General features: G+C 34.7%; 1 protein-coding gene across 5 annotated transcripts; it reads left to right on the top strand.

Moving 5' to 3' along the window:
- The first annotated feature begins 19,300 nt into the window (after positions 1-19,300).
- On the top strand, positions 19,301-54,563 carry LOC26527624 (lachesin). Of its 5 annotated transcripts, XM_015166040.3 has the most exons (12): positions 19,301-19,358; positions 19,621-19,801; positions 29,717-30,022; positions 30,983-31,101; positions 31,670-31,855; positions 35,189-35,303; positions 35,403-35,483; positions 35,744-35,875; positions 43,568-43,687; positions 43,980-44,153; positions 45,488-45,760; positions 46,780-51,858. In XM_015166040.3, exons 3-12 carry the CDS (start codon positions 29,902-29,904, stop codon positions 46,968-46,970), a joined length of 1,512 nt encoding a protein of 503 aa, XP_015021526.1. In that variant the 5' UTR covers positions 19,301-19,358; positions 19,621-19,801; positions 29,717-29,901; the 3' UTR covers positions 46,971-51,858. The 5 variants fall into 5 exon arrangements, with proteins under 5 accessions (XP_015021526.1, XP_032584980.1, XP_043865130.1 ...); XM_032729089.2 differs by lacking the exon at positions 46,780-51,858 and adding an exon at positions 54,464-54,563 and having other exon boundaries at positions 19,305-19,801; XM_044009195.1 differs by having other exon boundaries at positions 19,305-19,767.
- The last annotated feature ends 2,255 nt before the right edge of the window (positions 54,564-56,818 follow it).

Genomic DNA, 56,818 nt, shown 5'->3' with positions numbered 1-56,818 from the left:
AAGCAGAAAGACGCGAAAAATGATTGAAATAGCTATAAGGGTTCAGGGGATCTCGTAGTCGAGCAGTCTTGACTACAGCTTTCTTACTTTTTTAATCTTTTAGTACCGAATACTGGAGTTACCATTTTAACAAATAATACTTATTCGTATTGTTCTTCTTTTTTGGAACGGACTATAAATTTATGGGAAAAAATCGAAAAATATTGATATATCGATTTTTTTAAAGTTATATATAAAATATCATTTTGATATTTTTTCTAAACATAAAATATCATCGACACGATATTTTAAAAAATTCGACAACCCTAATAATCTTTCTAGTTCTTAGAACGAGCTGAAGGCAACGTAACTTGCTTACGCTCAAAAAATGTGAAAATTACAGGGAATTTTTCAGTATGCCACTCCCTTAAGAGTCGTAATATAATGTTTTTTATATCGATAGAGGAGGGTACTAGTAACTCAACTATCCAAATTTCTAGCTCTCAAACTGAAAGGTATATCAACTTTTGCAGTTTGCAACGCCCTAGTGCACGTAGATATATAAATTTTCATCATTTAGCTTACGCGAGAAATTTCAGCGTTCTAGCTTTAAAACTCTACGATATACAGTTTTATTTGATTTGTCACGCCCCCAATGTACGCAGATAAATCCGCCCTAGCTTTTTGATCTTGGAGGGTCAGCACGAATCTACATTCAAAATTTCAGTTTCCCTTCAACTAATATAATTTTTGGCATCCGGAAAATGCATTTTCCGATTTTCCAAGCCCTTAGTGAGCGCATCGGGAAAATTTTAACACTTTATAAATAAAGATATACAGGAGTGTGTATTAAAAATTTCAAGTCTCTAGCAAAAATAGCGTATATACGGACAGACTGACGGAAAGCAAGACGACATGCACAAAACCAATATACATACGTATATCACTTTCGTGAATGGGTATATAAAGTTCAGTATTCTATATTGGAGCTTTCCATTAAATACATACTTGTGAAAAAATTATTAATTTCTAAAACTTAGGCGAGATTATGGGGTGAAACATCATTAATGTTTATGCCAGTTTGAAAAAGTTTGATTTCTTGAGCCAGTTACTTCCATTGACTGCTATAGAATAAGAGTGGAATGTAAATAACACTAAAGAACTTTCCAAAAGAGTCATAAATATACAAAGTATTTGAGTAACGATACTAATTAAATACAACAGCCGAACAGAGCAGAATCCATAATATTTTCAAAGGGATTAAAATCAAATGATGGTTCCACAAGTGTTACAGCTATTTAAGACTCTGTTAAGGGTACTTTAATTATGTTGGAAATTTTCAAGTTTCAAGGCTGCATACATATACAAGAAATATAAACGGCGCAGAAATAAAAAAGAATATTTATGGTGTGCCTGGCATTTAAAAAATTCTTAATCTTCGGACTTTCTATAAACATATTATCGCATTAATGATAGATAATGTCTGTTGAAAATACAGGCCAATACGAATGAACAATATGTATCAGAATATATTTTAACTAAGAGATTTATTTTATCTACTAAATACTGATTCTTATAATTGAAATTTAAAAAGAATTGTGACGATATTAGTTTTTTCACATATCCTAACTGTCGTAGTATTATAGTATTGAAGTACTGGCCGCAAAGGATATACTTTGAGCCCGCCGCTCAGCTACTTCTGCACTCCCAACGTGGATTTGTACATGATTTTGACTTTATATAAATCTGGATCAGATTGGAATTTAGAATCAATTTGTTGGTTTCTCAATCCAATCAAATTTTGTTGGCTTGTGTAATTCATATGAACTTACATTATTAGTGTAAGTAAGGAATATACAATATCATATTACTTACGAAAATATATATTTTACGAAAATATATATCATATGACGAAAATGTTTAATTATGATAAATACACTTCTAAATCTCATTGATCAATTTATTAACTAAAAAGATTGTTCATTCAACCTCGAGGAATGCTCAAGTTTTATATTTATAAATTTAGCCCAAAAGAAATTTAGTATATATCTATTTCATATCATAAGAACTTGACACTGACAGTAAAACCCTTAATCCAAGGCTAATAGTGTTCAAGAAAATGTGTAGTAATACAACACCATCTTGCAAGACTAGAAAAATACCGTGTAGCCTTATTTAAATAGTTATTTTGTTACCGAGAGAATGAGTTGTGTGCGTAGTTTAGTTGTCTGTTTTGCTTTAACTATGTAAAATTAATAACTAGTTGCATTTGGATCCAAAAGGAAAAATCTGTTTATATTATGTCATATATTATATCAATATATAATCATGAATATATCATTTCTGTTGTAAAAAATAACTCGATTCACTATATTGAATTCCGATCTTGTTCTTTTAGAGATTTCCGTTTTGAAATAGATTTTTTCGGTTTGAATTAAATATTTTTGTTTTGAGTTACGCATTTAAAATCTAGATATTTATGTTTCGTTTAAATAACATTCAACTATACTTAACAGATTTTTGATTTCATGTAAGCTCAAATTCCCAACAGAAATATTCTTTTCATGCAAGTAAGACGGGGTATAAAAATTACAACGAACTTTTCTACGCTGAATCCCGAACACTACAAATGCATTAAAATTGAGTTAAAGGATGTTTTCCGCCGCTCAAGCATTTTTCCTTACGTAGTGACAAGCGTCTTATGATTTCATGTTGACAGGCGAGCGAGGTAAGCTGTATATCTACCAATATATATTTAGATAGACACACAAGTACATTCATTCCAATATATAAATCTGTTTCAGTGTAGGTGAGTGTGTCTGTATGAAATGGTACATACATAAGTATATCCAGCATGCGAAAGAAAACAGCGCAGACTCCCAAGCCCGTATTAAGTTAGACCGTGAAGCATGTTAGCCCGGAATGACACACAAAAATGCGCTGGATCTGACATATACATAGGGCCCACAATGAAGCATTGCGGTCGAAAACTGGCATGTGAGGGTGGCGTGAAGGGACAAAGCAAATGGCAACTACGCACATGTTTTTTTTCTGTCAAAATGCTGTCAATTTTTCTACAAACATTTTAGCGCTTAGTTATTAAGTGCCAAATGTCGGAAGTGTCGACATTATTAAATACAAACAAGTATATTCGCATGAAATGTGTACGAAATCATGTACATATTTAGAATGCGTCAAGTGTACGTCAGTAGATACATTGCGTACAATTGTATTATGCAAAGTACATATTTATTAAACTTTGTAAAATTTTTACTATAGAGCATATTATAATTTCAAAATGGATGAAATGGATAGTAAATTAATATCATAATTAATGAGATAATACTTATTTGCATATTTGATTTTATTCTGATGATCAAGCGCCGTAGTTTAGGACTAATTTCAATTTTGTGAAGCACTATAATTAATCCCTTTCTTTTCTGTTCATATACAAACATAGTACACGCAAATAATGTCGTAAGTCTGTCATATACATACTAGAATAATTCAATTCTTTTCTCGGTCTATAAGGGACGCACAAACTATCTATCATACCAAAGAGTGTACTTCTATACCTTAATAAATGATTTACTTTTGCTTTGAAAAACTTGTTCAAGAGGTAGGAATATAAAAGAGAAACCTTCGCCCCTTTCGTGGTACATGAAGCCCCTATAATAATTGTCTTAAAGCTTTCCTTCTTTTCAAAAGGTAATGTTGTTTAGTGAATGTCTTTTACATAAGCAGTAGTTGGATATAAAACGTTTGGGTAGCTGAAAGTTTGTGGCCTCCTGTTTAAAATGTATAAACAAAAATTTTTTTTGTTGTATAGGAATATTGTACTATATAAACGTTATAATTATACCTTGTACCCATTGAAAATGGGAAATCAGGGTATAATGGTTTTGTTAAATGTATGTAACAGGCAGAAGGAGGCGTGGCAGACCCCTTAAAGTATATATATTCTTGATCAGGGCGACGAGCTGAGGCGATTTAGCTCTGTCCGTCCGTCCGTCTGTCCGTCTGTCCGTATGTTTGAACGCGTCGATTTCAGAAGATATAAGAGCTAGAGACTTTTTTTTCTAGATCCGTGTATACCAAATCCTCCTCACCATCACAATTGTAAAATGCGTATTTCAAATACTAGAGACTTGTTCTTTGGCAAATATATGCATATCTATGTTATATTCATAATCTAAAAGTTTCATGAAGATAGTCCATCCAGAAGACGAAAGTTATTAAACAATTAAATTTCCATAGTAAGCCACCACGGCAGCCAATGCGTGTTTATGCGTGCGTGCGTATGACTGTGTGTGCTCGTATGTGTGGCCATGTGCGAATAATGATTGAAATATCAAAGGATTTCGTAGTCGGGCAGTCTCGACTAGAGCTTTCTTACTGGTTTTTATACCCTGAACCCATTTTCTATGGGAAATCAGGGTATAATGGTTTTGTTGAAATGTATGTAACAGGGAGAAGGGGGCGTGGCAGACCCCACAGAGTATATATATTCTTGATCAGGGCGACGAGCTGGGTTGATTTGGCCCTGTCCGTCTGTCTGTCGGTCTGTCCGTCCGTCTGTCCGTCTATCCGTCTGTCCGTATGTTTGAACGCGTCGATTTCCGAAGATATAAAAGCTAGAGACTTCAAATTTGTTTTTAAATGTTCGTAATTACAGCGCGGATATCAAGTTTATCATTAAAATCGATAGCTCATCCCGATCTTTTTTTATCGATAAAAACCTTATCGAAAACCAGTAATAAAATTATATCATCTACACCTTTTTTGCTAGAGTCTCCAAATTTTTATACCCTGAACCCATTGAAAATGGGAAATCAGGGTATAATGGTTTTGTGAAAAGTATGTAACAGGCAGAAGGAATCATCGCAGACCCCATAAAGTATATATATTCTTGATCAGGACGACGAGCTGAGTCGATATAGCCCTGTCCGTCTGTCCGTCCGTCCGTATGAGCAAAAGGATCTCAGAAGATATAAGAGCTAGAGAGCTGAAATTTGGCATGTATACTCGTGTATACCATAGGCAGTACGAGTTTGCTTTATTTTTTCGATAACTCATCCGATAACTTTTTTATCGAGAATAATCGAAAAATTGACTTGGTTTTTTCAGCCTAATTTGAACACTTTTAAGCCTGGAGACTTCAAATTTGCGTTGTATATAGAGTTAATGGATACAAAGATTTTGTAATTTACAGATTTTGGATACCACGCCCCCTTCGCCCCCAATTTGTTCATTTCAAGTACTAGAGACTTGTGCTTTAGAATGTACACACACTTTTATCATATGATTACGCTCTAAAAGTTTCATTAAGATCGTGTGTCTACAAAAGAAATTATTCAAGAAATAAATTCTCATAATATTGCCCACATTGCAGCGCAGCCTAAGCGCTGTCGCTGCTTACTGCGCAGCTAGCAGAGCGCGTGCTTATAAGTGCATGTGTATGTATGTGTGCATAAAAAAAGTCCAGAATGATTAGAATATCAGCTTGGAGGAGGGTTCAGGGTATCTCCTAGTCGAGCAGTCTCGACTGGAGCCTTCTTACTTGTTAATGTATGCAATTTATACAATTTCGGTTTTTGTTAAAATTCACCCCCCCATCCACACATTTGTAAAAGGCGTATTTCAAATACTAGAGACTTGTGCTTTGGCAAATACATGCATATCCATGTTGTAATCATAATTTGATAGTTTCATGACGATCGTATGTCCACAAGAAAAGTTATTAAACAATTAAGTTCTCATAGTAAGCGCTCATTGGCGCCCATGCGTATTTATGCTTGTGTGTGTATGTTTTTGTGTATGTGCGTGTAAATGTTTATGTGTGTGTGTGTGTGTATATATATGCCTGTATGTGCGTGCGTGCGTGTGTGTGTGTGTGTGTGTGTGTGTGTGTGTGTGTGTGTTTCTTGTGTAAGCTGAAAGACGCGAAAAATTATTGAAATAGCTATAACTCCAAGGGTTCAGGGGATATCGTAGTCGAGCAGTCTCGACTAGAACTTTCTTACTTGTTATTTTATGTTTTATTTTCATTTTATTCTTTACAAAGTTCATTTAGAGTTTGTATTAGCCTTTCAACTAATACTCCTGATTATAATATATATTAAAAAAAACTAATTAATTATACTTAGATTAATTAATTTATTTATAATTACATAGATTATTTGTGGGCGTTTTAATAAAACAAAAAATTATGTATGCATTAGTAACGTTAATAAACGACTCTTCAGAAAATATTTGAAGTCTTTACATATCTTTTAATACTCATTCACGAAAGTGAAATGAGTATATTGGTTTTGTGCAATGTATTGCTGTGCGTCCGTCTGTCCGTATAAATGCAGTTTATATCATCGTTATTGAAGCTAGAGACATGAAATAGGGAACACATACTCGAGTAAATCGGAAAATGCATATTTTTTCAAATTCTGCTATATTTTGGGCACTATTGATGTTAGAGACCGCAAATTTGCTATATATACTCGGGCTGACCACCCAAGACCAAAAAGTTATGACGGATATATATCGGCCCACAGGGGGCGTGGCAAACCGCAAAAGTTTATATATCCTACAGTTTAAGAGCTAGAAGCTTCAAATTTGGATAGTTGAGTTACTAGTATCGTTCTCTATCGATGACCCAAAAACACACATTTTTGGAGCGTAAGCATCCACATTTCAGTTAGGTTTCCGTCAGCTCGTTCTAAGAACTGGCCAAAAATGAGGTGTCAACGCCCAGTAGGGGCGTGGCAAATCGAGAAAAATATTTTGCATTTTCTACAGTATTAGAGATATACTTAGCTACTAAATTGCAAATGGGATGTGAATGAGTATTCTGCAGTTGGTAACGCCCGACTGCAACGTTGCAACTTTTTATTTATATCCCTTCACTCTGCTTGCCTCTTAAAGAGTTAAATGTTGAAAATCTAGTAATACAAATGTACATGGCATAGTAAGACATCAGAATTCTTGTAGGAAATTTGGAGCAATACTTAATATATGTAATTTTTATATAATAATATTTTTGCCTACATTAAGTTTGATGTGATAGAGAGATAGCTAAGAATTGAATTACTTGGTAAATGGGCGGGTCCGAATATTATTGGTCAATGAAAAAGTAGTTCAGTTTATTTATTCAGAGTTCTTAAAGAAACGGGCTATTAATAATAAATAAAATTACTTCTATATGCACACTTGTCTGAAATATAAATTTGTTTTGACGTTGGCTCAATCGACTATGACAGAAATACTTTGGTAACTAACTTACTTGAATACTGCAAAATGATTTTCATAGTAGCCATTTCTCTGTCCTCGAGAATTGATATCAACGATGAGAGTAGACTTGGACGTGTCGTAGCATATATGTTTATATACAATATGTAATTCAAGTATTCATCTATGCTCGACACGCTTACTGCTAAATTGGTATGCACGCATGCCTACATATATGGAGCTATGTATGTATTCGTAAACTACATAAGTATATTCATATTGTGTTTGATCGTCACGTTCGAGGATGTATTGAAATATCTTCAGTATCACGCAAATTCAATTTTAAGCAATCAAATCATCGAATATAATCGAATTGTATGCGATTTATGAATAAAGAGAATGATTTCTACCACAAATTGACACCAAATAAAACATAAATTTCTCTTCTAACAAAGTTAGCAGTCAAAGTTAGCTTTGCTGCAAACAAAAACGATTTAGCTTGGATTTTTGAAAATCCCATCACGTCGCAATATAGCACCCACAGCTCCTGATGACTGCTGTGTGGTGTCTGCCCCTCATGCCCCTCATACAGCAGTCACATCATCGCATCGGGCAGCGTTTGGTGGGCGGGTGGTAGTGGGCCGAGTAGCGTTGAGTCGCCGGCAGCTACAATTCATGTGCGAGATGAAAACTCATCCGAGCGTATGATTTATCATCAATGGTCTGCGATTGCAATTTTAATTTATGACATCAATAGCGAAGTTGTTTGGCCGCCAGCGTGTTAATGGACACTATTGTTACTGAACGTGAATGTGAGTATTTTCCTGTTGTATTTCTCTCTTCAAAGGCAATTCATACTTTGTCAATAAGCTTACAGTGGTCGCACATGTTTTGCAAGGTGATGTGTAAAATAGAGTTCAGCGAATTCACAGTCACACATATGTACATGCGTCACTCAAGTGATTTTTTTTTTTATTTTATTTCTTTTTTTTTTACGTTTACGAAAGACATATTGTTTAATTATCAAAACAATTCTGAATGATAATCTATACAAAAAGCGAAAAATATATGAAAATACTGTTCGTATATAAACACAAAGTATACATATTCCACAGCTCTTAGATATACTCTCCGTAAGTAATAAGTAAGTTATGCAAAATGTCTACACAAAGATTCTCTATCCCAGCTTAGAACTCTTTGTAACTAAATTCACATCCATCCACATCCACATAAGACTATGCTATCTATCTATGCAGCTGCTGGACCTTTCTTTCTTAAGATATTATGAAAAGAAACTATTTGTTCATAATCAATTACTTACGATAGGTTAACTGCTCAAATGTGATATTTATTTTAATATTACAAACTACATGGATACTTTTGATAGAATCGGGAAATATGTAATATATATATGTATAAAGCATTAAGCCAAAATTATTGTAAATTTTAAAGTTTAATTACGACTTAACATAAATTTAAATGATTAGAGTTTTAATATATATCTTTAGACATTCACAGCCAAACGACATTTCTAAATAACTTTGTTAATAGTAGTAGCGAAATAGATGATTATCTGCTGTGGCATTTTTTCTTGTATTCTGATTATTTATGAGTGTAGTGATTCATAGGAGCGCCGATGGAAAAATCAAGAAACGAAAATGAATCAATATTAAAAATGTAAGTATGAGTCTGCAACTAAGCAGTTAAGATTTTATTGTGCTCACATAATCACTTTTGAGCAAAGCCCCTAAACTCATAGAATGAAAAGTCGAAAAGCAAAGACAACGTCAATGGCAGCCGACAACAATAACTTTTAATCACTTTAAATAATAAAATCCAAGAAACACTTTCGGATTTACTGAGTTTCTTGTTGGGGATTACCTCAGTGAATCTCAACGGCTTAGTAAAATGCCTTTTGCACTAGAACATCATGGCTCCGCAAGTCTTAAGACCGCTTGCCATTCAATCGTATGTATATACTCGCAAATGCGGATTTTTGCAAACATTTCTCATACCCAAGCGACCAAGCGCCCAAGCGCCCCTGCGCCCAAGCGCGGCTGCTCGAAAGGAGCCGAGCACTTCCCAGCTGAACGAAACCAGCTGAAACTTAGATGATGCTGGTGATGTTGAATGTGTAGATAGAGACTTTGCCTTCTAACGCGAATGTGAACACAACAAACTGTTATTGCTAGATGCTTTGATAAATGCCTTTCTATCACAATGATGATAATCTCAACTAATGAGGAATTAAAATTGGATTACAGCATACTCTAATTAAAAGGCTTATGTGAATGCAACAATGAATTCTGTACATGAGGATTAAGAGGAATATATATACACAAATGTATGTAGAGACGCACAAATGTATTTGCTAGAAACGTTTTTTCAGCTTACAGGTTATTAGCAGTTTTCCATGGAAAGAAGCGCATATAATATTAACGAACATATATGTACATAATCGTATATATCTGATGTGTTTTTGGGAATGTTGAGAAAATCATCGGCGTACGTTTGCATTCCACATAAACTTATTCCAAGACAAATGATGGCTGTTAACTGTTGAACTTTTAACTGCTTAAACCTAATTGGACTGCTAAGAGGTACTCCATAATTGCGAGAGCGGGGACCTATAAGCCATTGCTTCTTATGTTCTCGCTCATATCGCCCAAAGCAGTTAGTCATTCCGTCATTCCATCATTTCGTCATTCAGTCATTCAGTCGTTCAGAAAGGCTAATTGTTTTCTATACGAGCCAAATAAACAGCAAGGAGCATTGTAATCGCCGGCATTAAAACACTGTCAATCGCTCAGCAAAGCATCCCTCTTAGTACGGATGGCACTCGAACAAATGGACGTTGACTTTGGCTGCCATGGCCGAAAGCAAACCGAACAGTAACAGTAACAATTACAACAACAACAACAACAATAATTACATTCGCAATGTCGATGTCGACAAAACAACAGAGATTATTGTCAGCCAGTCAAGTGGGAAGCTGATGCTTTTCAAAAAAGACTTTGAACAATAAATGATGTGAAATCTCCTGAAAGAGTGTGTGCCTTGTGACGTGCACTTGCAATTCGCGAAGGGCGCATTCACATTCGCATTCACATTCGCATTCGCACTCGCAACCGTCTTGCCAGGCTTTTGATTTCTGTTGCCTGGCACTCTTTTTGTTGAGAAAGCCGTAGCTGTTGTCGTTTCTTATGCATGGATGCCTGACTGTCTTACTGTCTGGGCCTGTTTGCCAGCAAGAACTTCCGTTTGTTTTTCGGCACCGGGAGCGAATTGGTAAGCCATGCTCCTCTTACATTTTTCCTGTTCGCTCGAAAACCAAAAAGCAAACATTTTTTCCTGAGCCACTCGACTTGTACAAAGTAAATCGGCTTTTCGATTGTCTTTCAAGTGGGAAGTACAGACAAAGTACAGAAATTATGCTCACATAAGTCCTGAACTTCTACATCGCTAATGTTCGCCTCTGCATTGCATAAGTCAGATACGACCCCCGATGCCTGAAGTGGCCATAAGAGCAGTCAATTGGTACGTCTGATACTTTCCATGAATATTATTGCTCCATGTGTTACACTCTGTTCACAGTGAATGGTATTGATTTGATTTAATGAGCACCCTTCTATAGTTTGTATGAGCTCAATATATTAAATATGTATGTATTTTGGGGTGTCTACACAAATTTAACAAGTGGGATATTCATCAATTTCATTGTAAAAAAGTTCTAATCGAGACTGCTCCACAACGAAATCCACTGAACTGTTTGAAGAACTAATATTTCATATAGGGGTGGAAGTGAATTATCACAAAAACGAAATTCTATAAAATACATATGAACTAAAATTGAGCGACTCTAGCTCTAAAGATGTAGGAGATATAATAAACAAGTATAATAATAATAATAATAAACAAGTAAGAAAGCTGTATTCGAGGCTGCTCGATTACGAGATCCCCTGATCCCTTCGAGCAACTGATAATTCAGTACAACCACTAACCACAGAACACACAAACCGGACAAGTAGTGTAAAGCGTTTTGCACACTTTTTTTTCGGGAGTTATCTCCATTGAGAGAGAGAGAGCAAGGGAAACATTGAGTACAGAGGGATCTTTTGTTCAACAGTCGACCATCTCGGCCGAGCGCATGAAGCGAAATGAATTTGTGTTCCCATATTTTCGTAGCCCGACCCTAAAAGTGGGGAGCCGAGCAAATACGAAGTGGTCTGGGAACTTATGCTCGAAAAAAAGTGTGCAAAACGCTTTACACTACTTGTCCGGTCGATGTGTTCTGAGGTTAGTGGTACAACATATGAATTTACATATGAAATTTGGCGACTCTAGCTTTAATGTTGGAAATATAATTAAGTAGCTTATTTTCGATATGACTTTTAATCGATAAATAATAAAGGAAAGATTTATCGAATTTCGGAGATAAACTCGATATCCGCGCTGTTGTGTTGATTTTAATAAATATTATCACGTTTTTTCCTTATAGCTCTCTCTTTCTAAAATAAAAAGTTTACTTCTAGCTTATCTTAGGGAAATCACTCACAATGCCCAGGCATAATCATTGGTATACATTTTCGTTGCCAATGTTGTGTAGTGATTTCTCAATTCTATCCTATACTCTATTTTGGCTCTTCCCTTACTCTTTTCATTTTACTATTTCATATTCTTTGTATTAACTTTTCTTGCAACTTCTTTTAATACCTTCCTTTTTCTTTTTTTCTATACTAAATTCTTTTTATTTTATTTTTTTCTTTTTTTCTTAATTTTTATTTTGTTTTTTGTTTATTTAATTTTTTTTAAGAATTATTTTAATTATTATGTTAGATATAGTTAATAAATCTACATTTAATATTTTTTAAGTTTTCTTACTAACACTTTCTTTTTATAGCTTCATTAGTATCACTGACCATATTTGGCTGTGAGACGTGGGCATAGCTGGCCAGACTGGCAAATAAAATACCCCCATCGGGTCGGTGTACTATTGAAATTATATTCTGTACTTTCTTTTAATTTAATTGACTCTCGTTTTTGTCAATAGCTTTAAGAAAATAAATAAATAAATAAATAAATATACAGACATGTGAAAAAATTCAAGTCTCTAGCTCTAATATCTTCTAAGATCAACGCGTTCAAAAATACAGATACACAGACGGGGCATACAGACAGGCCTAAATCGCCCTGATCAAGAATATATATATACTTTGTGGGGTCTGCCACGCCTCCTTCTGCCTGTTACATACATTTCAACAAAACCATTTTACCCTGATTTCCCATTTTCAATGGGTTTAGGGTATAAAAATAATCTAATATTAATTATTATCATTCAGGATTAAAATCACTTGAATCTTGTTTAATAAAAGAAACCATAAAGTATACATATACACTGCGCGTCATCAGGTTAGCGCCCCCCTTTACACTCAACCTCAAAGCTAAATAAAATCTAAACCAGCAGAGCTCCATCTTTGAAATTTTTTTACATTATACTCCATTTATTTCTCTTTAAAATACAAAAAGAATGGCTACTGTAACAATAAGGATTATTTTTTAATAATTTTTTTTGTAAAATGTACAAAAAACATGTGACAAAAATTTGGTCATCAGATTAGCGCCCCCTGCGCTAAATTCAATTTATTTAAGATAATTACCAAAAATAACACCTGTATTTTAAGCTATTGTTATTTTTAAGTAATATTAGTAGTGCGTAGTGCCGTTTTTTGTTTGAAATTACTTAAAAAATTCGATTAGGAATGGAATTATAAAGTTGTTCAGTATTATTCAAGGATATGGTTGATTAAGCGTGTTCAGTACCTTCGATTAACTCTGTCTTTGTACTATAATGCTTTCCGGACTCATATACTTTCCTGACCAACCATCCCCAGACGTTTCCAATGATATTAAGGTCGAGTGAGTATGGTGGCCACTCCATGAGATCAATTTTTTGGCCCTGAATCCAGGACTTCAGGGATCGGGCGGTCTGAATTGGGGCATTATCATGCTGGAAAATCTAATGCCGGTTTTCAGACAGGTTATAGAAATGCGGAACAGCAGTTTTAAACACGATATTATGGTCCTATGCGTTCATGCGCGATGTCAAAAATTGAAGCTTGCAAGTGCTGTAGTAAGATATTGATACCTACACAAATGCCACACCACCCCCCCGCCGCAGCGGCTTGGAAACCGTTCCAAATAAAATATGAGTAGGTCATGGATATAATAATTATATCCATCAGTTCCTTCCAAATTCAATTTTTCTCATCAGAAAAGACAACATGCTGCCATTGGGTAGACCACGTCATATTCGCCCGGCCAAAATTAATGCGTATTTCTTTTCTCAGCATATCGACTGGTGTCTTTTTTTTTACATTCTGTTTCTTTAAGTAATTAACTTTCTTAATTGCTCTTTAGACCGTTGATAAGCTCGTCTTAACACCGATTTTATCCCTAATCTTGGTGGTCGATTCATGGGAATTCGAAGCTTCTCGAACTAATGCTCTTCTATTTCCTTCTGAAATCACTTGATTATTGCCGCTTATATAGTTTTTTCCATAGTTTTCCCTATTTGTAAGAAAATTGCCACTTAGTTTTCTGTTTTTTCCTGATTTTTCAGCAATTTTATGGTTGCATAGTCTAGATTCAAAGTATGCCTCAATCTTTGATTTTCAACCAAAGATAAAACTGTTTCTTTACCCATACTATAAATATATTGAATACTTTGAGCTTCACAAAAAATTTGGTGAGTGTAATTGCCAAAATAAGCAAGATAATTACAATTGCATTTGGGGGCGCTAATCTGATGACGCAAAATAAGTGCACACATTTTTTGCGAAAATAGAGAAGGATAGAAAATAAAACAAACCGGGTTTTCACTCGCGTTTTTTTTTGGTATGAGAGACATCTCATATGATGATAATGAAATAAAAAAAAAAACCAAGAAGTTGCGTGCAATAGGCAAAGAGAAAAACGTAAAAGAAAATAAGTGTAAGGGGGGGCGCTAACCTGATGACGCGAAGTGTATGTATATGAAGATCAACAATAAGAATTTAGTAAAATTTTGACTTTATAACTTAACAAGTATGAACATTTGTCAAAACTCTGTATATGATTTTGGCCCATCGTTAATAAGAGTGAAAAGTAACCTATCTGCGGATTTTACGTATAGGCTTTAAATCTATGTTAATTAAGGGGTCTAGCTCTGAAACCGTAGAAGATCTGTGGGTTGTTTCGTTCATGTTTGTCCTCTACATAAATTAGATCTAATCGAATGTCAGGTACTTGGGTGTTACACTGGACAAACGACTTACTTTCAAGGACCATTTAACCAATACAAACAAAAACTCAAACATATATTCCGTGCGTTATATACGTTTATAAATAAAAACTCGAAACTCAATATAGAAAACAAAATCTTTTTTTTTAGGTCAAGCAGCAACTTTTTACGGTGCACCGGTCTGGTCAGATATAGCCAAATATCACATAAACCAGTAAAGTAAAGTCCTGAAACTCATCTTAAATCTTCCGTGGCATCATTTCATATTGAAGCTAGAGACTTAAAATTTGGAACACTTAGTCGTGTATATCTCCGATTTATAAAGCGTTAAAATTTTCCCGATCCGCCCACTAGGGGCGAGGCGAATCGGAAAATACATTTTCCGATATGCCAGAAATCATGTTAGTTGAGAGCTAGAAAGCTGAAATTTGGTATGTAGGTCCGCGTCGACCACCCTAGATCACGAGCTATGGCGGATATATCTCCGCCCATTTGGGAGCGTGGCAAATCGGATAAAACTGTATCTCCTAAAGTTGTAAACCTAGAATGCTGAAATTTTGCACGTCAGCTAATGTTATGATTCTATAATGTCAAAAGACAATTTATTAGTCTACGCCCATTAGGGGCGTGGCAAATCGGACCTGAAGATATAGTGATTTCTTAAATTCTGCTATATTTTGGACACTATTGATGAAAGACACCTCAAATTTTGTATATGTACTCGGGCTGATCACCCAAGACCAAAAAGTTTCGTCGGATATATGTCCGCCCACAGGGGGCGTGGCAAACCGCAAAAATTGATATCTCCTAAAGTATAATAGCTAGAAGCTTCAAATTTAGATAGTTAAGTTACCAGTAACCTCCTCCATCGATGACCCAAAAATAATTTTTTCGCATCTTTAGCAGCGTGGCAAAACGAAAAATACCCTGTAATTTTCACATTTTTTGAGGGTAAGTATTCAAACTTTGCAATTAGGGTACCGTTATCACGTTCTAAAAACTGACCAAAAATGAGGTGTCTACGCCCAGTTGGGGCGTGGCAAATCGGAAAAACCTGTATATTCTACAGTATTAGAGCGAAACTTAACTACTAAATTGTTGATGGGATGTGAATGAGTATTCCGCAGTCGGTAACGCCCGACTGCAACGTTCTTACTTGTTATTTTTTACTTAAATAATTATGTCATCGGATATGCCATTGTTTGTAATATCTGTAAATAAATATCTTACTAGATAAGGACTAGTTCTTAGTCGAAACTCTTAAATCATTGTAAAATTTCATTCACAACAAAAAAAAAAAAAAAAAAAAAAATCTGTAGTTATAAAAAAGAGTGAAATAAACAGGATGACGAGTGAAATAGAATAGAATAATTCGATCTTGGATTGACTACGCAAGTACATATTCCTACTCGATAATTACAACACTTTATGAAACAGACGGGCGAACTATTTCACAGTGACATGTGTTATGACTTCTGATTTGGCACCCCCGATATGGCATGCCTGTTTGTACGTATCTCCGAGTTCGATGAGCTCAAACACACATATGGATACAAAAATTATAATACTGGGTAAACTTTGAATACTAGTGGTACTAGTGAAATAGTTCGGACTTTTGAAAAATAATATACCTAACCATTATATTAATATATTAAATCTGAAATAGGAGTATTTAAAGACACTTGTGAATAAGATTATACTCATTGGAATTGCTATTAATATGTGCACATTTTAAATTCCTTTGCTCTGAGCAACTTTTTATATCCTGTACCCATTGAAAATGGGAAATCAGGGTATAATGGTTTTGTGAAAAGTATGTAACAGGCAGAAGGAGGCGTGGCAGACTCCGCAAAGTATATATATTTTTGATCAGGGCGACAATCTAAGTCGATTTGGCCCTGTCCGTCTGTCTGTCCGTCCGTCCGTCCGTCCGTCCGTCCGTCCGTATGTATGAACGCGTCGATTTCAGAAGATATAAGAGCTAGAAAGCAGTACAAGTTTATCTTATTTGTTCGATAACTTATCCGATATCTTTTTTATCGAGAATAATCGAAAAATCGATTTTGTTTTTTCAGCCTAATTTGAAAACTTTTAGACCTGTAGACTTCAAATTTGCGTTATATATAAAGTTAATGGAAACAAAGATATTGTATTTTATATTTTGGATAACACGCCCCCTTCGCCCACAATTTGTAAAAAACTTATTTCAATTATTAATCATATGATTATGTTTTGAAAGTTTCATTAAGATTGTATGTCTACAAAAGAAATTATTCAACAAATAAATTCTCATAATATTACCCACACTGCAGCGCAGCCCAAACGCAGTCGCTGCTAACTGCGCAGTCAGCAGAGCGCGTGATCATACGTGGATGTGTATTCATGTATTCATAAAAGAAGTGCAGAATGAGAATAGAATATCAGCTTGGAGGGTTCAGGGTATCTCCCAGTCGAGCAGTCTCGACTGGAGCCTTATTGTTATGTGTAGCGTATATGAAAGGTTTAAATTATAACCATCAGAAAATGCCGAGAACATCACATACATTCCATTGCTAATATGTTAGATACACAATCGCCAGGTAATCTAACCACACAACCTGTGAGCGTACAAATAAAAATGTATATTAGTATGTATATACTTTTGCGTTGGAAGCTGGGGAAAATTCGTTGCTTTTGTGGTGATAAATAAACCAAAGGACCTTGAAAATAAAATAATGGCGGGGCTATGTTTTAAAAAGAATTTGGGAAATGTAAACCAAGTATGTATGTTCAATGCATTTACTTGACTCCATTTGTTAGGTTGTTTGCATTATTTCTAATATGTTCCATTTTTGCTTTGACTCTAATTTTTGCGGTAAACAATGAAATTTTATTAATGTTAGAATGCTTTTCATTCAAGTCTGGTCGTAAAAGCTGACACAACGTAGGTAGAATAGTAGCAAAGTCAGTCTAGGTTTCTAATTCCAGGTATCTTCGAATGATTAGAAGAAACACATATAAAAGCTATGTGGGGTGTCAGACTTGGAACACCGATTAATCTGTTACATTGAATATATACCATAATTAGCATAAATCCAGAAAACACACTCAGTTGCATTTATACATGCAGAATTATATATATGTATATATATATATATATATATATATATATATATTCACATATTGAAGTATAAAACAAGTAAGAGGACTCTAGTCGAGACTGCTCGACTAGGAGATACCCTAAACCCTCTAATCTGATAGTCACTCTGCACTTCTTTTCGTCACACATACATACACACGCACGTATTAGAGCGCGCTCTGCTAACTGCGCAGTAAGCAGCGACTGCGCATGGGCTGCGCTGTAGTGTGGGCAACAATTTAAGAATTTATTTGTTGAATAATTTAATTTCTAGACGTACATTCTTAATGAAACTTTCAGAACATAATCATAATGTTCAAATGTATGTACATTCCAAAGCACAAGTCTCTAGTACATGAAATACGTCTTTTACAAAGGTGAGGGTGAGGGGGTGGATATAAGAGTGGGGGGAAAATTACAACAAAAATCGAAAATATATAAAATATATATAAGTCTACATTTAAAATTTGGAAGCTCTAGCTCTAAAGGTGTAGGAGATATAATTAAATAACTAGCATTCGATAAGGTTTTTGATCGATAATAAAATATCGGGAGTAGTTATCGATATTTAAAGAAAAACTTGATATGCGCGTGATATACACGGACCTAGGAAAAAAAATTTCAAGTCTCTAGCTCTTATATCTTCTGAAATCGACGCGTTCATACATACGGACGGACGGACGGACGGACGGACGGACAGACAGACGGACAGGGCCAAATCGACTTAGCTCGTCGCCCTGATCAAGAATATATATACTTTGTGGGGTCTGCCACGCCTCCTTCTGCCTGTTACATACTTTTAACAAAACCATTATACCCTGATTTCCCATTTTCAATGGGTTCAGGGTATAAAAACATGTTTTTAATATAATAAAACCCGCATTATCACAATTGAATATCAAGTCTGTGAAGCAAAAGTCAGAATAGAACTTTCAACTTTGAGTCACCATAACCATGAAAATATCCATTGAGAATTACCGTCTAGAGGCTTCATGTTTGGGGTATTCATTATTAATATAAACACAAAATAAATATAATATAGGCCTCTATAGACTGTATAATAATAAATATTTTCAAGCAAAACTGATTTATTCAACAAAGCACACTACTGGGACAAGACCAATTCTGCACTGCCTCTAATTTTGTCAATCCTCAAGATAGACATATAATGATTTTGGCTACCCATCTATAGATAGACAATATGTATTTCAGGTAACAAAAATATAAGTGTTTTGTAAGGTATTAATTTTACTAATTAGCCAAAAAATAACGGAAATATAGGCTGAAAGACTTGGCTTAAAAATTAAACAAAAAATTAAACAAAACAATGAGTATAAAGGTATATAAAGGTATCAAGGTATAAAAGCCAAGAGTTAGACCATTTACTCATATTCTATGACAAAAGGGTAAAACAATTAGTTACATGAATCAAAGAACAGGAAATAAAATCCACATCGACACGTGGTGGAATCTGTTTTTATTTCTCCAGTCACTCTCTCATTATAATGGATTCATCTCTCTCGCTTTCTCTCTCTCTCCAACACTCCAACCCCTGCTATATAGCCGCCAATGGGTGTCCTGCATACGCTCTCCCCGCACATCGAAGGGGTGATTGTCTACTTCGGGTCGCAAACGAGCTAATACGAAGTGCAGCATTTGTCCATTACACGGTACGCTTAGCTTATCACTAGTCGCATTTGCTCAGTTTCAATCAGAGCTTGGCGCGCGTCGGTCGTGTAGAAGTTACATTGAGCACAAATTGTAAGCGACAGCGAACTCGAAGCTCACAGTTCCAAAACGTGCATTCCCGTCGTTACGTTTATAATTGGCTTTGCAACGTTTATATACATATATTTAAACCAATTTTATCCTGAATTGTGAACTCCGAGCTGAAAAAGTTTAAGAGAAGTCGCATCGATATTTATATTTTTCTTATTATGCATATACATCAAGATTTCCAGTTTGTTATTTCTCAATAAAAATGTAATTTTATTTTCATAAATTACCGATCATTTGTGCACAGATAATTAATATTGCATTACTCAGTTAAATTAATCTAAAACTCTAAGAGGCTTCGCGATACGTCTACTACAACATCGTTTGTTTATCACATGATAGAAATAAAAACAAAATCTAATAGATTTTAAAAAAATAAAGGAAGCGCCACATTGTAAGCGAAACTAATATCAGTTCATGCCTAAAACGTAAGCAAATTAATAAAATGATCTCTTTCAAAATTAAAACAAAAATATAAATTTGAACTTTAATTAAGTCAAGTAACGCATACACGAATTTCTTTTCTAAGCCGCATTGTAAACGAATTCTTAATATACAATATAGATTCTTTTAATATATAGATGTAGCTGTAGATGTAGTTTAGAAGGCAGTATTTGAGCATAATTTTAGATATCGGTCGTGTGATTAGCATCTTGCCTCTTGCAAACTCAAGGGAGTTGCCCTTTAAATCTCGAAAACCCTTACTAATATTCATATTATAATTTTTGCAACTTGAATATAATTGTATCTGTGAATTGCAGTGATATTTTTTCTGTTCAAGAGAAATGTTCTATGGGAGTAGTTCAATCGTCGTTATATATATTTATATATTTGTTTATAAAAACAAATAAGAAAGCTCTAGTCGAAACTGCCCGACTACGAGATCCCTAGAACCCTTCGAGCAACCGATATTTCAATAATTATTCGCACATGCACACACACACACACACACACACATTGGCTGCAATGGTGGCTTGGTATGGGAAATTAATTGCTTAATACCTTTTATTGTGGGTGGACTATCTTCATATAACTTTCAGATTATGATTATAACATGGATATGTATGCATTTGCCAAAGCATAGTATTTGAAATGGGCCTTTTACAAATATGTGAGTGAGGGGGTTTTGACAAAAATCGAAATTCTATAAAGTACATATGAATCTACATTTAAAATTTGGCGACTCTAGCCTTAAAGATGTAGCAGATATAATTTTATTACGGGTTTTCGATAATGTTTTTAATCGATAACAAAATAACGGTGCAAGTTATCGATTTTTGAAGCAAAACTCAATTACTGCGTGGTATACACGGACATTTTACAAAAAAATTGAGGTCTCTAGCTCTTGTATCTTCTGAAATTGACGATACTGACAGACGGACAGACGGACAGACAGACAGACGGACAGGGCTAAATCAACTCAACTCGTCGTCCTGATCAAGAATATATATACTTTGTGGGGTCTGCCACGCCTCCTTTTGCCTGTTACATACATTTCAACAAAACCATTATACCCTGATTTCCCATTGAAAATGGGTTCAGGGTATATTTAATATAATGATATGAATTTTAGGGAAATGCTTATTTGATGAAAACAATAAATGCAAAATAATGAAACCAATAGAAAAAATTATTCTAAGTAGCTTGAAACTCTCAAATTGCTCTGTTTAAACTTTTGAATTTGCATACACGGTGGAAAATCACTCAACTTTTTATAAATTCAATTGCAATAATACCAATGATTTCAATGTACATTTCTTTGGGCATTTTTATACCCTGAACCCATTTTTTTTTTTTAACAATTAAGTTCTCATAGTAAGCGCACACTGCAGCCCATGCGTGTTTAGGCGTGGGTGCTTGTGTGCGTGTATGTGTGTGTGAATGTGTGTGTGTGTGTTTGTGTGTGTGTCTTGTGTAAGCAGAATGACGCGAAAAATGATTGAAATAGCTATTGCTCGAAGGGTTCAGGGGATCTCGTAGTCGAGCAGTCTCGACTAGAGCTTTCTTACTTGTTTATTTTTTTATTTTTTTGTGAAATACATTCTTCTTTTATTTTCAATTTAAACATTCAATGTTGTATATAATTTTATTCAATACAACAATCTCAAAGGCTTATGGATTATGGATTGACTATAAAAATATAAAGCAAATTAATTTCTGTAATGTTTTATTTTTATTTTTATTGTGTTCTCATTATTTTTAACTTATTTCATAATTTTCTTAGTTACTTTTGGTAAGTGAATCAGCTGAACAAGGTAGAGCCAGGTCAGAGATCCAAAATCTGTTTCAACTGGAAGATAATCAAAGATAAACTGATATTTTGTCAAAAAATGTAATAGAAAATATAAACATAAATATACCATATTTTTTAAATATATAATATTATCTGATTCAAGAAACTTTGCATTCTATACTATAGTCCTATAATACTATACAAAATAATTAAATAAATTTGAAGGTGCATTGCTATAAATGCTTTACTTAATTTGAAGCTTCACATAATCTAAATGAACTACACTAAACTAATGAATAATTTAATAAAACAGAACAAAGTCCTTTGACTTTGACTGATGCCTAAGGAGTCATTTACATCTTATTCCTTATTATGTTTATACATAATAAATACATATTTATCAAATATTGATTTACAAAACTGTGAAATTGGTCAGCTGCATAAATAAATATATGAAACTTCCAGCTGCCGCTGATGGAATTAATTGGCTCTAGGCGATTCTCAACATTTAAGAGCCCCATTTAGCGATTGACCTTTATTAAGGCTTTTAGTTTGTTTGAGTCTTTATTGCTATTGCTGAAAAGGAAAATATATGAGACCGCAAAAGCACATCGAGAGATATTTAATTCGTGGCAAAAATCTAAATTAAAGTTCCCGCGGCTATTAAGACAACCTCACGTTTTATATTCACGCAGTAAATGCCGCAGCAGTGCTCAGCTCTCATTTAACCGCAGATTCTATGCTTGGCCTATCGCAACTTGCATGCCCCGTAGACCCCACCGCGCGCCTCAGTCTGCATGGCTGGTATGGGATGCCATCCATCCTTTTATTTGCTCGTCGTATCTAATGTAATTGAATTAAGTGGCGACTTGTTGATAGGGAACAAAGTCAACAGACACGGTGAGCTCCACAACTCAATTGGGCACAGGCAAAGGCAAATGCATAGGCAAAGGACAGGGCACGGAAACGGACTCAGTTTATGAAAAGCAAACTAGCTTAAGGACTCATTCTGAAAGGAGTCTAAACTTGTATAGACTCTCATATAACTACATATATATTATATATACATTTGTATATATATGGGCAAATGAGTTGTTAAACGAAACCATATATTATCATATTTATATGAATATGTAACATGTATATTTTGCATGGCACTCGTTTCTGCTATAGTTTATTATTAATAATAATATTATTATTATTTCCCTCTTGGAGTCCAACCTGAGCTTATAGTCTCCGGCCCCTAATATCTTGGCTTTCCATCTCTTTGTTCTTGGTGTTGTGCAAAAGTTTGTGCAGGACAACTATTTCAGTCACATCCCTTTTATTTTGCGAATAACCACTGTTAACTGGTCTACTGTTTCTATTGGCACATAAATTGTGTATATTAGCTCTTGTGTTTAGGAGAAGCAGTGGAATTTCATGTATCTTTTTAGCTTTCAATTTTAAGTATATTTTCTTATATAACTAAACTTCTTTCAAATTGTATCTGAGTAGAAAGATAAACAGCTGATTTTCCATCACCCATAAGATTATCATGCCAAATTAAGACAGCAAGGGTAAATTTAAGGTTCAAACGAAATATCGCTTCAACCACAATTATGCTGGAAATTATCTCGGAGCTCTGGTGAATTGTAGATTTTGCAACAAAAGCTAGAACCTTAAAAATCTTACATGTGTGTAGAAATTTACTATGTTTTATTTGATGACTTATCCTTATAATCGATCATTTTACTTCGTAAATTGAATACTGTTAGAGCTAAAGATTTCTGATTTACTGCGTAGGTCTTTATAATGAATACAAAGTTGTTGTAATTATACTCATTCACGAAAGTGAATTATTATTCTCATTCACGAAAGTGAATTAGTATATAGGTTTTTGTGCATGGTCCGCCTTGAAGCTATTGAAGCTAGAGACTTGAAATTTGGAACACATACTCGTGTATATCTCCGATCTATAAAGTGTTAAAATTTGTCCGATCCGCCCACTAGGGGCATGGCAAATCGGAAAATGAACTTTCCGATATACCAGAAATCATATTAGTTGTAGAGCTAGAAGCCTGAAATTTGGCATGTAGATTTGCATCGACCACCCAAGATCACGAGCTATGGCGGATATATCTACGCCCATTGGTGGCGGGGCAAGCCGCAAAAGATTATATCATCTAAAATATATTAGCTAAAAGCTTAAAATTTAGATAGTTGAGTTAACCCGAAAATAATTTTTACGCCTCTTTAGGGGCGTGTAATTTTTACATTTTTGGAGCGAAAGCATTTAAATTTTGCAGTTAGGGTACCGTTAGCTTGTTTTAAGAACTGGACAAAAATGATATGTCTACGCCCAGTAGGAGCGTGGCAAAGCGAGAAAAACTGCATTTTCTTCAGTGTTAGTCGGCAACGCTCGACTGCAACGTTCTTACTTGTTATACCCTGAACACATTGAAAATGGGAAATCAGGGTATAATGGTTTTGTTAAAAGTATGTAACAGGCAGAAGGAGGCGTGGCAGACTCCGCAAAGTATATATATTCTTGATCAGGGCGACGAGCTGAGTCGATTTGGCCCTGTCCGTCTGTCTGTCCGTCCGTCCGTCCGTCCGTCCGTATGTATGAACGCGTCGATCTCAGAAGATATAAGAGCTAGAGACTTGACTTTTTTCCTAGGTCCGTGTATATCACGCGCATATCAAGTTTTTCTTTTTATATCGATAACTACTCCCGATATTTTATTATCGATCAAAAACCTTATCGGAAGCTAGTTATTTAATTATATTTCCTACACCTTTAGAACTAGAGCTTCAAAATTTTTAATATACACTTATATGTATTTTATATAATTTCGATTTTTGTTGTAATTAAAATAAATAAATTTAAAAAAAATAAGAAATATTTACACTACATAACCATAATTTGGAAAATACATAAACTTAATTATTACCACGCTCTGAAAGTTCAATATAGATATTCTCTACAAAAATTTAATTCTTTACTTGAAGTTTTAGTAGCAAAGTAGAAGACGGAAAGATTTCTGAACTTTAAATATTCGCCTAAGATAGTACGCCATTATCAATGAAATGAGTATAAAAATGCTAGACATGTCCTTGCAAATATTTTCAATATATCTTCGAGCTCCAAAATATTTTAATAAATGGTAAATAAAAAGATATCTAAATATATTTTTAATGCCAGATTGCGTTAACAGGAATTGTTCTCCTACTGGTTGGCGGTACTTAGCGTACCGCTGAGTACTTCGTCTCTGCCCGACTTGTCACTTGCCCCTCCAGGTACTTTTGACACCTATGTACTTATCGACTACATACGATACACTTTTTATAAGAAAATACACAGCATTCATGTAAGAAATAAAGACGAGGAATTTACATGTCATATATATTCTTGATCAGGGCGACGAGCTGAGTCGACATAGCCCTGTCCGTCTGTCCGTCCGTCCGTATGAGCAAACCGATCTCAGAAAATATAAGAGCTAGAGAGCCGAAATTTTTTTTTTTTTTTCTCCCACAATTTGTAATTTCAAGTACTAGAGACTTGTGCTTTGGAATGTACACACATTTTAACCATCTGAAAGTTTCATAAAGATAGTCATACTACAAGAGAAATTATTCAACTAATAAATTCTCATAATATTGCCCACACTGCAGCGCAGCCCAAGCGTAGTCGCTGCTTACTGCGCAGTTAGCAGAGCGCGTGATATACGCGCGTGTGGATGGTGTGTATGCATGTGTGGATAAAAGAAGTGCAGAATGCTTGAGCAATCATTTGCAACTTAGAACTCCTTCATTTATCACATGTAATCTAAACTCATATTACGCTGAAAATTTAAATACAATCGCAATTGTCACAATTGTTATTTGTAGAATGGTCTCGAATATGCAGAGAAAAAGCGTTATATTAGTACTATATTAACAGGTGTCCTTCAAAGGCGATTTTAAAAGTTTGAAATAAATGTTTGAAGGCGGTAAATCAAATCTGTATCTGATATGCCAAATTGGGCGACCTAGCGCTCAAGAAGTAGGAGTACAAATTTAATGATTGATTTCGAAAAGACTTTAATTCGACAATGTTGAAGCAATATTTATAATTTCTGTGAAACAAAAATTGAAGACTTTAAATCTGTAACTATTATAGCTTCGTGCATACTTCTACCTGTTACAACATCTAACAAAACCGTCGTCTTACCCGAGTACATATTGAAAAATTAAACTTTCTAACTTTATCCCAAAACAATATATTTTTTTATGTCTCCGTATCTGTCTTTAAAATAGTCCCGCATATTAATTTGTTTGATATCTAATGATAAAATTGTGAAACATATTTAGTTATGTCCGATTTAGTACTGCTTTTGCTGTTTTCGAGAATACTGAAAGCACTGAAAAATCTGCAAAAATTAACAAAATAGATGGAGAGTAATGTTTTTCTCTATATCTGGAGGCAAAGCAGTGGAATATGTAGGCCTCAAACATGAACCTGATTTGCCTTCGCATAGCTTGGGCAGCAATGACACGACAGCAGCGAAAACGGCAGCTACAATGGAAACAAGAAGGGAAACAAACAATAAGAAAAACCACAAACAATTTAAATGGATTATGTGTTTACACTCAAGCTGAGGAGTGGGCAACGGACCCCGACTGCCGCTTTGCTGCTGCTGTGTGGGAGTTAAGCGGTGGCAGCGGCAATGGGAGTGTTGCAAATTGATGGTAGCTCTTCGTCATCAAATGGACAAACAGGAACACTACGCAAGCTGGTCTACTGGCCAGCCCACCAAGGCATCAGTTGGACGAACGAGCTGACAAGTTCAAGGCAGTGAGTGCACTGCGAGCAAAAGGAGCAACGAACAGACAGATAGGGACAGAGAGAAGAAGGCGCAGAGCATCTGCGGCGATTGGTAGTGCCGTTGCTACAACTGTAGGGATTACGCCTGGACGCAAGCTCCTTGCGTTGTCCATGCGTGTGGATGGATATGTCCATGTCTCTGTGCGTTTACTTGCTCGTCTGCTTGTTTTTATTTGTTTGTTTTCACAAACGGAAATGTTTTTAATGAGATTTCAGACGCAAATCTTTTTATTTGAATTTTTATTTTAGGCCGTCGGAAATTTTCGACCACACCAGTTACTTCTGATTAAAAATTGTGGCGAATGGAATTTCGAATTTCCCAACAGTACACAATTTCGAAATTCCACATCCGTATCCGGCGCAACGTATACGTATCTCTTAGTGGCCGAGCCCGCAATCCGGTCATGCAAATCCACATGCGTAATGCTCATCCGATTGCACTATGTATAACTAGTATGTAAGTATGTAAATGCATACATAAGTGTAAGCATTGACTCATCGTTGCGCATTCGAAGCCGACCCATTGCTACGGACAGAGAGACAATTTTTTGGGCATTCCGTTTAAATTTAACAAGGCACAGTAGAGCTGCATGTGATTTCAGCTGTAGCTGAATATGAATAAATGGATCAGCAGGCGCTTTATGGTGATGGCCATGATGTCACTAAAGTAACAGAGTTGGGTTTTCCTGTGGTCGACGGCTGATGTTCGGTCCAAGTGTGCAAAAGCAAACATAAAATGTGGTTAAAGCATTTTATGCAATCGCATTGCTTCGCTGAAGCCAAAAAGCAGCCGACAAGCAGAAGGGTTGGTCATTTGTAAAATCCTTTGATTGAAATCGTTGCGAATTAAAAATACCGACTGAACATTTTTCCTTATTTGAAAGCATCCACCAACTCAACGATTAATTGTTGATGAATGACTATTACGATGAAACAAGCGGGCTCAGATCCGAAATTTTAAAATGACACGTTATAAATACGCCATTTACGTCTATCAATGGGCTAGAAATATAAAGTATAAAAATTGTCTTGATTCGGCCCCTAGGGCGGTGACAAATTGAAAAATGCAATTTCCGATATGTCAGAAATCATATTAGCTGAAAAACTAGATAATGAATTTGGATTTGGAATGTACGAAGATCAAAAAGATATGGCGGATATATCCAATCAAATTCTTTGCGTTTCTCAGCGCTGCTATCCCGTGCGTGCGCTAATTAGTAACAATAGCCTTTATATTAAAAACATAATGACGGATTTACTCAATTCGATATATTTTAAAAAATTCTCTTTCTTTAGTTGTTAGTTAATTAATTAATGAGACAGCTTATAAAAATTAAAAAGTTAATCACTCAAAGTTGTTTGGCCTCACTTCTTACAATATATCTTTGAAAAATTTGGTAACATTATTTTACACATAAAAGCAAAAGATAAAATATACATATGAGTGCAAATATCTGCAGAAACAAAAGTAAAATATTTATAATCTAGTCTATTTAAATGGTACATTCTTTAATTGTATTGTTCATTTATGGGCAGAATTCACCCTTCTTGAATTAGATATATTATTCCACCACTTTACACATTTTTGTACACAACTTAAAATTTTGGTAAAGAAATTCCTCTTGGCAAAGTGAATTGCGCGACGCATTCCACAAAAGGAATTTGGTTTTAACTTTGGTTGCCTTTCGCCCTTTCATTTTATGCCTTTCGGTTGAGGAAATATCTTTACAAATAAAGATAATTATTGCATTAACAGTGCAAAACTTGTAAATATACGAGGGATACTAGGCGAAGCTCTTGAATAAATATTTATTATGCTGGAATGCTAAGAGATAAATGGAAATGTATATCAAAAGGACATAATATATTTAATGTTTAGAAACAATATAATAAACAGTACTTATAAAAGGTCACCTAAATTATTTTTAATTGTTAAATTATTAACATTTTTTATTTTTTATAAAAAAAAAAAGCGATATTTTAAAATATATACTTGATGTTCCCATAGATTCAAAATTTTTGAATTAATATTCATCAGAATTTTCTCGAACACAGTTGACCTTTGAATTTATTGAAAATCTGGGAGAGCTGCATATCATGTTTTTGTGAAAATATACAAATGTAACAGACAGAATTGATATGCGACTACAGAGAACTCATAGGTTTTTTAACTCGTTCGCTGTTATTATTATTATTGTTAACTATTGTTAATCATTTAAAAGTTAGGATTTCTACTCAATTTTTATACCCTGAACCCATTGAAAATGGGAAATCAGGGTATAATGGTTTTGTGAAAAGTATGTAACAGGCAGAAGGAATCATCGAAGACCCCATAAAGTATATATATTCTTGATCAGGACGACGAGCTGAGTCGATATAGCCCTGTCCGTCTGTCAGTCCGTCCGTATGAGCAAAAGAATCTCAGAAGATATAAGAGTTAGAGAGCTGAAATTCTGAAATACTGAAGCTGGCACGCATACTCGTGTATACCATAGGCAGTGCAAGTTTATCATATTTTTTGATAAATCATCCGATAACTTTTTTATCGAGAATAATCGAAAAATCGGCATTGTTTTTTCAGCCTAATTTGAACATTTTTAGACCTGTAGACTTCAAATTTGTGTTGTATATAAAGTTAATGGATACAAAGATTTTGTAATTTACAGATTTTAGATACCACGCCCCCTTCGCCCCGAATTTTTCAAGTACTATAGACTTGTGTTTTAGAATGTACACACATATTAACCATATGATTACGTTTTTAAAGTTTCATTAAGATTGTATGTCTACAAAAGAAATTATTCAACAAATAAATTCTAATAATATTGCCCACACTGCAGCGCAGCCCAAGCGCAGTCGCTGCTAACTGCGCAGTCAGCAGAGCGCGTGATATACGTGCGTGTGGATGCGTGTGTATGTATGTGTGCATAAACGAAGTGCAGAATGAGAATAGAGTATCAGCTTGGAAGGTTCAGGGTATCTCCCAGTCGATCAGTCTCGACTGGAGCCTTCCTACTTGTTTATTACTAATCATTGATTAGGAAAACGGTTTCTTATTTTATTTATTTAAATAATGTGAGAAAAAATATCAATCTAATGTAACACAAGTATTTAAACTTATTTTCGATTGATATGACTGAATATTTTATAGTTTAATAATCAAAAATAGTTTTTAAAGTATTTTCTTCAATAACATAAACTGTCTTAATGAAAAAAAAAAATATTTCACAGAATTAAATAAAAGGTTCTTTCTCTTTTCAGAAATGATGCACCATAAGTTAACAGGGACAATAAAACACAATACAATAATTATATTATGGAATAATTAGGCGAATATCAACAGCTAGGGATCAGCTCGAATAGCGAGATTATTATTCATATTTTATAACTTAGTAAGTTTTGGAAGTACCTGAAGATCCTTTGACGATCAGAAGCCTGATATTTAAATGAAGACTGCCCCAATGACTCAGACTATATTGTGCGTGAGGACTTTAGCCTCCGTAATACTTTTGTTACTCACCGGAATATTACGCACAAAAGGAAGTCATTCAATAGCAAGTATTCAAGGTAGGATTTAATATAACACACGTGAACGAAAATTCATTATTTTTGAGAATAAATAGATTTATATTTTAATACTCATTCACGAAAGTAAAATGAGTATATTGGGTTTGTCTGTGTGTCAAAATAAACGAACGAATGTCTGCGCTATTGAAGCTAGAAAATTAGAATACATAGAAAATGCATTTTCCGATATGCCAGAAATCATATTAGGTGAAGAGCTAGAAAGCTGAAATTTGGATTCGCGATAACTACCAAAAATCAACAAGTAAGAACGTTGCAGACGAGCGTTACCAACTGCAGAAAACTCATTCACATTCCATTTTCTAATTTGCCAAACCCTCAATATGTATATACTCTTTTAGTGCAGCAATTTAGCCAAGTTGATAAGTAGCGTAACTGTAAATTTTGCACGCTTACATTCAAAAAGAGTAAAAATTACAGGGCATTTTATTGTAAAGAAGTGTAACAATTATTGTCGGGTTATCGAAAGAGGAGGTTATCAGTAACTTAACTATCCAAATTTTAAGCTATAAACTGTTGGAGTATAAAGTTTTGCTGTTTGCCATGCCCCTGTGGGCGGTGACATATCCACCATAGCTCTTTGGTCTTAGGTGCTCAACCCGAGTATATTCAAATTTTAGGCCTCTAGCATCAATAGTGCCCAAAATATAGCCGAATTTGAAAAATTAAATCAGGCGGCAACCCAGACTTGAGTTTTCTTACTTGTTACAAATTATTATTCGTTCACTTATAAATATTTATAATAATCAAGAAAAACGGACTTTATGACTTCGTAAGAATTTATTAATGTTAGTGAAACCATATGATGCTTTGTACATTTGCTTAATTAATCTGTTGCGTTTTGATATTTTTTATACACATATGTATGTATATACATATTTATAACAAACATTTCAGGGCCATTTTCTTTTATTACCTTTTATATTTTCTGTGAATTCACAGGTCATAACGAACCTGATGAAGTGGGACCGCTTTTTTTGGCACAACTTACAAATATTACCGTACCACAAGGTCGTGACGTATCTTTCACCTGTGTTGTAGACAACTTGGGACAATATCGGGTATGTTATTTATAATACAAACATAAATCATATTAATTCCTATAAAACATCAAAGAAATTATGGCAAAGCCAATGTGAAGTGTTCAATATAAACTTCAAATTGTGCGAATATTTTAACACTGAAATTTATTCATAAAATTAGATAAAAAATTCTATTTACTATTACTATTATTAATATTGTATATTATATATCATATATTTTGTGGTAGATAGACTATCACTAATTTAGTAAGTCAATTTTAAGCAGACGGCATTGCCTTTTGTACATATGTATGTATACAAATATATGTAAGCTATACAATATTTTATGTATGCATATAAATATATGTAAGCTATACAACATTGTGCATTACACATACATACGCTTACAAAAAATCTTAAGAATGCCTAAGTATAAATTTATGTTAGGGCCTACAAGGGTAGAAAATGTTCTCTTATACATAGTTGCAGCTGAATGTAGTTAAGTTTATGAGGAGAGCATAGCAGTGTGCGAGGTGAAGTTGGCAAAAGCAAAGTTACACTACTTACCTTAATGCTGATGTGCCTGGGTCTGCTCTCGCTATTTCAGGTGGCTTGGATTAAATCAGATTCAAAAGCAATACTTGGTATACATACACATATGGTATCTCTAAATCCAAGATTATCAGTGACACACAATGGGCACAACACCTGGAAACTTCACATATCCCACGTGCAACTAAATGATTCTGGTAGCTACATGTGTCAAGTGAATACAGATCCCATGAAAAGTCTGGTAAGTCAACCACAGCTCTACCCCTGACCTTAGTGGTCAGCTATTCAATTTTCAAATGCTTAGCTGCCTGGCAGGGTCAGTAATCTTATCGCCATATGCGTCTGAGTCCAAGCTTATGTGCAAGCTATGAAATAAGGCATAAGCACAGGTAAGCAGGGCTCCAAAAGCCTTGGCACGTAGCTTTATAGAGTTCCTGTGGCCAAACAGTGCAATAAAATGTTAAGTAATATTTTGCTTTATTTAATTTGGAAAAACTGAAACAATAACATCTCTCAACGCGATTTCTATTTTTAAAGATTGCTGAATTTCCAGAAAACAAAATAAGTAAAAAAATAAATAAAAATTGTCACTTAGTAGCTATTTTTAATTTAACATTAAAATATTTGTATTCAATATTATATAAAAAATACTAGGTGAAAGGTAATTTTTGTTTCAATTTTTACTGCTGTTCATCTATTCAATGCGCTTGTAACATGTATTAGCTCTGGATGAAAACGTAAAGATCTAGTTAAATAATTTTTGTAACGTGAGCTTATTGCAAATCGCTGCTTATTCAAGAGCGCAATCAGGAAATTTTGAAATTGTTAGGAGAAATTTGCTATGAAATTGTTCAAGAGGTTTCGGACTATATTCAAAATATGTATATTAGTAAGTGGACTCCGCCTTTTAAACTTAGTGTTTACAAAAAGAAAATTAAATCAATCCAAACAAAATTTTTGCACTCAGCAACTTAGTCGGAGTCTTACTTGCAGAGATTTATAGTATATGAAGAACTGCAGAAGCATAGGCTGAAAATAAGTTAGGATAGTTTGTATTTTATATTATATAAAGAGAGATAGAGAAAGAATGAGAGAGAGAGAGAGAGAGAGAGAGAGAGAGAGAGAGAGAGAGAGAGAGAGAGGTAGAGAGGACAGATAGATAGAAAGCATGAAACACAATGAATAGTTTTCATTTATTGAAATTTGTCTCTTTATTATACCCTGAAACCATTGAAAATGGGAAATACGGGTATAATGGTTTTGTGAAAAAGTATGTAACGGGCAGAAGGAGGCGTGGCAGACCCCACAAAGTATATATATTCTTGATCAGCGCGACGAGCTGAGTCGATATAGCCCATACGCAGTACAAGTTTGCTTTATTTTTTCGATAAATCAACCGATAACTTTTTATCGAGAATAATCGAAAAATTGATTTTGTTTGTTTTTTAGCCTAATTTTTTGCGTTGTCTATAAAGTTAATCGATACAAAGATTTTGTAATTTACAGATTCTGGATACTACGCCCCCTTCTTCCCCAATTTGTAAAATTTCAAATACTAGAGACTTTTGCTTTGGAATGTATACACATATTAACCATATGATTACGCTCTGAAAGTTTCATAAAGATTGTATGTCTACAAAAGAAATTATTCAACAAATAAATTCTCATAATATTGCCCACACTGCAGCGCAGCCCAAGCGCAGTCGCTGCTTACTGCGCAGTTAGCAGAGCGCAGGCTTATGTGTGTACATTCCAAAGCACAAGTCTCTAGTACTTGAAATGCGTTTTTTACAAATTGGGGGCGTAGGGGGCATGGTATCCAAAATCTGTAAATTACAAAATCTTTGTGTCCATTACCTCTATATACAACGCAAATTTGAAGTTTCCAGTTTTAAAAGTGTTCAAACTAGGCTGAAAAAACAATGCCGATTTTTCGATTATTCTCGATAAAAAAGTTATCGGATGAGTTATCGAAAAAATAAGATAAACTTGTACTGCCTATGGTATACACGAGTATGCATGCCTACTCAGCTCTCTAGCTCTTATATCTTCTGAGATCCGTTTGCTCATACGGACGGACAGGGCTATATCGACTCAGCTCGTCGTCCTGATCAAGAATATATATACTTTATGGGGTCTGCGATGATTCCTTCTGCCTGTTACATACTTTCACAAAACCATTATACCCTGATTTCCCATTTTTAATGGGTTCAGGGTATAAAAAGAGCAGAGAGTGGTTCAATTGGTCACTTAATGCTCGATTGCGACGACCTCTAACTGACAGCAGCTGCTGCATTTCTTCAGTGTCGCTCAAGCCAAGTGGAGGTCCGTCGGGAAGTGCAGTGCTGTAGAGTTAAGTGAAGTGTGATCGTAAAGGAAATGTGTACTTCTATCAATATAGATCATATGATTCTATTTGGAGACTCTAGCTCTAAAGATTTAAGGTCGAAATAATTTTACAGCTAAGAGAATAGTTATGGAAGGGAATAGAATCGGGTACTCCGACAAATATGCGGTTATGGATGTGTTTCTAAAAGTAGAAAAATATAAACAAATAAAAATTGCAAGCAGGCAATACATTTTTCGAGGGCCATCAATTATAATTGACCTTAGTTTGTGTGAGAATTATTATACCCTGAACCCATTGAAAATGGGAAATCAGGGTATAATGGTTTTGTGAAAAGTATGTAACAGGCAGAAGGAATCATCGCAGACCCCATAAAGTATATATATTCTTGATCAGGACGACGAGCTGAGTCGATATTGCCCTGTCCGTCTGTCCGTCCGTCCGTCCGTCCGTCCGTCCGTATGAGCAAAAGGATCTCAGAAGTTATAAGAGCTAGAGAGCTGAAATTTGGCATGCATACTCGTGTATATCATAGACAGTACGAGTTTGCTTTATTTTTTCGATAACTCATCCGATAACTTTTTTATCGAGAATAATCGAAAAATCGACATTGTTTTTTCAGCCTAATTTGAACACTTTTAGACCTGGAGACTTCAAATTTGCGTTGTATATAGAGTTAATGGATACAAAGATTTTGTAATTTACAGATTTTGGATACCACGCCCCCTTCGCCCCCAATTTGTAAAAAACGCATTTCAAGTACTAGAGACTTGTGCTTTGGAATGTACACACATTTTAACTATATGAACACATTCTGAAAGTTTCATAAAGATACTCTTACTACAAGAGAAATTATTCAACTAATAAATTCTCATAATATTGCCCACATTGCAGCGCAGCCCAAGCGTAGCCGCTGCTTACTGCGCAGTTAGCAGAGCGCGTGCTTATAAGTGCATGTGTATGTATGTGTGCATAGAAGAAGTGCAGAATGATTAGAATATCAGCTTGGAGGGTTCAGGGTATCTCCCAGTCGAGCAGTCTCGACTGGAGCCTTCTTACTTGTTTATTTTCTAATTTTGGAAGACAGGTGAAATTTTAATTCTTGACAAAAGAATTGAAGATCTTATGAATCACACCTATTTTCGAAATAACTTGCTATTATTATATGCTATGACATTTTTTATTCTATTTAATAAAGTTTGTATTAATGTCTGAAATGTTTTACAGTCGGGATATTTAGATGTTGTGGTTCCACCGGACATCCTAAACCACCCTGATGAAAATATCAATGAAGGTGTTAGCACGGAAGGAGGGAGCATTTCCTTACTATGCAGTGCCACAGGTACCAGCAAATTATCATTATATTTGATATGAATATAAAAAAATGTTAAACTACACTGTATAAGTAATTAAACGATTTCTTCTAACTCAATGTCGTAAGGTGTACCAGAGCCTATGGTTCAATGGCGACGGGAAGGCGGCAAGGATATTATAATTCGATCAGAGAGTAGAGACAAGCAAGGTGCATATTTGAATATTTTAACGGCTTCTTAGATATTCAGTTATCAGAATAAGTCGATATTAGACACTCCTGAAAATTAATTGATGATTTGGCATAGACTTATACTGACATATAAGAAGCACAACTGTATGTATGAACTTATATAATTTGAGCCTTAAAAATTATTGTATCCAGCTGTATTTTCACTGCGACAAGTGATATTTTTCGGCAAGATGATGATGATATTATAAAACAATTTAACTACTCTTTTAATATTCAAGCATACAAATCAGTGGAAGGCGAGCGACTGACTCTCACTAACGTTCATCGTACGGATATGGGGGGCTACCTTTGCATTGCATCGAATGGAGTTCCACCTTCAGTGAGCAAACGCTTTGATGTTCATGTAAATTGTAAGTAACACAATACGAATAGTAATATATAGAATATAATTTTTTTTATACCGTGAACCCATTGAAAATGGGAAATCAGGGTATAATGGTCGGTAATGTATGTAACAGGCAGAAGGAGGCGCGGCAGACTCACAAAGTATATATATTCTTTATCAGGGCGACGAGTTGAGTCGATTTGGCCCTGTCCGTCTGTCTGTCTGTCCGTCCGTCTGTCCGTATATTTGAACACGTCGATTTCAGAAGATATAAAAGCTAGCAACTTGAAATTTTTCTTCAAATGTCCGTATATATAGCGCGGATATCGAGTTTATCTCCAAAAATCCATAACTCTTCCCGTTATTTCGATTTTTTATTATTCAAAAACTTTATCGAAAATAAGCTATTTAATTATATATCCAATATCTTTAAAGCTAGCGTTCCAAATTTTAAATGTAGACCTATATGTATTTTATATAATTTCGACCCACCACCACCCCTATATCCAACCTTACCCTCACCTTTGTAAAAGGCGTATTTCAAATACTAGAATACTTGTACTCTGGCATATACACGCACTTCAATGTTATATTAATGACCTAAAAGTTTCATGAGCATAGTTCATCAACAAGAAAAGTTATTAAACAATTAAATTTCCATAGTAAGACCACACTGCTGCCAATGCGTGTTTATGCTTGCATCCCTGTAGAATATACAGGTTTTTCCGATTTGCCACGCCCCTACTGGGCGTAGACACCTCATTTTTGGTCAGTTTTTAGACTGCAACGTTTGAATACTTGCCCTCAAGAAATGTGAAAATTACAGGGTACTTTTCGATATTCCACGCCCCTAAAGAGGCGTAAAAATTATGTTCGGGTCATCGATAGAGGAGGTTACTGGTAACTTAACTATCTAAATTTGAAGCTTCTAGCTATTATACTTTAGGAGATATCAACTTTTGCGGTTTTCCACGTCCCCTGTGGGCGGACATATATCCGACGAAACTTTTTGGTCTTTGGTGATCAGCCCGAGTATATATACAAAATTTGAGGTCTCTTTCATCATTAGTATCCAAAATATGGCAGAATTTAAGAAATCACTATATCTTCAGGTCCGATTTGCCACGCCCATTAGGGGCGTAGACTAATAAATTGTCTTTTGACATTATAGAATCATAACATTAGCTGACGTGCAAAATTTCAGCATTCTAGGTATACAACTTTAGGAGATACAGTTTTATCCGATTTTCCACGCCCCCAAATGGGCGGAGATTTATCTGCCATAGCTCGTGATCTTGGGTGTTCGACGCGGACCTACATTCCAAATTTCAGCTTTCTAGCTCTTTAACTAACATGATTTCTAGTATTTCGGAAAATGCATTTTCCGATTTGCCACGCCCCTAGTGGGCGGATCGGGAAAATTTTAACACTTTATAAATTGGAGATATACACGAGTATGTGTTCCAAATTTCAAGATTCTAGCTTCAATAGCGCCGAAATAGATTGCGTTCATACGGACAGACGGACGGACAGCAAGACGGACATTGCACAAAACCAATATACTGATTCACTTTCGTGAAAGAGTATAAAAAGAAAACTTGACGAACCTGGCAAAAATGCAATTGACTTAGAAATTGATAAATATTATACCACATGCTATAATTCAAACTTTTCAATCTTAGATTTTTGGCCCTTAAATTGTGGCAAAAATATTTTATGTATTCCGGTAAGCTGTGCAACAAGCGAGCGAGTATTCTCCTCTTCTGGAAAAATGTTAAATGAAAGGCGAACAAGGCTGTTAAGTGCAAATCTTGATATGCCCCTTTTTTATACCCTGAACCCATTGAAAATGGGAAATCAGGGTATTATGGTTTTGTTGAAATGTATGTAACAGGCAGAAGGAGGCGTGGCAGACCCCACAAAGTATATATATTCTTGATCAGGGCGACGAGCTGAGTTGATTTGGCCCTGTCCGTCTGTCTGTCTGTCCGTCTGTCCGTCTGTCCGTATGTTTGAACGCGTCGATTTCCGAAGATATAAGAGCTAGAGGCGTCAATTCATTTTATGTCCGTATTTACAGCGCGGATATCGAGTTTATCATTAAAAATCGATAACTCATCCCGATCATTTTTATCGATAAAAAACCTTATCGAAAACTAGTTATAAAAAAATTTATCTTCTACACCTTTATTGCTAGAGTCTCCATATTTTTAACGTATGCTTATATGCAATTTATGCAATTTCGGTTTTTGTTAAAATTTACCCCTCACCTCTATATTCACCCCCTCACCCACATGTTTGTAAAATGCGTATTTCAAATACTAGAGACTTGTGCTTTGGCAAATACATGCATATTTATGATATAATCATAATCTGAAAGTTTTATGAAGTTCTTATGTCCACAAAAAGTTATTAAACAATTAAGTTTTCATAGTAAGCGCATACTGCAGCCTATGGGTGTTTATGCGTGTGTGCGTGTGTGTGAAATAGCTATTGCTCGAAGGGTTCAGGGGATCTCGTAGTCGAGCACACTCGACTAGAGCTTTCTTACTTGTTAAGAATTAAATTGTTGTTATTTTTGAGAAAAAAAAATTTGTTGTAATTTTTGAGAATTAAATTTTTTGTATGTGTTAGGGCGGGTTGGATGCGGGTATAAAAATTTTGTATGTTTTCGGGTACGGATATTTTGAACTTTTGACCGTGGGCGGATCGGGCCGGGTGCAAAAAAGTCGGCCCGCGCCCACCTCTAATGTGAATAATATTAGTTATGCAAGTGTGGTAGGATTTCGGTAATTAAATATATAAAGTTAATGCATATGTTAATGGGTTGGGATGAAATGCGTGTCTGGTGGATGTGCCCTGTATATGTGATATAAACTCGATCTGGGCGTGCAATACACTTGACATCAACGCATTCACACATGCAGTCAGACGGACGGTTGGAGGGACAGACGGTTAGATGGGCATGGTCAGTTGGCGCCTTAATGAAGGATCAATATACTTTACGGCGTCTTCCACGCCTCCTTTTGCCTGAAATTTATTTAACAAAAGCAATTTATCTTATTTTACAAGTTTCGATGGATTTAGGGTATAATTACGGAACGGCTTTCGGTTAACAACTGGTAACTTAACATTCGTTTTACCTTTTGGTGAAAGGCATGAATAATCTTTTCTGTTATCAACATACGATACATACAATATATGCATGTATATTAATGCATTGGCACTCCAAATACTTATTACGTATGTATCGTTGTATTATACATATATAAATTAATACTGTTACTTATAAATATACATAGGTAATTTATTTACAATTCGTGAAAGTGCTGTCATCTGCTTAAAGGTATTCCATTTCTACATATAATCTCATGAGAGGAATTTGGCTGCCAAAATGTTATTGTCAGACTTTTTTTTACCGGATTTATATTTATTCAATGGAATATGTATTTAAAGCAGTTTGCTCATTTTAGTCTTGTACTTGTATTTCCTTTAAATAATGAAAGTTTAGTTGCGAAATTTCAGACCATAGAGAATGTTTCAGTACCTTAAACAAGCTGTTGGTGTGGCAGAAGACACAAATCAACACCGTGAGATTGTCAAGTCAAAATCAGAGTACCAGTTGTAGAAAGTTACGATAGTCTCACTTCATGTTCAAAGCAGGGCGTATCAAATTTACACACATACAACTGTATGTGTGTCCTTCCATTATAACATCTGCTTGCAACGAGCAATGCAGCAGCAGCAGCAGTAGAAGCAGAGAAGCTGCCAGCACACACATTGAACTATTGTCATGAGCTATTATTCTGTTTACATCTTATGTATGAGTGTGTATAAGAGAGAGTGAAGTACAGAATACATATATAGACACAAATATATACATATATATATATATATATATATATATATATATATATATATATATATATATATTAATAAGAATGTATTTACATACATGAGAGCCATCAGTAAGTATCCAGCATACACACTGTAAAATTTTGCTAATGTGAGCAAGTAGTACACATTTGAAAATAACAACTCCATAATTGTGAGGGACTGGGCAACACGGCTATGTAGATTGTGTATATTGTGTTGCTGGAGCCTTCTCAGTAAAATAAAACTACAATTTTAGGCAATGTGTCTACGTCAAACACAGTGCAAAACCAACTGCAAATTTTCAAATTTCTACTGGCATACAGGCCATTGTTTGACTTTTTTTGTTTGACCACACTGTAAAAAATTGTTGTTTACATTTGTAGCCAATCATGGATTTAAACAATATAATTGCAAATTGGTGGCATAGATTTAATTTTATTTTGAATAAGAACAATTAAATATGCACTATATAACGATAAATAGGGCTAAACAAAAAAATAAATAAACCGGGGCATCGTAGCATCCACTTGGTGAAAAGGCATCTTCACCAAAAACATCATACGACTTAATGTGAAAGTATAAGCAACAACATAAATTTAAAATTGCGCAAATCCGCTACAGAAGGATTCTGATGATATTGATTTTGGAGAAAAGCTTTAATAATGTTCTAGTGTTACAAAGGGTGAAATCTTTTTTGATGAGCGGATCAGTGGGTTTTAATCCATTTTATTTATGGCTTAAAATTATCCTTCAGTTACAACAACAGCAGCAGCAGCAGCAACAAGAACTCCTAGAGCCAAACACCACCTAACAAGAGGAAAAATAGCATGAGCCTTTACTGCATTGAAACAGAACATTACAGTTGTCATTCTCTTTCTCACACTAGGGTGGCACCCACACAACTAGCGTAAAGTAATCCTATGAAAACACCACCCCACTAACGACTCACGCACCCAACCAAACAACTCCCGAGCTTCTGCGTTTGCCCCAGTCAGTGTAATCTGTGAGCAAAAGTACAAAGAGTAAACAGATAAATAATTTTTGTGCACCGACGTTAAAATACGCTAAGATACAAATTTATATATATATCTGTTTACTCTTTGTATATATATATATATATACATATATATATATATATATATATATCAAAATAACTTTGAGAATATAGTTCAGAGCAAGATAAATAGATATTATATTAAAAATAGATATATAGATATATATATACTAATTAAGATTCACATGGAATCGTCTATAAATAAACTTGTTGGCAAATATATATATATATATATAATTTTGTTTTTGGTTATATGCAAAATATGTGTAAATATATTTACATATATTTTGGAAACGTAGACTTTTTATACCACTTTAGATATATACATGTATTTTTAGATTAACAGATCAACAAAAAACGTCTAGATTATAAAAATCAAGATTTGCTTACAGCACCATACATATTGAAAAAAATTAAAATAATAATAACAATAAAATAAAATAAAATAACAAGTAAGAAAACTCTAGTTGAGACTGCTCGACTAGGAGATACCCTGAACCCTCTAATCTGATATTCTAATCAGCCTGCACTTCTTTTCGACACACATACATACACACGCACGTATTAGAACGCGCTCTGCTAACTGCGCAGTAAGCAGCGACTGCGCTTGTGCTGCGCTGTAGTGTGGGCAACATTATAAGAATTCTCTAGTACTTGAAATACGCCTTTAGTACTTGAAATACGCCTTTTACAAAGGTGATGGTGAGGGGGTGGATATAGGGATGGGGGGTACATTTTGATAAAAATCGAAATTATATGAAATACATATAAGTCTTCATTTAAAATTTGGAAGCTCTAGCTCTAAAGGTGTAGGAGATATAATTAAATAACTAGCTTTCGATAAGGTTTTTAATCGATAATAAAATATCGGTAGTAGTTATCGATATATAAAGAAAAACTTGATATGCGCGTGATATACACGGACCTAGGAAAAAAATTTCAAGTCTCAAGCTCTTATATCTTCTGAGATCGACGCGTTCATACATACGGACGGACGGACGGACAGACAGACGGACAGGGCCAAATCGACTCAGCTCGTCGCCCTGATCAAGAATATATATACTTTGCGGAGTCTGCCACGCCTCCTTCTGCCTGTTACATACTTTTAACAAAACCATTATACCCTGATTTCCCATTTTCAATGGGTTCAGGGTATAAAAATTATAGCCCAAGTGTATTTTTATACCCTAAACCCATTTTCAATGGGAAATCAGGGTATAATGGTTTTGTTAAATGTATGTAACAGGCAGAAGGAGGCGTGGCAGACCCCATAAAGTATATATATTCTTGTTCAGGGCGACGAGCTGAGTCGATTTAGCTCTGTCCGTCTGTCCGTATGCTTGAACGCGTCGATCTCAGAAGATATAAGAGCTAGAGAGTTGAAATTTTTTTATTTATATTCAAAACACAATTACATTCTACCGTGTGTGCAAAAACACTAAGTGAATATTTCCAGCACTAGGTAGCCAATCATTTTCAGAAAACAAATTTGAAGCTCAATTACAATTGTTATTCCTGGAATTCAGCCCAAGATCTCTTTACCAGTTTTTTATTATTTTGTTGTTATCTTCTTCGGTCTCTTATACTTATATATTATTATTATATTATATATTATTATATATATCTTATCCATGTTCATCTGTGTAAGGAAAATAATCTTAAAACGTAACAACATTACAAATTATAGTTAGGTTTCAATTATCGTTTTCTGTGTCTCTTCGGTTTGCAAATACTCGCCATCTCAATGTAAGTACTTATTATTAGTTATTGTAACTTCACAGCAATTTTAATTTTAAGGCAACTGAATGACAGCAGATGAACTTCCAAGTTATTGCTATGCGTAGTTTCTCAGTATCTATGTAAAGTACAAAAAGTTTGCCTTTCAGATGAATGCAGCATCGTCATTCGTAAGAAGCAAGTGCAGCCACCATTGCGGCTATTAAAACAACAGGAATCTAGTCGGGTGTACTCGACTAATCAACTCGTAATACAAAGTCACTTAGATTTATTTTTACGTCGTATATTTACGTCTTAAATTGAATCTAACTTTTATTTATAAAGAATTACAGTCTGGTCATATACATATGAATAACATCCAACATTTTATTATTTATTTGAATATCTCAAAATATTGTACATTACTATAATTTCATTCTTCTATCCATTGTTCTCTACTAAAATATACATTGAGATGAGTATGTATAATGGAATTACTTCTGACCAAGTTATATTATTATAGGGAGTTTTAAAATTCAAACTTCAATAATTTTCTTAGCAAGGCCAGATCATTATACAAAGAAAAATAAGTCCAGGGTATTCAATATTCGACAATACGATAAAAATTTTTATTAGTATTTAAGTGCACAGAGTATAAATGTTTTGAGTAATGTTCGCCGTGTTATTTGCCCGTGCATCCGTCATGAACTCGAGAAAAGCGAAACACTTAATTTTTCCTATGGTTAAATAATACATTACATTACATTAATACTAAACTAACTAAATGGGAAATGATGACGGCTACCCATTGATTTGGAAAAAGATCTCCAAATTCTGTATTCTGAACCAGTATTTGTAACTCCATTGGGTGTGAGGTCATAGTACGGACAAAACCAAGATTGGTATTTGTGTGGTTAAATAATGATTATCAGCGGGATATTCGTCTAAATTGAACACATTTTCATTAACAATATAAAGGATGTTCTTATTAAAACTACTGATTTACATTGCAATTTAAATTCTAGCAGTTACAATTATAAATACTCTTGGTTTCTAATTTGTGTTTTTCAGTTCCGCCAACTATAAAGGCCGTCAACCAATTAGTAGGTGCGCCGGTTGAACGGGAGGTAACATTAGAATGCATTGTGGAAGTTTATCCAAAACCACTAAACGGCTGGTACCGCAACGAAGGTAAATTTTTTGTTTTAATTTTATTACATATTATTATTTCTTGTAACATCAATCAGGTAGTTGACTTTAAATATACATTATTAATATTTAATATTTTAAATATTTACTTAACCGACAACGCTAGAAATTTGATTGGCTACACAATTTTTTAATTATTAGGGAAAATGCATTTAAAATGATATGTAACAGATTTATTGTAACTAATCAGTGATTTGTAGTATATTTTTCACCGGGCTAAAATTGATCTATTTTTGTATTTTCATTATATAACTAAACTTATTAACACTTTCAGGAAATGTTAAGTTGCATAATAGCAACAAGTACAACATCTCGGAAGCGATGATTAATCTGTACATGTGGCACCTTAATTTGACAATACGACACCTGACGAAATCTGACTTTGGAGCTTATACCTGCTCTAGTGTAAATGCTCTAGGGAAGAGTGAGGCGCGAATTCGGCTGCAAGGTAAGATAAAATGAAACTTATTTCAAGTTCAATGCTGCCCATATGATTTTTTACCAATCAACCAGGCGCAAGCTAAGCCAAGTAGTTCTTTCAATTCGAAACCATCAATTCAGTAAAGAATGAATGTGTGCGTGTGTGTGTGAGTGTGCCCACATCGCATGTGTAATTCGTTCAGTTTCCTGGCAATAAATCACCTAGGATTTTCTTCGGTCTATTATTTTTATCGATCTCATTTAAAGGCGACTGAAGCATTTCTCTATCTTTCATCTACGCAGTGGGTGCACATCCTCATGCTCAGCATCAGCCTCAGTTTCAGTTTCAGTCTCACACGCTGTCCCAGTCTCAGTCACTGACTCCAATGCCAACGCAAAATAGAGCTAGAGCACTAAAACTAAGCATGAATTATTGCACAATCAGCGAAAAACTTTCTCTGTGCGCATTGCCACCATGGTTGGATCCAGCTCATAGGCGACATTTTAATTTACACTTAAAGGAGTACTGATATAAACGCAAGAACATCATACAGAAAATAAAAATTCTTAAACAAATTAGCTGAATATGTATTTGCACGTGTATATTGATTATACGTTCCATGTCAATATAGCTAATTTTTATAATTAATAAATTAATAATGCATTAACTTAAACAATTTTACCTTATTAAAAGTAAATGGGCAAAATTATGAAAAAATATAGTTGTCAAACTATATATCATACAACTAGAGAGTAAATTATCAATTTTTTGTTGTTTTTTTTTTTCATATAATATAATAAGGTTTAAGGTGAATTAGCTGCAGAAATATCCAATAGGTGAGAACATTTTTCACATATTCAATAGAATTTGTTGACCATATTCATAAAAATAACTGAGGTTTCTACAGGATTTCAATTATATCCTGTAGAAACCTCAGTTATTAACGCAGAGCAGATCTAAACGTACACGCTAATTTAATAATTTGCTGGAAAATAGGAAGGACGGAAAAAGCAATAATATGATATGATATGAACAGTTATGTATACTTATATAAATGTAGACGTAGATCATTTATGTATAGTATTTATGTATAGTAGAGAATTTATGTATAGTATACATAATGTATAGTATACATAATGTGTCTGATGTCCCCTGAAGAAAAGTAACATATGGAAAATTATTATATTTAAGGGCTACTACAACGTTCCACGTTGTTAAACCTTTGCCATTGGCTTTGTATTTGTAATTGTTGTTGCCTCACTGTTTTTTAAAGTCTATCTGCCATCCGATTGAGTTTGTTTTGCCCCTCGAACCATGCAAAGAAGCATTCGGCATTTCATAATTGGTGCAATTTCTTGCAGAATTACGATTACCGCCCAAGTCGACAACGACGCCAACACCACACGTGCACACTACCACGAAGCCGCGTCGGAAGCAGCAGCCCAGCCACAACAAGGGACTGAACGAAGTGGTGCGTGCCAAGGAAACCCATTTCTCAAATCAAATGCAGCAAGAGAACGATGTATTCGGCAGCGGGATTGGTGTGCCCCAGAGTCCCAACGGCGGTGGTGGTGCCGGTGCCGGTGGTATTGTGGCAAGTGGAAACGTCAACGGCATGATAAACGGAGCGGAAGGTAAGTTACGATTTAGAAAATTCCACAAATACATGCTGCAGCACAAGCATAGAATGAAGTCAGGCATAAGCGGTAGTTACAAACACTCACATCCACATCTACCGGACCAGGGGATACTCTCAGTCTGCATACACATGCGACTCCACCATCCATAGGGCACTTCTCTTCACCAAGGGACCATGACTTCGACAAATATAAAGTCGCTGCACCAGGGCTGCCCTTTTAAGAAACTCTTGGTGGCTTGCCTTTACTTCTTCGATCTTTGCTCCTTCTCTACTAGGAACCAAAAGTACAACGGACACCAACCGCAACATACTCATTCTCCAATCCACTAGCACTAGCAGCAGTAGCAGTAGAAGTAGCAGTAGCACACTCCCATCGGCCCATTCAAGAGTACGTGACCCCCTTTCAAGCCACTACGGGCTTACCCTGCCACACATTTCTCTAGCAGTAGCAGCAGTAGTAGTCACCAAGACTTAGCACTCGTGCAGCTGTCGAGTGCACTGATTTATCAGTGAAACCGTATTTTGGTACGACTCAGTATTTTCCAAATCTCTTTTGAAGTTAATTTTCCGGCAGTCAGTTTCAATTTCAAGTGTGCGTTTTCGTTCTAGTCCAACCTCCCTTCCACCCAACTACTTTCAACCGGAATTGGCTAATGTCAACTGAAACTAGCCAGTAAATATATATCTAGGCAAAAACTATTATACATTATTTAGATAGAATAACCTTAATGGTGTAAGAGCTAAAATTTATTTCAATAATATCAGTACATATTTACACTTATGTAGCATATAGAGAAGAACCCTGCAAAGTACACTTTTTCTGATGAGAACCATTGAAATCTAAATGGAAAACTTGACCGACAAGTGTCTGTAAATTTTGTAAAAATGGTTAATAATAGAAGAACCCAAAATGTTTGGGCGAAAATAAACATTTTGTTCTATTTCATATTCTATATCTTTATATTTCTGAAACATTTTAAAAAACTTTTTGTTTTATTTAAAAATAATTTGTAGTACATACGCAAGTTCCAACGCGCAATGGATACGAAAAAACAAATAAGTCGCCGGGTGCGGTACCATCGCATCGTCCGCCCTGGACTTACCCAAGTGCGGGGTCACAGCTGCTTGGCATAGCTACGACAACGACTAATGCCCAGATGGCTTTTTTCTGCATATTGTCTATGTATTTAGTTAAGCTCATTTAAAATTATGATTCCAACTAAATCCAACACCAGCCTGCAACCAGCAAGGATGGCAAGGAGACCACCAGCAGTAGGCGATAGTAGCAGAAGCAGAAGGTATCAGTTAACAGTGCACTATATTAGCTATGAAGAGAGAAAAATAAGTCGGTCTGGCCAAGGCCCATTAGAGGTTATCAATCGTCTGGCCGTCAAGGGGAAGCTTTATTTGCACTAGCACTTTTTTAACCTATCTATATATTTATGAAAGCTTTTCATAATGCTATCAAAACAACTAATGACATAACAAAGTATATTCAATCAAAATAGTTTTTCAAAATATTCATAATAATAAAAAAAACGCGTTATCATTATTGTTATGCATAATCAATGGTTTGCTTAAGCTCGCATCTGATCCCAAATAATAAAATAATATATAGAGAAATATATGTAATGAAAATCTTTTTTCGCTAGTCACCTTTTTGTCTTTGAATTTGTAATTTTATTTATTTAATTTTTTTTTTGGGCTGAAAACATATATTTTTTGATTGGTGCTAATCAACCAATTTACTTGAATTAACTCAAAATGATATCAGGATGCTTGTTTGATTATTTCAAGCAATTCTCAAATGAATTCGCTATTCAATTCTAGCTGACTTAAAGCCATTTCTGAATCTTATGGTTTCAGATTTTTCAAAAAAGGAAAAGAAATCAAAGTCCTCTTTACCTATTTTTTATAATTTACACACTGAATGAGTTTATTAGTTTTAGAAAATTTCCGTCCTGATGTATGGCCATCTGTCTGAACTTAATAATTGCATGAACCAAACCATTCTCATTATTAATATGTGGATATGAATATAACAGATTCCGAATGAGGTTTATGCTGTTGGTATGTTGCTTTACAATATATATGTATATATATATATATATATATATATATATACAGGTTGATTAATAATTTGTATAACGTTTATAACATTTATATAACATTTCTGTTAAATTCTATCAACATAGCAAAAATTCTGCAAGTCTATTCCAAAAAATTATTTGTAGATAAATCGAATCCAGTTTTTGTAGCGAATATAATAGACGAAGAGCTACATATCTATTATTATATATATAAAAATGAATAATGACGTGAATATTCCAATCAAATCCAATAAAGCCATAAAACTAACTTATTTTTATCCCGTCCCACCAAAATAAGGTCCGTTTTCACATAACATGGGAAATTCACTATTCTGTCGCTTTTCAAATATTTCATACTTCATTGGAGATTAATTTTATTTCAATTAATCTTTAAAGGATAGAGGATAGAGCTATTTTCTAAAGTGGAACCCAAGTACAATGTCTGGATAGGTACAATATGTAAAATTCAATCCCATCTGTAATTGAAGGGTTTTAATATGTGTGAAAGATTTTATACTAAGTTTTGTGAGTTAAACTTTAAAAAAAATTAAATATAAATCTCCTTTCAGTGTGTAAACTAAAAAGTAATATTCTTATATTTAAGTTTTGTATCTGCATTAATTTCTATACTACATAAATAATCATACTAGTTTAACATTTTCATTATTTGAATGAATGGTAAAACCGAAGCCAGGTGACTTAAAACTGAAATTGGTCAGATATACTCATATGTATTTATATATATATAAATATAGTTCAAAGTCCAATTGAAATCAATAACAATGAATCAAAGAAAACCCCTGCTTAAAATAAACAATACAATAATTTTATACAATACGAAAATCAATGTTAACGAAAAATTTTATATGTAAGTCATTATACTGAGCTTATTTGCTCACATTAGATAATTAAAAATATCAGAAGTTATATAATTAATAATGCAATACAGAAATGTCTTCCGAGAAAAAAGAAAGTAAAATATGAATTAAGATTGACGCTTACAAAAGGAAAATCAACAATAATTTATTAAATTCCACATACATATGTAATAAGTTATTCTTAAACATTGTACCGAAATTGTATATATAGAGTATAATTAACTTTAATGAAGATATATCTCAGATATAGATATGTTATTGGGAAACCTTCGGTCATAAAAATCAAATGATTTACAAGCCATATTTTCATACCCTATAAGGCAGAAGTCCCAAACAATGCTATCTCTAATAATGAAACAGCGCCAAGCTAATTTGATTTTCTTCAATTATTTGCCCTGAAGACAATACAAGTTTATTTAAGGCCTACATTTACTAAACATATCTCGAGCATTTGTTAAAAAATGCAAAAAGAAACGAAAAATATGCATTTATATTATTAAATTATATGCATTACTAATTTATATGCATGGAAGAACATCGTAATTGGAAAGTGGAATAAGTAATACTATTTTCATAACCTATGCTTTAATTTATTGAAACAGACTCTTCGTTTTTAATTTGTGATTCTTAATTGCATTTTTTGACGATTTCTTTAATATACAGAATATAGAAATTGTATATTCTATATTCTATGCTGACACTCAAAATTGCAAGCATAAAATTCTTTGCGGAACAAACAGACAAATTGTAAGAAAAGAATTGCCATGAAACATAAACTTGCTTACCCTTTATTATGAAGAACACACAACACTATTGAGTCTTGTTCAAAAATGTAAATAATTAAATATAAAATTATATTCCACTGCTATACATATATATCATATGCGATATTATGTACATGTGAATAGGAATATAATTTGAAATATTATTGTCATCCTGGTCAATGCAATCGGTGGTGTATGCGTTGGTTAAATATTTAATTACACAAACATACATATGTATATGTTTATGTATGCAGAAATTTGTATACATACGAGTTTGTGTATGCGTGCAGTACACTTGGAGCTATACTTGCTAGCTGGCAGTATAGTCGGGGATGCAGTTGGCATTGAATTTGCATAAATGCATGCTATTGAAAATGCCAAAGTGGCTGCTGTTGCATTGCAATCCCGGACTGCAGCTCAACTCCCATTTTGGGGGAGACGAAACGCGACAGCTTCCAATTGCTGCAGCCATGGTGGGTGGATGGGTTTGTTAGTCTGCGGACATGGTTTGTGTCCGGTGGTGCTGTATGCGTGGCAGAAAAAGAGGGCGTTCAGTTTAGTGTCCGAGCAATGTGGTTCATGCTATTGTTGCATTTCGACTACAGCTGAACAATCTAAATGATGATGCGCATTTGTGCAAATGACGGCAACCGCCAAGCCTCCTCTACACGTCTCGCTATATTCGGGTCGGTCGGGCTTGTTTATCGAGTCTGCGTGGACAACGGGCGATAAGAGCCAAAACCTTCAAGTGCGCTCGATGCTACCACTTTGGCCAAGAGGAAGGGTTTTCGCAATAGTAGCCAACTTGCATCACCAACAAACAGAAGCACGCTCACAACCACTCACGCACCCGCACACCGACACACTCACTCACTTACACACATGCATTTACGCATTAACGAAATTCATGCATTGCTCGAGGTTCGCCGGCTTTCGGCAGACTCTTCCCCTAATTTAGCTGCAGAATCGTAGAGAACAGCTAAAGTTAGACAAAGCTAATGCTCGCGCGTCGTCAGCTCATAGAAATAAAACAAGTTGGACGCAACCACCGCATAATATGTTGTACGATCCCGTTACAGTCAAAGTTTTGCATATTTCTTTAACACTTTTCTATAAGCGGATCGCGGAAATTATAAGGGAGAGAGAAGGGCCCTATGGTCCACTAGCTAAACTTTTCTTATGCTATATTTTACCTAACATTTGTGGGCCATTAATAATAATCACTCATTTGGAAATATTTTATAATTTAAAAAAAAAAAAAAAAAACTATTGTTTTTCTGCGTCTGTTGATTGTCTGTTTTCCGGAATAAATGGACATGGTAAATGGATATTGTAGAAAGCCAATACACTCTTTCATTTCCTGAGCGAGTATAAAAAATGGGCTGATTCGACAATTGTCGCACAGTCGGCAAACTTCACACTCATATGCGCTACCCACAACCCCTAACGAGAGCGCATTTATTTGTTGGAATGAGCCCGTTTGTTTGTCGAATCCACACACTTTGGCCAGTGCAGAGCCTGATAATGTTTTCAACATTAAATTCCCATTAAATTCTGTTTTATTGCACTTGAAGCTGCATGCATAATTTACTCGCATCCTGCTACGTGCCGTTGCATACTCCAAAGTGCATGTGGTCGACCACAGATACTGGGCTCGCTCCATCTTCATCTTCTTCTTCATCTATCGCTGCTTCTGAGTAATTGTATCACATTCAGCTTTCACACTACTAAATACTAAATCTGAACTATGGTCGCTGAAACCTAAAAATCTTGAATTGCTTGGTTGGACATCAAGTCATACTTTTTATATACACATAATTTTTGTGTGTATGGATATTCGTTAGCACAATTGGATATTCGTTAGCATTTTCCTTGCATGAAACTAATTTGGTGTAGCGAGTCTCACTTTTATTTCAGAATACAGATAGCCAACTCTTAGACTCGATGACAGTATATGAATAGATCTTTGGCCTTTCTGTCAAATTATAACAACAATAATTTATAGCAAAATAACAACAATAACAATTTAACAGTTGCAATAATTATTTAACAGTTAGTAGCTCTTTCTTTGTTTCCATTTCGTCTTTGTCCAGTTCTGTACTCAAAAGCATTCATTTTCATCCATTAAATTAATAATTAATAATTTCTTGCAACAACAATTATCACATCTCGGTCATATACTAATATACAAATATGTATATAAATGATATATGTATATCTAATAATGCAACTTGAATTCTTCGTGTTTGTCCTAATCTATATTATTTCGCTGTCAAACTAAATTAAAGTAATACAAAATTGAATGCGAAAATTCAGTTATGAATGTTATTTCAAGTAAAACTACACCACAAGCAGCGCTTTTAAAAAGTATTATAATTGTCTACGTAGAAGCCGACTTCATTGCAGTTGTAATAAATTTATAGTTGAGCAATTTAGTTTATTTGGCGGACAATTGCATGCATGCCACAAATACAAAACACATCTGCAATACATAAATCACGCTACCATGTTTTAGTAAGTTGTTTTACCTAGCCCTAAATAATACGCTGTTCACTTAGATAAATATGTGATTAACTGGACAGGCATAATAAAGAAACCAAAGATAGTGTCGGACAAGAGCCTGAATGCAAAGCCAAGGCCTTATTTATGTTCCATACCGGTCTGTCCTATTTAAAAGACAAATTTATTTGACAAACTTAAAGGTTGACCAATTAGGAAAAATACTTTAAAGAATACTTATTATTATAATTTTTCTTTCTTGTTTTTATACCCTGAACCCATTGAAAGTGGGAAATCAGGGTATAGTGGTTTTGTTAAATGTATGTAACAGGGTGAAGGAGGCGTGGTAGACCCCAAATGGTATAAATATGTTTGATCAGGGTGATGAGCTGAGTCGTTTTAGACCTGTCCGTGTGTCTGTCCGTCCGTTCGTCCGTCTGTCCGTATGTTTGAACGCGTCGATATCAGAAGATATAAGAGCTAGAGTCTTGATTTTTTTTCAAGGGTCCGTATATATAGCGAGGATGTCGAAGTTATCTCCAAAAATCGATAGCTCTTCCCGTTATTTGTTTATCGATTCAAAACATTGTCGAAAATAAACTACTTAATATCTCCAATATCTTTAGACTAGAGTCGCCAAATTTTATATGCAAATTGATGTGTACTTTATAGATTTTCGGCTTTTGTTATAATTCAATTCAATTCCTCCCAGGCCCCCCAGGCTATATCCACCCCCTCACCGCTAAATTTATAAAAAGAGTATTTAAAGTACTGTAGACTTGAGCTATAGCAAATGCACGCATTTTAATGATACAATCACAATCTAAAAGTTCATGAAGGAAGTGCATCCACATAAAAAATGATCAAACAATTAAGTTCCCATAGGAAGCCTACACTACAGTCAATGCATGTTTATGCGTGCGTGACTGTATGTGTCTGTGAGTGTGTGTGTGAGTGTATTTCCTGTGTAAGCAGAAAGACGCAAAGAATTATTGAGCTATCAGTTATACATGTGTATAAACTTTCGAATTTTAATCAAATTTATATGTTTGCAAAATAAGCAATAATAGACACATGTATGTATGTATGAGCCGACGTGCATGTATGAGCATATGCATACATTTAAAAATGTGAATACATGAACTTAAATATTTTGGCTTGACAGAAATTATTCATTTGGATATGCTGACATATGAATGTACATGCGTGGAAATGTAGAAATTAACATACATACACACACATGTACATATCCGAATATATGCATTCATATATGTGTACTTTTCCACTTATGTACATATGAACATACATACATACATGTGTGTGCTTGCATTTCTTGTGAGTGTATTTCTTGTCTAAGCAAAAAGACGCAAAGAATTATTGAACTAACAGTTGCTCGAATGGTTCAGGGGATCTCGTAGTCGAGCAGTCTCGACTAAAGCTTTCCTACTTGTTTTTTCATACCCTGAACCCATTGAAAATGGGAAATCAGGGTATAATGGTTTTGTGAAAAAGTATGTAACGGGCAGAAGGAGGCGTGGCAGACCCCACAAAATATATATATTCTTGATCAGCGCGATGAGCTGAGTCGATATAGCCCTGTCCGTCTGTCCGTCCGTCCGTATGAGTGTGTCGATCTCAGAAGTTATAAGGGCTAGAAATCTGAAATTTGTCATGCATACTTGTGTATACTATACGCAGTACGAGTTTGCTATTTTTTCGATAAATTAACCGATAACTTTTTTATCGAGAATAATCGAAAAATTGATTTTGTTTTTTCAGTCTCATTGGAATACATTAGACCTGGAGACTTCAGATTTACTGTGTACATATGATGAATACAAACATTTTGTAATTTACAGATTTTATTTTTCATTAAGATTGTACGTCTAGAAATTAAATTATTCAACAAATAAATTCGTATAATATTGCCCACATTGCAGCGCAGCCCAAGCGCACTCGCTGCTTGCTGCGCCGTCAGCAGAGCGCGTTGTTATACGTGCGTCTGGATGCATGTGTATGTATGTGTGCATAGAAGAAGTGCAGAATGATTAGAATATCAGCTTGGAGGGTTCAGGGTATCTCCTAGTCGAGCAGTCTTGACTAGAGCCTTCTTACTTGTTTTTTAATCCTATTGATCTCATTCCCATCACTGAACCTCCTAATTTTCCTGGCACTGTTTACAAGTTGCCGTCTTATATTCTCTAATATTCAATATTTTTTTCAAGATACTTTTTCTGATTGTAATCAAAAATTCAACTAAAAATGCAGGTTTCTTACTCCTTATATTTATTTAAAGATAATAAAAACAAAAATTATTTTAGTTTAATTTTAATTATTTTAGTGTATTTATATAAGAAAAGAAATAAACAAATATAATAATAATCAGGGAACATACATCAGAATATTAAAGAAATATGTTATCAAAATTAAAATATCAAATTAAAAAATTATTTTCATCATTTTACAGTAATATCGGATTGTGGCCAACTAAGAAATATATTCAAAGCACAAAATAATAATAAAGCAGTATATTGAAATGGATAATTGTTATATAATACAAATTTACTATAAGACAATAAATATAAGTTCCCGTTAATTTAAATAAAGAATATTACAACTACATATGTAAGTACACATATAAATACAACACATATTTATCAATAAATAAGTGAAATACTCAGAAATGAAATACAGGACAATAAACATACACATATACTATTAATAAGTATAAACAAATAAATATGTGAAGTTCAAAGCGTTCTTATGTTAATCAATTATAAATAAAGATAAGTATATTCAACTTTGTCAAATGTTTTATTTGGATGCAAACAACAGACATAAATTAGATCCAAATAGTTTTGTTTTTATACCCTGAACCCATTTTCAATGGGAAATCAGGGTATAATGGTTTTGTTGAAATGTATGTAACAGGCAGAAGGAGGCGTGGCAGACCCCATAAAGTATATATATTCTTGATCAGGGCGACGAGCTGAGTTGATTTGGCCCTGTCCGTCTGTCTGTCCGTCTGTCCGTCTGTCCGTCCGTCCGTCTGTCCGTCTGTCCGTCTGTCCGTCTGTCCGTATGTATGAACGCGTCGATTTCAGAAGATATAAGAGCTAGAGACTTCAAATTTTTTTTTAAAATGTTCGTAATTACAGCGCGCATATCAAGTTTATCATTAAAAATCGATAACTCATCCCGATCTTTTTTATCGATAAAAAACCTTATCGAAAACCAGTTATAAAATTATATCTTCTACACCTTTATTGCTAGAGTCTCCAAAATTTTAATGTATGCCTATATGCAATTTATACAATTTCGGTTTTTGTTAAAATTTACCCCCCACCCTTAAATTCACCCCCTCACCCACACTTTTGTAAAAAGCGTATTTCAAATACTAGAGACTTGTGCTTTGGCAATTACATGCATATCCATGTCATAATCATAATCTGAAAGTTTCATGATGATCATACGTCCACAAAAAAGTTATTAAGCAATTAAGTTCTCATAGTAAGCGCTCACTGCCGCCCATGCGTGTTTATGCTTGTGTGTGTGTATATGTATGTAATTGTTTGTGTATGTGTGTGTGTATGTGTGTATGTATGTGTGTGTATGTGTATGTATGCCTGTGTGTGCGTGCGTGCGTGCGCGTGTGTGTGTGTGTGCGTGTTTCTTGTGTAAGCTGTAAGACGCGAAAAATTATTGAAATAGCTATTGCTCCAAGGGTTCAGGGGATCTCGTAGTCGAGTAGTCTCGACTAGAGCTTTCTTACTTGTTTGTTTTTTCATTTGATGATTGCTTTTGAACGCCGTTTGAGCTATCAAGTTACGATTAAACATAATTGATTCTTTAGATGAGTAACGGGTTCAAATTTCGTGTTCAATATTGACTTTCTCTATTATAAAAAGGTAAGAACGTTGTAGTCGGGCGTTTCCGACTGCGGAATACTCATGCACATCCCATCAGCAATTTAGCAGCTAAATTTAGCTCCAATACTGTATAAAATGCAGCTCTTCTGATTTATCATGCCCTTACTGGGTGTAGACACCTCATTTTTTGTCAGTTCTTAGAACGAGCTAATAGTACCCTAACTGCAATATTTGAATGCTTACGCTCAAAAAATGTGAAAATTACAGGGTATTTTTTGATATGCCGCGCCCCTAAAGAGGCGTAAAAATGATTTTTATCCAATTCTACCTATTATACTATAGGAGATATAAACTTTTGCGGTTTACCACGCCCCCGATGGGCAGACTTATATCAGTCGAAGCTTTTTGATCTTGGGTGGTCAGCCCGAGTGTATATACTAAATTTGCGGTCTCAAGCATCAATAGTGTCCAAAATATAGCAGAATTAACAAAATTTCTACATCTTCAGGTCCGATTTACCACGCCCCCAATGGGCGTAGATATATATGCCATAGCTCGTGATCTTAGGTGGTCGACGCGGACTTACATTCCAAATTTCAACTTTTTAGCTCTTCAATTAATATGATTTCTGGTATATCGAAAAATGCATTTTCCGAGTTTCCACGCCCCTAGTGGGCGGATCAGGAAAATTTTAACACTTTATAAAACGGAGATAAACTGCGTTCATACGGACACACGGACAGACGAACGGACGGACAGCCAAACGGACACTGCACAAAACCAATATACTAATTCACTTTCGTGAATGAGTATAAAAATTATGTGTTGAAAGAAGTTTTTGCGTTAATATGGAAGGACAGCAGGATCAAAAGTCAGATGGATCGATGTAGTAAACGTTGAATTGTAAAATAGGAAGAAAAAATAATGGTTTTATCTATACATAAACGAAATAA

Source organism: Drosophila mojavensis, unplaced genomic scaffold (genome assembly GCF_018153725.1).
Source record: "Drosophila mojavensis isolate 15081-1352.22 unplaced genomic scaffold, ASM1815372v1 contig_49, whole genome shotgun sequence".
NCBI classification, from domain to species: domain Eukaryota; kingdom Metazoa; phylum Arthropoda; class Insecta; order Diptera; family Drosophilidae; genus Drosophila; species Drosophila mojavensis.
Note: the sequence above shows the minus strand (reverse complement) of the source record. Positions and strands in the feature narration are given on the sequence as shown.

Bases quoted from the DNA above. Each gene is read 5' to 3' on its own strand.
- LOC26527624 (XM_015166040.3), top strand. From the start codon at position 29,902: ATGAAGACTGCCCCAATGACTCAGACTATATTGTGCGTGAGGACTTTA. The intron at 44,154-45,487 runs GTAAGATAAAAT...AATTTCTTGCAG, and splicing joins GGCGCGAATTCGGCTGCAAG to AATTACGATTACCGCCCAAG. The intron at 45,761-46,779 runs GTAAGTTACGAT...AATAATTTGTAG, and splicing joins CATGATAAACGGAGCGGAAG to TACATACGCAAGTTCCAACG.